The 72,089-nt window shown below is 38.7% G+C and overlaps 3 non-coding genes across 3 annotated transcripts; 1 reads left to right on the top strand and 2 right to left on the bottom strand.

Moving 5' to 3' along the window:
- The first annotated feature begins 3,181 nt into the window (after positions 1-3,181).
- LOC112746298 (small nucleolar RNA R71) lies at positions 3,182-3,289 on the top strand. Its single transcript, XR_003174189.1, has one exon. It is a non-coding gene; the product is annotated as a small nucleolar RNA R71 (small nucleolar RNA).
- Positions 3,290-24,987: 21,698 nt separating this feature from the next.
- Positions 24,988-25,091, bottom strand: LOC112745848 (small nucleolar RNA R71). The gene has a single exon (XR_003173756.1). It is a non-coding gene; the product is annotated as a small nucleolar RNA R71 (small nucleolar RNA).
- Positions 25,092-38,695: 13,604 nt separating this feature from the next.
- LOC112746137 (small nucleolar RNA R71) lies at positions 38,696-38,799 on the bottom strand. Its single transcript, XR_003174034.1, has one exon. It is a non-coding gene; the product is annotated as a small nucleolar RNA R71 (small nucleolar RNA).
- Positions 38,800-72,089: the final 33,290 nt, after the last annotated feature.

The following is a 72,089-nucleotide window of genomic DNA, read 5'->3' as shown; positions in this document are numbered from 1 at the left end:
GTTTTGAAAAGGATATGATGATTCTTTGAAAAAAAGTTTTAAATTAAAAAAATCTGAATTTTAAAGGTAAGTTTCGAAAATTTGCTTTAAAATAGAGAGAAAAGATATTTTTGAATTTAAAGAGGAGAGAGAAAAACAATAAGATAGCACAAGATTTAAAATTTTTAGATCTAATGCTCCTTGTTTTTGAAAATTTTGGAGGGAAAACACCAAGGAACACCAAACTTAAAAATTTTAAGATCAAGACACAAGGAAAACTCAAGAACACTTTGAAGACTCACAAGAACACAAGAACATGAAGAAAGAAGACCAAACTTAAAATTTTTAGAAAACCAAACTAAAATTTTCGAAAACCAAAGGGAAATCAACAAGAAAACACCAAACTTAAAGTTTGGCACAAAATTTAATAGAGAAATTATTATTTTTTTGAAAAATATTTTAAAAAAAAAGAGTATACCAAACTGCCACGGACTTAGACCAATGCTCTAGCCAATTGGGCAGTAAATGTAACACTTGTTTTGAAGAAGTATAAATTTTTGAAAGAGAAAATAAGGATTCTAAAATTTTAACCAAAAATAATAATAAGAGACTCTAAACCAAAAAGAAAAATTTTTCCTAATCTAAGCAACAAAATAAACCGTCAGTTGTTCAAACACGAACAATCCCCGGCAACAGCACCAAAAACTTGGTGCACGAATTATGAATAACATGTTTCACAACTCGTACCACTAACCAGCAAGTGCACTGGGTCGTCCAAGTAATACCTTACGTGAGTAAGGGTCGATCCCACGGAGATTGTCGGTTTGAAGCAAGCTATGGTTATCTTGCAATTCTCAGTCAGGATATTGATTGGTGGTTATCAATTGACTTGCAAATGAACAAGGGAGCATAAATTAAAAGTTCCTTGTTATGCAGTAATGGAGAGTATGTTGGAAGCACGCCATTCGGAGTCCTGTAACTCCAGAAAATCCATTTTGAGTGCAGGGAGGTCAGAATCCAATAGCATCAGCAGTCCTTTTTCAGCCTGAATCAGATTTTTGCTCAGCTCCCTCAATTTCAGCCAGAAAATACCTGAAATTACAGAAAAACACACAAACTCATAGTAAAGTCCAGAAATGTGGATTTTGCCTAGAAACTAATAAAAATAAACAAAAAACCAACTAAAACATACTAAAATCTATATGAAATTAACCCCAAAAAGCGTATAAAATATCCGCTCATCACTTATTTCTGGCGTTTAACGCCAGCTTGATGCTTCTTTTTGGCGTTAAACGCCTATTTGATGCTTCTTACTGGCGTTTAAATGGCAGTAAGCTCTTCCTCCAGGGTGAGCTGTTTTTAATGCTGTTTTTTATTCTGTTTTTGATTTTTTAGTACTTTTTGTGACTTCACACGATCATCAACCTAAAGAAAACATAAAAATAGAAATGGAAAATAATTAAATATAATTAAATAACATTGGGTTGCCTCCCAACAAGCGCTTCTTTTATGTCAATAGCTTGACAGTGAGCTCTCATGGAGCCTCACAAATGTTCAGAGCATTGTTGGGACCTCCCAACACCAAACTTAGAGTTTGAATGTGGGGTTCAACACCAAACTTAGAGTTTGACTGTGGGGGCTTTGGTTGACTCTGCAGTAAGAGAAGCTTTTCATGCTTCCTCTCCATGGTTACAGAAGGAGATCCTTGAGTTTTAAACACAAGGTTGTCCTTAATCAGTTGAAGGACTAATTCTCCTCTGTCCACATCAATCACAGCTTTTGATGTGGCTAGGAAAGGTCTTCCAAGGATAATGGATTCATCCTCATCCTTCCCAGTGTCTAGGATTATGAAATCAGCAGGGATATAAAGGCCTTCAACCTTTACTAGCACGTCCTCTACTAGTCCATAAGCCTATTTTCTTGAGTTATCTGTCATCTCTAACGAGATTCTGGTAGCTTGCACCTCAAAGATCCCAAGTTTCTCCATTACAGAGAGTGGCATAAGGTTAATGCCTGACCCCAGGTCACACAGAGCCTTCTCAAAGGTCATGGTGCCTATGATACAGGGTATTAAGAATTTACCAGGATCCTGTTTCTTTTGAGGTAATTTTTTCCTATCCAATGCATTCAGTTCATTGGTGAGCAAGGGAGGTTCATCTTCCCAAGTCTCATTACCAAATAATTTGGCATTCAGCTTCATGATTGCACCAAGGTACTTAGCAACTTGCTCTTCAGTAATGTCTTCATTCTCTTCAGAGGAAGAATACTCATCAGAGCTCATGAAGGGCAGAAGCAGGTTGAATGGAACCTCTATGGTCTCTGTATGAGCCTCAGATTCCTTCAGGTCCTCATTGAGGAACCCTCTAGTGTTTAGAGGACATCCCATGAGGTCTTCCTCATTGGGATTCACATCCCCCTCCTCCCTTGTAGGTTCGGCCATGATGGTCAAATCAATGGCCTTACACTCTCTCTTTGGATTTTCTTCTGTATTGCTTGGGAGAGTACTAGGAGGAATTTCATTGACTCTTTTACTCAGCTGGCCCACTTGTGCCTCCAAATTTCTAATGGAGGACCTTGTTTCATTCATAGAACTTAGAGTGGCCTTAGATAGATCAGAGACTATATTTGCTAAGCGAGATAGATTCTGCTCAGAATTCTCTATCTGTTGCTGAGTGGATGATGGAAAAGGCTTGCTATTGCTAAACCTATTTCTTCCACCATTATTAAAGCCTTGTTGAGGCTTTTGTTGATCCTTCCATGAGAAATTTGGATGATTTCTCCATGAGGGATTATATGTGTTTCCATAGGGTTCACCCATGTAATTCACCTCTGCTATTGCAGGGTTCTCAGGATCATAAGCTTCTTCTTCAGAAGATGCTTCTTTAGTACTGTTGGATGCAGCTTGCAATCCATTCAGACTCTGAGAAATCATATTAACTTGCTGAGTCAATATTTTGTCCTGAGCCAATATGGCATTTAAAGTATCAACCTCAAGAACCCCCTTCCTCTGAGGCGTCCCATTACTCACAGGATTCCTTTCAGAAGTGTACATGAACTGGTTATTTGCAACCATGTCAATGAGTTCCTGAGCTTCTGCAGGCATTTTCTTTAGGTGAATGGATCCACCTGCAGAATGGTCCAATGATATCTTAGATAATTCAGACAGACCATCATAGAATATATCTAGGATGGTCCATTCTGAAAGCATGTCAGAAGGATACTTTTTGGTCAGTTGTTTGTATCTCTCCCAAGCTTCATAGAGGGATTCACCTTCTTTCTGTTTGAAGGTTTGAACATCCACTCTAAGCTTGCTAAGCTTTCGAGGAGGAAAGAATTTGGCTAAGAAAGCCGTGACCAGCTTATCCCAAGAGTTCAGGCTATCTTTAGGTTGAGAGTCCAATCATATTCTAGCTCTGTCTCTTACAGTAAACGGGAAAAGCATAAGCTTGTAAACCTCGGGATCAACCCCATTGGTCTTAACAGTATCACAGATTTGCAAGAATTCAGTTAAGAACTGAAAAGGATCTTCTGATGGAAGTCCATGAAACTTGCAATTCTGTTGCATCAGAGAAACTAATTGAGGCTTTAGCTCAAAATTGTTTGCTCCAATGGCAGGGATTGAGATGCTTCTTCCATGCAAGTTGGAATTTGGTGCAGTAAAGTCACCAAGCATCTTCCTTGCATCTCCACCATTATTATTATTTTTGGCCATCTCTACTTCTTTTTCGAAAATTTCAGTAAAGTCCTCTTCAGAGTGTTGTGTTTTAGCTTCTCTTAGCTTCCTCTTCAGAGTCCTTTCAGGTTCCGGATCAGCTTCAACAAGAATGTTCTTGTCCTTGCTCCTGCTCATATGAAAAAGAAGGAAACAGAAAATAATAGGGATCCTCTTTGCCACAGTAGAGAGGTTCCTTTATGTGAGTAGAAGAGAAGAAAAAGAATTCGAACACAGAAAGAGGGAGAGGGTTCGAATTTTTAAGAAGAAGAGAAGTGTTAGTAGATAAATAAAATAATTAGAAAGAGATGAGGGGGAGAAAATTTGAAAATAAAATAAAATAAAATAAAAATATTTTTGTTTTTAATTTAAAATTGAAGTTAAAATTCAAAAATTAAGAAGACAAATAAAATTAAATCAAATTAAAATTTAAAATAAATAGTTAATTAAAAAGGAATTTTGAAAAAGAGGGGAGGGGTTTTCTAAAATAAAAGAGAGAAAATTAGTTAGGTAGTTTTGAAAAAGATAAGAATCAAACAAAAATATAGGATTAATTTGAAAAAGATTTGAAAATCAATTTGAAGAAGATAAGAGGTTAGAAAAGAAGTTAGAAAAGATTTTGAAATTGATTTTAAAAAAGATGTGATTGAAATTTATTTTGAAAAATATTTGAAAAAAAAATTTTAAAAAGATTTGATTTTGAAAATTAAAGTTTGTTACTTGACTAACAAGAAACAAAAAGATATGATTTTAAAATTTAAATATTGAACCTTTCTTACTAGGCAAGTAACAAACTTAAAATTTTTGAATCAATCACATTAATTGTTAGCAATTAATTCAAAAATATGAAGTAAGAATAAGAAAAAGATTTTGAAAATCAATTTGAAATTTTCAAAAATATGAAAGAAAAAAATGAAAAAGATTTGAAAAAGATAGAATTTTTAAATTAAAAATTTGATTTGACTCATAAGAAACAACTAGATTTTAAAAATTTTTGAAAAAGTCAACTCAAATATTTGAATTTTATGAGAAGAAAAAGGGAAAGATATTTTTTTTTTGAATTTTTGATGATGAAAGAGAAAAACAATAAAAAGATTCAAAACATGAAAATTATGAATCAAAACACGCAATGCATGCAAGAACACTTTGAATGTCAAGATGAACACCAAGAACACTTTGAATGTCAAGATGAACACCAAGAACTTGTTTTTGAAATTTTTTTAAGAAAAGAAAAACATGCAAGACACCAAACTTAGAAATTTTCAAACTTTAGACACTAACAAATTGAAAATGCATATGAAAAACAAGAAAAAACACAAAACAAGAGAAATTAAAGATCAAATATAGAAAATCATCAAGAACAACTTGAAGATCATAAAGAACACATGCATGAATTTTCGAAAATTTTAAGGAAAATTAAAAATATGCAATTGACACCAAACTTACAAATTGACACTAGACTCAAACAAGAAACATAAGATTTTTGGTTTTCATGATCTTATAAGAATTTTTTTTTTTTGGTTTTTTTCGAAAATTATTTTGGAAAAAACGAAAAAGAAGAAAATTTTTTTGTATTTTTCGAAAACAAGAAATAAAAAGCTTAAAATTAAAATAAAATTACCTAATCTAAGCAACAAGATGAACCGTCAGTTGTCCAAACTTGAACAATCCCCGGCAACGGCGCCAAAAACTTGGTGCACGAAATCGTGATTGTTCGTTCCTTGGTAACGACGCTAAAAACTTAATACGCACGTTCTTAATCTTAGTTCTTCGTCACAATCTCGCATAACTAACCAGCAAGTGCACTGGGTCGTCCAAGTAATAAACCTTACGTGAGTAAGGGTCGATCCCACGGAGATTGTCGGCTTGAAGCAAGCTATGGTCATCTTGCAAATCTCAGTCAGGCGGATTCAAATGGTTATGGTGAATTGATAATTAAAATATAATTAAAATATAAAATAGGATAGATATACTTATGTAATTCATTGGTGAGAGTTTCAGATAAGCGTATGGAGATGCTTTTGTTCCTTCTGAACATCTGCTTTCCTACTGCTTTCATCCAATCACTCATACTCCTTTCCATGGCAAGCTGTATGTTGGGCATCACTGTTGTCAATGGCTACATCCCGTCCTCTCAGTGAAAATGGTCCAAAATGCGCTATCACCGCACGGCTAATCATCTGTCGGTTCTCGATCATACTGGAATAGGATTCAGTGATCCTTTTGCGTCTGTCACTACGCCCAGCACTCGCGAGTTTGAAGCTCGTCACAGCCATCCCTTCCCAGATCCTACTTGGAATACCACAGACAAGGTTTAGACTTTTCGGATCTCAAGAATGGCCGCCAATAATTCTAGCCTATACCACGAAGACTCTGATTGTAGATCAGGAGGCTAAGAGATATGCATTCAAGCTTATTTGCATGTAGAACGGAAGTGTTTGTCAGGTACGCGTTCATAAGTGAGAATGATGATGAGCGTCACATAATCATCACATTCATCATGTTCTTATGTGCGAATGAATATCTTAGAGAAGAAATAGGCTTGAATTGAATAGAAAAATAATAGTACTTTGCATTAATTCATGAGGAACAGCAGAGCTCCACACCTTAATCTATGGTGTGTAGAAACTCTACCGTTGAAAATACATAAGTGAAAATAGGGTAGACATGGCCGAATGGTCAGCCTCCCATGGAGGTCTCAGAATGTAAAAGTTACATAATGTGTTCCAGAGATGTGAAATAAATCACTAAGAGTAGTTTTTATACTAAACTAGTAACTAGGGTTTACAGAAATGAGGAAATGATGCAGAAATCCACTTTCCGGGCCCACTTGGTGTGTGCTTGGGCTGAGCATTGAATATTTCACGTGTAGAGGTCTTCCTTGGAGTTAAACGCCAGTTTGTAACTTGTTTCTGGCGTTTAACGCCAGAATAGGGTAAAAAGCTGGCGTTAAACGCTAGTTTGAGTCGTCTAAACTTGGGCAAAGTATAGACTATTATATATTGCTGGAATGTCCTGGATGTATAGTTTCCAACGCAATTGAGAGCGCGCCATGTGGACTCCTATAGCTCCAGAAAATCCACTTTGAGTGCAGGGAGGTCAGAATCCAACAACATCTGCAGTCCTTCTTCAGCCTCTGAATCTGATTTTTGCTCAAGTCCCTCAATTTCAGCCAGAAAATACTTAAAATCACAGAAAAATACACAAACTCATAGTAAACTCCAGAAATGTGATTTTTATTTAAGAACTAATAAAAATATATTAAAAACTAACTAAATCATACTAAAAACTATGTAAAAACAATGCCAAAAAGCGTATAAATTATCTGCTCATCAACAAGCAGTTTTCAAAGTTCTTGGAAGTCTTCAGAAAGTTGCAAATCAATATTCTTTTTGCTGAGGTTTTGGAGCAAAGGCCTCCCTATGTCAAATTCATGAAGTATTTGTTGTCAAAAAAGAAGCCTTTAAAGGGAGATAAGTGACGTTAGGATTTTTACCAGTAAAGAGATTCATAGAAATATCCCTTCGTACAAACGTTTTGGGTGTCACAAGTAACAAACCCCTTTAAAAATTGTTAACCGAGTATTCAAACCTCGGGTCGTCTTCTCAAGGAACTGCGAGGAAGTATGTTCTTACTATTGGCTATAAAGGTTGTAATCGGGGTTTAGATGATGAGAAGCAAGTAATTTAAATGACAAGTAAAGTAAATGGCAATTAAAATAAATAAATACTATAAAGCAGACTTTTGGCAAGGTAAGAGAAGTTGGAGGTCCAACGTAGTTATCTCTCTCAACTATAATGAAAGTTGAATCTAAACTCCACTTGATCAACCTGTACTAGGGCAAGGGAAAGTCAAGGGACTAATTAAATTGAACTTTGAATCCTATTTATTTCCTAAGAAAAGGTTGGGATTACTCAAGTTCAGCTCAATTAGCAAGATAACGATTATCAATTATGTTCAGTTTAATAACTGTTGAGTTACTAAATTCTTAACCAAAACCAAAAGGGGAAAAAGTAAAATTGCTGGAATAATAAAAATGTCCTTAGATGGGAAGCAATGGTAACTTAAATCAAAGAAAACAATCATAAACTGAAAATACCTCAATTATCATTAATTCAAATAACAGTCTGTAACACGGAAGAATTCATAAATCAAATTATAATAATCAATTCAAATGTTGGAATAAATAAATAGAAGTAAAACTAAAAGAAAAGAACATTAAACCTGGGATTCAGAGTTACTCTTAAAACAAGAAGAAATCCTAAATCCTAAAAGAGAGAGAGAGAAGATCTCCCTCTCAACTAAATCTAAATCATTGAAAGGTAAAATATGCGAGCTCTACTTGAATGGGTGCATTCCCACACTTTATAACCTCTGGTCTATGCTGTCTGTACTTGGATCTAGGCCAAAAAGGGCTTCAAAATTCGCTGGGGGCGTATTCTGTAAATTCTGATACGTGGCCTCTGTCACGCGTCCGCGTGGGTCACGCGTCCGCGTGGGTCACACGGTCGCGTCATTTGGAGCTTTTCCTTGCCACGCGGTCGCGTCAGTCATGCGACTGCGTCATATGCGTTCTGCTTAAGGCGCGCGGTCGCGTCAGTCATGCGGCCGCGTCGCTGCTGATTCGTGCTTGGCTCGCGATCGCGTCGTCCATGCGATCGCGTGGATACCAGTTTCCTTAAAGCTCCGTTTTGCTTTCTCCTTCCATTTTAGTATGTTTCCTTTTCCATCCTTTAAGTCATTCTTCCTTAGAAAATCTGAAACTACTCAACACACTAATCACGGCATCGAATGGAAATAAAGGTAATCAAATTAATTAATTTTAAAGCTTAGGAAACATGTTTTTCACAATATGACATAATAAGGAAGGGAAAGTGAAACCATATAATTAATGTGAATAAGTAGGTGAAGGATTGTATAAATCACTCAAATTAAGCACAAAAGAACTCATGAAATATGGGTTTATCAACCTCCCCACACTTAAACACTGGCATGTCCTCATGCTAAATCCAAGGTAAATAATTAAGGTTAAAGTGATGGAATGTCATGCAATGCAACCTAATTTAAATGCAACTACCTAAATGAGTGATGCATCATGCAACTCTAATTTATTCACTCATATATAAAGCTTACATGTAGTCAAGTTAATTCACATTCTCAAGGAGTCATGTATATATATAGCCAACCCTTAAATAATAAAGCATTTTAGCAAATGAGATGGGAAAGAAAACTTTGTACAAACTTGCAAAACAATTAGTAAATTTAAGCACAGATATATGTTGATGAGTTATTGAACCCTCACTGGATTTTGTGTTTACTCTCTAGTCACTCAGTGTTTCTTGGGTTTATTCACTCTATTTTTCTTTTTATTCTTAATTTCTATAGCTTTGTTTTTCATCTAACCAATCAACAATTATAGAATATAGTCATACCAAAAAGTCATGAGGTCTTTATTGAGGTTGTAATGGGGTCAAGGTAAGGGTAAGGATTTTATGTATAGGGTAAAGTGAGCTAATAAGTGAATCCTTAACTAGACTAAGATCTCACCTAACATACATATTTAGTAAAACAAAATCTCTTTACCTATTTTCCCATATTATCCCACTTATTTTTACATGCTCATGTTTCACTCTTTATTTTTATCCCATGTGCATTGTTTTTATTTTGCATTGGAGAATTTCTTTTGTATCCCCTTTTATTCAAATGCTGAAAAAAAAAATAACCTTTTTTTTTAATGCACATGGTAATTGAATCACTTAGATTTTTTTTTCATGAACAGGCTTCCCAAATTTATTTTATTTCTTTTAACTTCTCTTACCTTTTTGTTTCTATCATCCATGTTCCCAAAAGGTTTTCCACATTTAACTCTATTCATGATTTTCTATCTTAAGCTAACCAAGGATTCACTTAGGATTTTCTTTTGTTTTTCTGCTTAAGGCTAGTAATTTGGCTAAATAGAATAAAGGGGTTTTAAAAGGCTCAAGGGGGCTAACAAGGGTGATGTAAAAAGGTAGGCTAATTTGGGGTGAGTGAGCTAAAATCAAATGATGGCCTCAATCATTCTCTTGGTATGTATCTATTCTATATTCTATAATTGGACATATAGATTAAAGCAAAGGAAAGAACATCAGAATAAAAAGAAATGTAACACACAGAAATGAAATTATGGTTTGAATGCAACCATACAATTTAAGCTCAAGACTCACAGGCTGTGTGTTCTCTAACTCAAGCATCATATATCATTTATATATTGTATGCAGGTTTAGTTAAAAATTCCCATTATTCTTATAAAAAAATTATTTAGGGTAGCTTTTAAAGTTTTAATATTCCTCCTTGATGAAATGTTGTCAGCTTAACTACATCATGTAATGCTATATACAAGTTTTGTGGATTTAAATCTGATATGTTCAATTTCCTAGCTTACTTCCTTTTTATATTTTTCAATTTTAAACTATACTATCTTATGCTAAAAAGGGTAAACTATACTAATTAATCCACTAATAAATCAGAATTGCAAACTAAACTAAATAACTAAAATAAACTAAATGGCTAAAATATGAACTAAAGATGCAAAATACAGAAAATAGAGTAAAAATACATAAAAGCAATGTATAAGTACTCAGAAAATAACAGTAAAAGGAAAATACAGAAAAATATCCAAAATAAAAGAAAAAGTATGTAGTGGTTCACCAAAATAAACGCCAGAGATGGCGATCTCCCCACACTTAAAAGGAAGCATCGTCCTCGATGCTCAATCAAGCCGGGTGTGAAGGAGTGTCATCACTGGGAGGGATGGTAGCGGGGGTCTCAGTGGTGGTGGTGGGCTGAGGGTCTGGCTGCTGTGGAGGAGGTACTGACTGGATCGGGATCTCAAGATCCGCAGCCTCAATCTGATGTGGGACCGCTGCCTGTGGTGCGGCTGGTGCTACCTCCTGGGGATGGGTCTCTGCCTCGGGCGCATCCGCCTCCTCCTTAGATGCCTCGGATGGTGTGTCGGGCTCGGAGGGGATGTCGCCGGATCGTATCATCAGCTTTAGGTGCTCATAGCGCCGTTTGTTGCGACGCTCCATCTGGTCAAGTCATCGGAACAAGCGGTGCACCAGATGATAGACGGGCTCTGTGGCAGGTGGAGGTGCAGTGGTGGTAGCAGGGGTAGGTGGCGCAGCAGTGGATGAAGAGGGTCCAGCAGACTATGGGGCTGACTCATCAGTAGCAGTAAATGGTGCTGGTCTGTGGCCCAGGGCTAAGAAGTTCCGGCTGTGCGGAATGAACTTCCTGCAATCCGCCGCTGGTGGTCTCTCATCGGCATCCTCCCATGGCACGTCAGCTCGACGGCCAAGCTGTGTAACTAGATATGAAAAGGGGAGGGTGCCTCGGACGTGGACCCTGGCCATATAGTGCCGAATAAAACGTGGCAGATAAAGGTCCTTACCCTCCAGCACACACCAAAGGAGGGTGATCATAGCAGCCGGGATCTTCGTCTCGTGAGTACTCGGCATCACATAATTACTCAAGATCTGATGCCATAACCGAGCCTCATCGTTCAAGTATGCTCTCTTGATCCCTCTAGGCATGGTAGTATCCTGACCCATCTCCCAAGGAACTATCGGGTCGAGAGCTATCCGTGCCTTCACGGCATCCCAATCAAACTTCATCTGGCGCATGTCCTCCTCAGCCTTTGAATAACCATCAGGCTGATTGGACTTGGCTGGGAGCCGGAGAATGTCCTCTAAGGCCTCCTCAGTGACCATAATTTCACTACAAGAAAAAGGCGCATTTGTAACAAAAAATATTGTTACAAAACGTCAAAATTTTGAAACAAAAGTTTTTTGTAACAAAAAAAGGGTCCATTCCAGTAAGTCCCGTTACAAAAAGTTTTTGTAACGAAAAATGGAACTGTTACAATTTAATACCATATTTTGTAATAATTTTTTCTGATACAAAAAACCAGAAGCTGTTACAAAAGTGGTAACAAATTTTGATCTTGAAGGTATTTTTCGTGACAGTCAATTTTTTTCCTATCAAAAAATTTTGTTACAAAATGTAACATGATTTTGTAACATTTTTTTTCTTTCGTTATGAAAGCAAATTAATTATTTTGTCACAACTTTTTTTATTACAAATTACATGCATAATTTACTAAATTATTTTTTAAATTAACTAATATATTAACGATTTTAATAAGCAAGTTTACGTGTATATAATATGCAAAAACATACATAAGTCAAACAAGATCCTTTTAGCTAAAATTGTCTTGAAACAAAATAACATTAGCTAGTGAGTACATTGATTAGTTCAACCAAAACATAAAAGTTCTAACATAAAAGTTCAACCAAAACATAAAACTTCTAATGTAGATTAGTGTCTCTATGCATCAAAACATTCTTGAGCCCTCAAGGTAGCATATGGTCACCATTTCAGCACTCCTGTAAATAAGAAAAACCGAAACAAAAAAGTTAGAAACAAGATATAACACTAATTATAATTTTTCCACTAAGATTTATCCAAAATGTTTAGAAAAATTTCGGCAAAACCTCCCCTAAAACTTGGATATTTCCACCGTCCACGGTTCCAACAAACACAACCAATTCACAACTTATGTCACAGCCATACCCAACCAAATTTATCAAACCAAATAATAGGACATTTGTCATTTTTCAACCATGACACAAGTAAAATATGATAAATAGATCCATATACAAATTAAAATATACTAATATAAAATGGGAATCATCTACGAAAATGTATTAAAACCATAAGCAACTTTAGGAGTACCTTTAAGGTCTAGTTTGTTTCATTGTCAAAGCGCGCTATGAGAGAGTTCACAACAGCTTGTTGAGCTTCCAATTGAGCTTTCACTCGAGCTTATTCTTCCTTTTGGCGTGTTTGTTGCTTTTTAAGTTTTTCTTTGAGCACATCTATTTTCTTTGTTAGCTCCTCACAGTCTTGCATTGCCTCTTGAAGTTGTACTTGAATCCTTAACTTAGATTTCTAAGCCTTTATGCCATAACCTAGCATCATAGTGACTATCACTTTCAAAGGGCTCTATGTAAACTAAATTCCAAAGCGGTTCTCTATAACTCCACAATACAAACTATCCTAATTCAATGCATTGTAAAAAACACAAAATCAATAACAAAATTGAATTAATATTTCTATGTTAATAATGATGATGTAGTTACCTAAAAACACAAAAATTTAAGAAAACAAAAAGTATCAAAATCACCAAAAAAATGCAAAAAATAGAATCAAAATAATAAGGCACTAGAGTAAAATAATCAGGCACCATAGAATTGTCAACTTTCTGATAAAACATAATTGAAACAATAGAAATTGAAAATGCCATCAGGATCCAAAAATTGACTACCGGTAGTAAATGCTCCGTGTGGTTCCAGAACCTTTTTCTGATTAATTATCAAAACGAAACATCAAATATTAAGTTTGGAGAAAGAGTCAAATGCACATTGCACTTCAGCATTAGGCCCATTGCCTGCATCAACAACTATATGGAAACCACCCAATGGCTTCTCTATCAGCAGACAATGCAATATAAAAGATTAGCAAATAGGATCAGAACATTCAAAAAAATGACAGAGGAAAAACTGTAAATGCTACAATAAAAATAATAACACATAATGTATCCCAATTAGAACTCCATTATTAACCACTTCATTTACCAAACAACTATTTATTATCATACCAATATCAAGACATACCTATGCTTCCCGCTGCTTTGCGAATTGCCTTTACTAGGTCATTTGTATATACATTCATGTAATCAACTTGCTTAATAGATGATGAAGCCTTTCTCTCAGAATTTGCTAAACTTTCAGCTGTAAATTGATTGTATATATCAGCAGCTCGCTCTAATACGTTTTTGATATCAGTCTTTCCAAGTCCACCAGCATTTGTGAAAAATTTGAATCCATTCCGGTTGAAGGGCAGATGACTCGCTGTTCACATATAGAGATGTTTCATAAACAATTGGTGAGTTAAACATTCAAAATTTCATTTTATCCATGAGAAATTATTTTTCAATTACCAAAACCAAACTAAACTAACATAAAAGTGTCTGTCAAAACCCATGGATGTTAATTATTAACAAACAGGAAATAGTAAAAATAATTCATGACCACCAATACAATAACAAGCTAGTAAGGAAAACCACTCAGTCTAACAGCTAAGGGTTAAGGCATAAATAGTAGTTCCTTGACATAGTATATCAGGTTTCATGGCTAAGTGATTTTGTTTGAACCCTCCTTTCAACATTCTCCAAGATTCATTATAGTTTCAAAAGAAGAACATGTGCAATACCAATCTCTACAGATAACTCAAAAGGGCTTTTGCATTGAAGAGCATGTTACAAACAAAATCTAAAGCTTTCAAACAACTATGATGTCTTACAGTTAGAATAGTGACATTCAGCTACAACCTCATCATGTACCTCTTATCATAATGGATCCATCAACAGGACACAAGAATGCTTCATCCTTTGTGAGTGTGCTATTGAACATGGCTGGTGTTGATGCTAATCTGAAAAGAGCAAACAATGGTATTAACTGACTAGGCCATTAGAATGGTCTTATCCATGGTGAAAACTACTAAATTAGGCAAACAAAAGAAAGATAACCAATTAGTATCATGTCTGACCCAATGAACAAATAAGGAGAAAAAAAAAAAAAAAACACACACACACACACACACACTCACTCATTTGCAGACATTGCTGCTGGGAACCTAGGACAAGGTGGAACTACAAAAAGGAAACACGGTTCAAGGCGCGGGCAACTCACTGTAAAAAGAAGAATGACAGAAGTGGAGCAGCGGCTCCGATGGTGACCTCCAGCAGCGGCGACGGAGACAGCTTCACAGTCGGCGACGTGGTGTGGCGATGGGCGGACCCGTGGCGATAGATCTGACGCGCGTCTCCTCTCTCCGTGGCTGAGCTCCCTCGCGGTTCTGTTTCCTCCCTCGTGCGTCCTTCTCTTGTGAAGAAACAGTGGCGGCGACGGCATGGAGCACGGCGCGGCGGTGGTGACAAGGCGTGGTGAAAACCGGCGACGACAGTAACGACGCGGCTGGCAGCGATGGCTTCACGGACTGCGATGGCTTCACGGACGGCGACGCGGCTGACGGTGCGACTCCCTCTTCTCGCGGTTCTGGCGGTGGCAGCAGCGCGGCCCTCTCTCATCGTCGGATCTCCTTTCTTCTCTCTTCCCCTTTCTCCCTCTTCGTGCTTCCCCTCTTCCCCTTTCTTTCTTTTATTTCTTTTCTAATTACTGTTAGGTTTCTTTTTGTGTGTATTGAGTGTGAGTGTGTGACCGTGGGTGAGTGAGTGAGGGGTATGGCCACTGTGTGACTGCTGTTTGTGTGTTAGAGGGTTAGGGTAGAAAATTAGGTTTAAGTAGGATTAGGATTAAGTTAGGGTTTGGTGTTTTAGGAGTGTAAATTAAAGTTTTGTTTAGAGTAAAATTATTAATAAAATAATAAAATAAAGTAATAATTTAAAATTAAATTAAATATAAAGTAATTATCTTTAAAATGCCGTTTAATTACTAACTTGAAATCTATCTTCGAATAAATACTAATTTAATGAAAATTTTTAATAATTAAATTAATTCTCTTTTATTTATAAAATAAGGTTAAAAATCTAAATATTTAAAAGTAAGATATATAAAATATTTATTATTTATTTATTTATTTATTTTCTTTTATAAAAAATTATATAAACAAATTTTTTTAGCGTGTTTAACATTTTGAAAAAAAAATTGTTATAAAATATATTTACGTTTTCTGATAAACAAATAACTTATTACAAATAATGTTGATTTGTGACAAATTAATTTTTTGTTACAAAACAATTGGAGTTTTTGAAACAAAAAGATATTTTGTTACAAAATATTACGAATTTTTGCAACTTCTTTGTTTTTTGTTACAAAATATTATAATATTTCGTAACAAAACAAAGGTTCGTTACAAAAACTAACATAATTTGTAACAACAAAAGTTAGATTGTTACAAAATATTAGCATGTTTTGTAACAACTTGTAATCTTATTACAAAAAATTATTCTTTTGTAACAATTACTAATTATTATTACAAAAAATTATTTTTTTGTAACAATTTTAAATTTGATACAAAATTTTTGTTACAAATGTTCCATTTTCTTGTAGTGTTTGTTTTCCTCTCAGGTTCACTGCATCTAGGGTGGTGAGGTAGTAGTTGCAGTAGAATTCCCAGACCTAAGATGCGTTGACCTCTGTCAGTGTTCTCTCCAGAAAGAACCAGCCCCTTTGCTTAATTTGCTCAGTGGTGTACTGTTGGAGGGCTTCTGGAATCTTCAGAGTTCATTCCAGGTATAGATTTCTGGAGTTTGCAAAAGCCGGGTACTTCAACTCACAGTACCGATTTGCAAATTTTATAGGATCAGTTGCAGGGAGCAGCTAGTCAGCTTTTTCCTGCTGTGTGAAGTTCTTCTCCTGCCATGAAGAATCATGCATTAGAGCAATGATGGACTGGGATGAATCTCCTCTCTTGCGCTTGCTAGTAGCTTTGCCTTTTCCTTTCCTCTGTGAGGTAGACATCCTGAAAAACAGAAAAGCAGGATATGGATAAAAATAGGAAAGCAATTAGGCAATTAAATAAAGGAAGCTCAAAGCAGCAAGGGAGAAATAGAATAAGGAAAATGAGTAAATGAAATGTGATTGAATTTATGTTAAATGGAAAAATAATCAATATGCCATGTTTAGAAAGTTAGAGGAAAGTGAAAATAATCAGAAAAGAGATTAAAAGTGTTAGTATGGTTAGAATTTGAGAAAGAAATTAGTAAATTAAAATTAGTGAGTTAGTAAAGTGCGGGTTAAAGTAAGTGGCATAGAAAAATTTCATATAACAAGGATTCACAGGTAAGAATAGGAGTACTCATAATCGAACAAGGAAAACATGGTGATGCTGATTCGAATAGAAATAAAGAGAGTAAAAATTAGAATCAGTGAATCACAAATGCAGTTTATCAACCAGGAAAGCAAAGAGGATAAGAAAGTCTGCCATAGCATTCATGAAATGGTTTGGGTAAAGCAGAGTAAAATAGAGTTCAGAAATGCCAAACCAAAACATGAATGAAAAAAAAATTTTTAAAAATTTGGGCAGCATTCCGGCTAAAATTGGATTATCCCGGAAAATAAACAGCAATCATAGCAGTTCATATGAATTTAAAAACTAGCTGCAGAAACAGAAAAATTTAGAGTAACAAGCAGCAATTGCAAGAAATCATAACACATGAACGAGGTCACAGGAACAACAAAATTGCAGTTATGATAAAACATAAACAGGAATAGTGCAAGTAAACAGACCTAGATCCACTAACCAGAGCCTAAGCTACCTAACAACCTAAAAATCCACTACAGTATGCATATCTATCTATCCTAATGATGAACAGAAACGGAAAAAAAGTACAGAAAAAACGACGAACGGATAAAAAAGGGGTTGCGTTTTGCGGAACCTGGTAGGCGGAAAGGGTGGAACGGGGAAGAAAGTGGCTGCGGCGGCGTCCGGTGCGGTGGCGGGGCACGGTGTCGCGGTGGCGGCTGATGGGGGCAGTGGCGCCGAGGGTTTTGGGTTAGTGATAGAAGAAGGCGGGGTACGGGTGGGTGGCGGAGAGAGAGGGGGGCGCGGCTGGGTGGCCGGCGGTGGGGGCGGTGGTCGCGGAGGCAGTGGTGGAGAGGGGAGGAGAGAGGAAGAAGGGAGAAGAAGGGAGAGGAGGGGGTTGCGACGGCGGCGTCCGGGGTGGCGGCGGCGTCTGGGTGGCCGGCGGTGGCGGCTGGGTGGTGCTGGGTGGTGGTTGGAGGGAGAGGGAGCAGAGAGGGAGAAGAGGGTTGGGGGAGGGGGTGCTCGCGACTTATAGGGTTCGCGGGCTGGGGGGTTATATTTTCGAATCCACGCGGTCGCGTGGGGCACGCGGTCGCGTGGTTGGGACGAAAATGGGAGTGACGCGATCGCGTGGGGTGCGCGATCGCATGAGGGGGGGAAAACAAGGGTGACGCGATCGCGTGGGTCGCGCGATCGCGTCGCTGGAATTTCTGCTAAACGCACGATTCTAGCGCCGTTTTAGCGCAACTCTCTGTCTCCTTTTGGGGTGATGTGCAATCCATGCGACGCGATCGCGTCGCTCACGCGGTCGCGTGGGATTGGTATTGTGCAAGTGACGCGGTCGCATGGGGTATGCGATCGCATGGGCCAATTTGTGCGAAACGCACAGGGGCCGCACGATTCCAGCCTAACTTTCTGTTCGTTGGATCCTTACGCCGATATATATATCACGCAGCCGCGTGGGTCACGCGGTCGTGCGGGTGGTGTTTTCCGGGATATGACGCGATCGCATGGGGCATGCGGTCGCGTCGTGCATCTCCTTTTTTTTTTATGCATGAAAAATGCAGAATGCAATGATTAACATGAATGCTATGCATGATTCCAGGTTTAATAAATTAAAATGAAAAAGGAAAAATGAAAGCAATTAAAAAAAATAAATTGAAAAAGCGGCGACCATACCATGGTGGGTTGTCTCCCACCTAGCACTTTTAGTTAAAGTCCTTAAGTTGGACATTGGAGGGGTATCCTATTATGGTGGCTTATGTTTAAATTCGTCCAAAAATCTCCACCAGTGCTTGGAATGCCAATAGCCTCCGGGGTCCCAAACTAAGCACGCAAAGCTTCCGAACAACTTTAAATATATTGTTAGGCTCCCGGGATGACAAATGTCAGAATAAACTCCAGGATTCCAAGCCTTGCTTTTAAATCCGCCTCCGTCTTGATCTACATGTCTCCATTCGGGCGGGTTAAAAAGTAGAATCTCACCTTGGTGACCAAATGTTTTTCGTGATCCATGTGATTGAGCATGATACCAATCCGTGTACTTCGAAGTGAAGCGTGGAACCTTATTGAACCTTGTGCACCAGCTCTGAGTACGAGCCATTTCCCTCTTACTCTTAAAGCCGCAGAGAGCTCTAAGCTGGCCATCTTTTTCAAGCAAACCATATTCAAGTGAATAAGTAAAGTTATAAGTTAAGGATTGTACCCACTTGAAGCTTGTATTAGGTGGTAATGGCCTTGGGATAGGTGTTTTTGGTGGTTCTGCAAATTCCGTTTTCCTGTGCTCTTCTGTGAATTCCTCCACTTCTTTGCAAAGATCTTCAATTGTATCTGTGTCTTGGTCAAAGTCTTCTGTGTCTTCCTCATCACTTGAGTCATAGATTGGAGGTTGAGAGAAATCTACCTCTGCATCATCTTCATATTCACTTGGGGAAGATTCTTCGATCTCAGAGAATTCACATGCAGATACAAGTTCATCACTAAGAGAGCTAGACTTGTGACTATCATCATCAAGGGAATTTGTTTCTTGGATTATTCCGTCTAATTCTTCATAAACGATTTGCCTTGGAGAAATATCCTCCTTAGCATCAACTATAGCATCCTGGACGGAGTTTTCCTCAATTCTGGATTCCCATGGAGGTTCAGCATCTCCTAGATCTTCAACCAACTCTTCTTCTTGAACAAAGACAGCTTCTTCTAATTGTTCCAGTACAAATTCATGCTCTGTCTTGTCCACTGGAGTTTCTGGCACTTCCTTCATGCTCTGCTCTTCATTGGACTGTCCACATGGAGCTGTGGTTGATCCTTGTATATTTGAGCGCCTAGAAGCCCATTGAATCATCGCTTGCTCCAGTTGTTTAATGGTTGTTTGAAAACAGGATATAGAAAAAGGAAATCTTGGGAATGAATGGGGCAGAGGAGTGGGATTCTGATTGGAAGTGTGTGATTTGGTTAAGATCTATGGTTTCACGCTGAACATGATGAGAGGCAAGTTCAGCGCCGCATCTCCCATATGCACCCTTGCTTCTCCACGATGAACTTGGTGCAGCCCAAGTTCGGCGTGAACCCCAAAATTTTTTTTCTCACGCTGAATTTATATATATATCTTACTCCCCCTCCCTTATATACGTCTTCCCCCCCCCCCTTTACCTATATATATATATATATATAAAACAAAAAAAACAACATATATATATATATGTTTAATTTAATTATTTTAATCCCTTTTATCATTTTATTCTTCTTTTACCATAATATTTGTTTTTACTCTTTCGTATGTCTTTTTATGTCTTCTCTATTTTCAATTCTTCTTTGCTTGAGGACAAGGAAACTTTTAAGTTTGGTGTTGTCGCTTCGTTTGTGGATTTTCTGTTTATTTTAATGACACCAAAGGGAGGCGAATCATCTCCACGGAGGAGCACAGCCAGAAGAATGAGATGGCCACTAGGATAACTGAGGTGGTTAAGTTCCTTTCATTCTATATTTTCTCCAGTTCTTATTATGATTAGGTTCCTGTTTTCTGCTTATTTTGTCATTGCATGATCAGTTGTTATTTCAATTCTTAGGTTCTAGTTTTATTTGCAGTTTATTTTGTTATTTGATTTTTATGCTGAAAAAGAGTGTCTCATGTATTACTCACTGAGCTTGGAATCAAAAAGAAAAGAAAGAAGTGATATATCGCATGAGAGATTGAGTTTATATTTAAGATTAATCTTATTTACTTAAATGTGGTGGTATTAATTGTAATTCTGAATGAATGACATGAATAGTGCATATTTGAATTTGAATCAAGAAATGTTGATGTATGAGGAACAGAAATTTAGAAAATTATTATGACTTCTCTGAAATAAACAAAAAAATTTAATCCTTGAAGCAAAAGAGACAGTAAAATAAGCATAAAAGCAAGGTCCAAGGCTCTGAGCATCTATGATTAGGGAGTCTGAAATAATTAAAAGCTTAAAGAGTTATTTTCCTAGTCATATGCTTATGGTATTCTTGTTTCAAGTAACCCTTGAGACAGAATATTTAGGGTCGTGACCAAATGCATTTAGTAGAGTATGCCAAAGGTTTTGAGCACCACTGTCTGGGAGAAACTGAAAGAGCAATCAGAACTTATAAAGAGTTCCCTAGTCAAGTGCTTGTGGTGTTTCTATGTCAAGTAAAGCTTGAGACAAAACATTTAAAATCACGGCTAGGCTCAAGGTGCAAAGCACCAAAGAAAAGAGAGTTAAAGTAAATTTTTCTGTATTCAAGGATTAAACTGGAGTATAAAGCTCAGAGAATTCATATCATGATCCGGATTCTAATTCCAAATAACACTGACATTCCTCTGATTCAACGGAGAGTGAGATGTAAAAACTGTTCAGAGTTACAATGAATAAACCCACTTTAAGAATAGACTTGAGCATGACTAAACTCTCACTTCTCATGCAAATTCACATCTTAATCATGCACTTATTTTGGTTGCTTGAGGACAAGCAACAATTCAAGTTTGGTGTTGTGATGCGTGAGCATCTTCTCTATCTTTTCCTAGTGAATTTGCATTCAAATTGTTGAGTTTAATCAAAATTTAAATACCTTTTAGATACTATGGATGCTACTTTGAGTTGTGTACAATTCTATTTATTTCAGGTAGCATTTGGATGGATTTGACGGAGTTTTGTAGCAAAAAGGGAAGAAAGCGAATGATGTTGTCACCCCCAACCTCCTTACACTTAACTAGGAATAACTTGAACTAGAGAGGTCTAATTGATGTGGTTCAAGCGGCATTGGAAAGCTAACTTCCAGGGCTTTCAAAAGATATATAATACTACACACTTCTTCTCCAGCAAACTCTGCCCACTCCACGTTGCACTTGGCCCCTGCCAAGTTCAGCGTGGACTTGAAAACTCCCAGAAAAGCACATGCCACATCCCACGCTGAACTTGGGAAAATCCAAGTTCAGTGTGGACTCAAAGGGACACGCATAAAACCACATTGCCTTCTCCATGCCTTAAAATAGAAAAAGATATTATTTTAGTTTTAGGAAATATATTTTACATTAATTAGGATTAGATATAAAAGGGAAAAGAATCAGCCCTTCAGGCTCTTCTCTTCTCTTCAACCTCATTCCGCAATTTACAGTTTTTACGAATCCTAGTTTTCTCTCTGAACCATGGGCAACTAAACCTCCACTGTTAAGGTTAGGAGCTCTGTCTATTGTATGGATTGATACTATTATTTTTCTATTTTAATTCATGTACTGATTTATAATTCAAGAATTGTTTTCATTCTTTATCTTATGAATTTGGGTGGAACGGAAGTATGACCCTCTTTCTAATTGAGTTCTTGTATAACTTGGAAAAGTTCTTTACTTGAACAACAGCTTAAAAACATATTCTCCTAAATTTCTAATTATCTGGACTTAACGGGATACGTGACATATAATCCTCTTATATTTGGATATTTAGAGTTTCTGTGGCACATAAACTAGAATTGAACTTCGTCCTCTAATTGGAATTAAGTTAGAGTAGACTAAGAAGGTCTAAGGAATTAGGGTTAAGTCATATATAGTTTGCCATGAATTGAATCTTGCATGATTAAAATAGTTAGTAAGAAAAGTCAATCCGGAAAATAGATATCTTTGAAGCCTTAACTGTTTCTCCATATATTATTCTCATCAATTTACTGCTTGCTATTTTAATTTCTGAATTACTGTTTAATGCTTTTGAATACCAAAACACTCTTTTCTATTTGTTTGACTAAGCCAATCACTCAACCATTGTTGCTTGATCCATCAATCCTCGTGGGATCGACCCTCACTCACCTAAGGTATTACTTGGTACCACCCGGTGTACTTGCCAGTTAGTTTGTGGATTTAAATTCTGCACCAATGATGAAGATTTGACAATCTACGCACACCTTAAGTAACGCGCACGTGTGGATAGGCCAAAGTTGGAGGGAGCATTGCCAGTCTAACGCCAAGTCCAACGTTCATGTTATGTGGTCCAATTCCTGAATTTGGAAAGGTGAATCGATGCGCACGCATACATGATGCGTACGTGTGAGCATGAATTGTGACAATCCATGCGCACGCGTAGGTGACACGTACACGTGGATAGGCCAGCGTTGGAGGGAACGTTGCCACTCCAATGCTGGGGCCAACGTCTTCGATAGCCTTTTAAAATTTGGAATTGGGGAATTTGCATCCACGCGTACGCGTAGGTGACGCGCACGCGTGGATGTGCATTATGGTCCCAAACTTGCACACGCATAGGCAGCGCAAACGCGTGAAGGGATAAAATGGCCCATCCACGCGTACGCGTACGCGTGGACGAGCGAACGTTGGCACCCCAACATTGAGTCAAACATTGATTGCAACAACCAGAATCTATTTTTCCTAAAGAGTGTTTGACTCAACGTTTGCCCAAAAACGTTGCCTCCAACGTTGATATCAGAATTGCCCAATTAAGCATCTCTCTCTTCTCAACAACATTGGGAGCCAATTAGATCAACTTCAATAGAGGCCAAAAGCCCAGTTGAGATTACTTGAAGATCAACGGAAGACGTGTATAAATAGCTAGAGTTTAAGTTAGTTATGGGGGCTTACACACTAAGTACTGAAACTCTGCCCAAATTTACTTTCTCTGCACTTTTCACTTTTCAATTCTGCAATGTACTTTTCAATTCGATTTTCCATTCTTAGAGCTATGAACAACTAAACCGCTTTCATTGGGTTAGGGAGCTTTATTGTAATTCAATGGATCAATAATAGTTTTCATCTTCTTCTTCTATCTTTTCTCTTGAATTTGTTAGAAACCTTTTGATCTTAATTCAATTGGATTGTTGTCTTGACAGAGAAGCTATTCATAATTAGGTTTCTCCTGATCCTTGGGAGAGGGATGAGGAAATCATGCTAAAAATGCTTTCTCACATTGGATTAGATTGGGGGTTGGATGGATATTGTGACATTTAATCCTACCAATATTTTGATCTATGAATCTGTGTGGTATAATCAGTGACCGAACTTCATCTCTTCTCATGAGTAATTAAATTAAGACATTGGGTAATTGTTCAAGTTTAGAGAGATTGGTGAGCCAAGACATTGGAATCCAATCATCTAAGATTTCCAAGCAAAGTCAATGAATGTGTTGGTTGAGGAAGATGTGAAAATGATTTGATCTGGAGAATTCAATATCTCCTGAAACCCAATGAATCCCCTATTCTGATCTCACCCATTCTCTTTACATTCTACTGTTTAATTTGATGCTCAATCGCCATTCCCTTTTAATTTCTTGCAATTTAAGTTTCTGCACTTTAATTACTTGCAATTTACTTTCTGTCATTTATTTTATGCCATTTACATTCTGCTAATTTACATTTCTTGCGCTTTAAGTTTTCTGCCAATTTACTTTCTGCAACCTCAATTTCAAACCTGATTCAGTTCAACTAGAACATTTCTCCAATTAACGTTGATCAACCAACCAATCCCTGTGGGATTTGACCTCACTCTATAGTGAGTTTTTGCTTGACGACAATCCGGTGCCCTTGCCGGTGGAAATTTGTTGAGAGACAAGTTTTCGTGACATCAAGTTTATGGCGCCGTTGCCGGGGATTGGTTTTGTATTGACAATTACTAAATTGGAGGAAACTAGATTGAGCATTTTTCTTTTTCTTTCGTTAATTAAATTTCAACTTCAGTTGTTTATTCTTTTTACTTTCTACAATTTTATCAATTTCTCTGCATTTCTTTACTTTCCAGCGAGCTAATCCACTAACCATTTGATTAATTGCTCTAGCCAAGCTAACTATAATTTATTTTAGTGAAATCTATACTGTTTCTGCCTGTAATTGTTGAGTGTATGACAGGTAGAAGAAAGAAAACCTCAACTTCTTTTGATAGTAAACCTGAGAGGACCTTCCTTAGATTAAGGAGGGAATCAAGAGGAAAGAAGGCTATTGGTGTAGAGGAAGAAGAGGAGGATCTGGATATAGCTATGGAGGATGATATGGAGACTCATCATCAGGGAAAAGTACACAATCATGCCAGAGAAGGAGCAGCCAATCATGCTCCACAAGAGAGGAGAGTGCTAGGCTCCTACATTAACCCCAATCCTAGGAATTGTGGGAGCAACATTCTCAAGCCAAAAATTCATGCCAATAAATTCGAATTGAAGCCACAACTCATTACTCTCGTCCAAAACAACTGCTCATTTGGAGGAAGTGCACAGGAGGATCCTAATCAGCACTTAACCACCGTCCTGAGGATTTGTGATACTGTAAAGGCAAATGGATTTCATCCAAACACTTACAAATTGCTTTTGTTCCCTTTCTCTCTAAGGGACAATGCATCTAAGTTGTTAGAATCCTTTCTTAAGGAAAGCTTGACAATATGGGAAGATATGGTGAATAGATTCTTAGCAAGATTCTATCCTCCTCAAAGAGTGAATAGACTGAGGACTGAGGTGCAGACTTTTAGGCATCAAGAGGGTGAAACTCTATATGAAGCATGGGAGAGGTATAAAGATCTAACAAGAAGATGCCCTCCTAACATGTTCAACGAGTGGGTACAGATACATATATTTTTATGAGGGTCTGTCACATGAGTCAAAAAAAGCTATAGACCACTCATCTGGAGGCTCCCTCAACAAGAAGAAGGCCATAGAGAAAGCCATTGATGTCATTGAAACAGTGGCAGATAATGAGTACTTCTATGCCTCAAACAGAAGCAATAACAGAGGAGTTACGGAATTAAACCACATGGATGCAATTCTGGCCTAAAATAAGATGATTACCAAGCAACTGGCTGATTTGACAAAGCAAATGGAGAAGAACCAAGCTGCAGCCATCCATACTCAACTTTCAGCACAAGCAGAGTTGAACATAGAGGAAGGAGTTGACTGGGAGGAAACAAACTACATTAGAAATCCATCTAGGTAAGCTCATGACCCATACTCCAAGGTTTATAACCCTAGTTGAAAGAACCACCCAAACTTTGGGTGGGGAAAGCAACAAAACCAAGGCCAAGATCACAAACCTCACAATCATAGCCAGTACACCCACCAACAATCCAATCCAATATCATATCAACACCCATACAACAACTCCTCTTAGCCACCATACCAAACCCAGAATAACCAGCCTCAATATCCAATTCCCAATCCATCATCTGAGGATAAGCTATCTAGCATTGAAGCTATGGTTGCAAATCTTTGCAAGGGGTCCGAGGATATGAAAACATTCAATGAAGAGGTGAGATCCAATTTACAAAACCAAGATGCTGCCATTCAAAAACATGAAGCACAAATTGGATACCTAACCAAGGCAAACTCAAAGGAGGAATGCAAGGCTATTACACTCAAGAGTGGAAACGAACTGAAGGAGACATCAAAGGAAACTAGAGAGAGGGAGACAGATGAGAGTCTAAGTGATAAGGAAGAGGCATAAACACATGCTCCCAATCCACCAGAAGAAAAAGAAATCTTAAGACCATATGTCCCTAAAGCTCCCTACCCTCAGCGATTAATGAAGAATTCAAAAGACAGCCAATTCTCCAGATTCTTGGAGGTGTTCAAGATACTACAGATCAACATTCCATTTGCTAAAGTATTAGAGCAAATGCCACTCTATGCTAAGTTTATGAAGGTATTAATGACCAAGAAGAGAAGTTGGAGGAATGATGAAACTGTGGTGTTAACTAAGGAATGTAGTGCTATCATCCAACACAAACTGCCTCAAAAATTGAAGGATCCAGGGAACTTCCAAATTCCTTGCATCATAGGAGAAATCATAGTGGAGAAAGCCTTATGTGATTTGGGAGCCAGTATAAATTTGATGTCCTTAGCAATGATGAAAAGAATGAAGATTGAGGAAGACAAACCAACAAGAATGGCCCTCCAATTAGCAGACCGATCATTCAAATTCCCTCATAGAGTAGTAGAGGATTTGTTGGTAAAGGTGAGAGACTTCATCTTCCTGGCTGACTTTGTGGTGTTGGATACGGAGGAAGAAGCCAAAGCTTCAATAATTTTGGGAAGGTCAGTTTTAGCTACTGGTGGAGCCATCATTGATGTCCAAAAGGGTGAACTTACCCTTAGGCTACATGATGAGAACACGGTGTTTAATGTGTTCAGGGCCATGAGCTACCCACAAGAGTCACTAGGAGAGTGTATGAGGTTGGATGCAGTGGAAATTGTAGTACAAGAAACCTTTGATGAAGAACTTGAAGAGGTGACAGAAGAGGATTCCACATTAAACATGGAGGCTGCTAAAATCCAATCAGCTGAAGTGCTCAACCCAAGCACAACAGAGGAAAAGAAAGAGAAGAAAGAATCACCCAAACTTGAATTGAAAGCATTGCCTCCCACTCTCAAGTATGCATACTTGGAAAGTGATGAAAGTTACCTAGTAATCATCAACTCTGTTCTTAGTCAAGAACAGGAAGAGGAGTTGATCAAGGTGCTGCAAAAGCACCAAGATTCCATTGGATGGACCTTTGCTGATTTAAAAGGGATAAGTTCATCCATATGCATGCATAAGATCCTGTTGGAAGAAGATGCTAAACCTTCCATTCAAGCCCAAAGAAGATTGAATCCAGTCATGAAAGAGGTGGTGCAAAAGGAGGTTATGAAGCTTTGGTAGGCAGGGGTAATCTACCCAATTTCAGATAGCCCATGGGTGAGTGATGAATCCATATTTGATGATGAATTTTGGTTAGAATTGGATGGATTTACATCATATAAGCTTGCACTTATTCCCTTGATTAGCATGCTTTTGAACTTTCCTTCCAAATTGTGCTTAATTATGAAAATATGGTCTTTTATGCCTATTTAGTCTATTTTATTCCATTTTCCTTCTATTCGATGCCTTGATGTTGGTTGTGAGTGATTTCAGGTGTATAAGGTAGGAATGGATTGGAGAAAATGGAAGAAGAGCATGCAAAGTGGAGGAAACATGAAGAATCAAAGGAGATGAGCTCAGAGATGTGTGCGTGCGTGCGCACAGCTACCTGTGCGTACGCATAGCTGCCCAATCAGAGCATGTGAATTACTTCGAGCGAGTCGCGCGTCCCGCCAAGCATCGCTTAGTGTGCGTGCGCACAGCCTCTTGTGCGTACGCACAGGCCTGGATCTATCGCGAAGTGTGCGGACGCACGCATCTGTGCGTCCATACAGGTGTCCGCACATGACTTCATTAAAATAGCACATGCCTCGCTATTTGGGGGTTTTGGAGGCCCATTTATGAAGTTCTCTAGCTCATATTGGAGGGGGGAATGAAGACATAGGATAGCATATCATTAGTGTAGTTTTAGGAGTAGGAATAGGAAGCTTTAGTTAGTTTTTCTCTAAGTTTTTCATCATCTCTATTAGGGTTTATATTAGAGTTTTACATTCAAGTGCCATTTCCATTTTTGATCTTGGATTTTGCTAGCTTTCATTGTAAGTATTCTCTTGTTATTACTCTTTATAGTTACATTGTTATTACTCTTTCTTCTAATTCAAGTTATAGTTCAATTTCGCTTTTCTCTTGCAATTTCAATTTCTTGTTGATGAATTTGATGTTTGATGTTTGTTTCATGCTTCCTTGTGTTATCCTTGTTGATTAAGATCAATAGTTGCTTTTAGTTTTAAGCCATTTCTCATTTTTTCCATGTTTGAGGTTTATGCCCACCAAGTGTTTGACAAAATGTCAAACATGGTTTTAGGCTAAAATTTTTGTTCTTGGCTTGGGTAAAGTGAGCAATTGGGTTTCTATAGTTGGAATGTCGAATATTTAGTTTCAATTCTTGGGTTGTTAATTATTTTTGTTCCCACTAACACTAATTTGTTGCTAAAGTAATTAGCAAGCAAGTTAGGATTTGTGAGTTAAGGACACCTATGCTCATTTAACTTACCTTCCGATGTGAGGGTTGCTCAAGCAAGACTAATCCATCATAATTGTCATAGTTGTGGTTCCAACAAGGAAAGGACCCTTAGCTCACTCCAAGCCAAGACTCTTTTTGATGCTTTTAATCTTTCATACATTTCCATGTTAATCTCTTTTATACTTTACTTGTTTATATTACATAGCCGGTTCTTTAATTTGTTAATTAGTTCAATCGTTATAATTTTGCATGTTCTTTTATTACTTTATATGTTCATTTCTTCAATCACAAACCCTTGATCACTTTCAACCGGATTTGCACACTTATTGTTCTAAAGTACTCCTTGGGAGATGACTCGGGAGTCAAATACTCTCGGTTTTGAATTAGTTTTGAAATATGACAAATCTTGTGAACCTCTAATTTGATCGGTGACCAACTTGTTGGGTTAGGACTATACTTACAACGCTAATTCCAATTTTGAGGAAATTCCTAACCTATGCTTTTGGTCATTGTCAAATTTTGGCGCCGTTGCCGAGGAGTTCACTTTAAGTGCAATGAGTGCTAGAATTTTGGTTGCTGTAAATATGTGAATATTGTAAATATTTGAATTTTGATTTGCTACTTAGCACTAATTGTAGATACTACTTTTCTCTCTAGTTAGTTTTGGTAGTTGTTAATTATTAAGTGGTTCTTGTTTACTTGCCTATTTTTTATTTTGCTTTTCATAATTGCATGGTTTTCATTGCCTCCTCAGTAGAATGACACGGTTGCTTCCAGACCCGAGCTTGGCCACTTTTGATCCAAAAATCGAAAGAACTTTAACTCATATAAGGCAAGCTCGGCGCCGGCTAGCTTTTGTGGATAGTGAATCGGGACCCCGTTGGGAACCCTCCCATTCACTATCACCACCCATCCGTGACTACCATTCTCCAATCAACGAGGAGACTCTATATTCATCTGTGGGAGTACTGAACTCTCTTTGAATGACTCAGGTGACACCATCATGGCAGACCCACCTCGAAGAATCACTTTGAAAGAGGCCGGAGCTCCTGATCTTGACTTGCAATCGCTTCAAATTTTGTATCCGGCTTTAGACCCAAATTTTGAGCTCAAATTTGGTACGATAAACTTGCTTCCCAAATACAATGGACTGCCTGGGGAAGATCCTCTGAAGCATCTAAAGGACTTCCAAGTTGCATGTGCAACTGCAAGAAGGCATGGGGCGGATGAAGCCATAGTGTTGGTCTTTGCTTTCCCTTTCCCTTTGGAGGGGAAAGCGAAGGAGTGGTTTTATACTCAACCGGGTGAAGTTAGACCCATTTGGGACTTGTTGCGTAAAGAATTTTTGGAAAAGTTCTACCCTCCCCAGAAAACAGACAAGTTGCGAAGAGAGATCTCTTGTATTGTGCAACGGGATGGGGAGACTTTGTACGAGTATTGGGAGAGATTTAAGAAGTTGCTGGAGGCTTGCCCACACCATAGGATTGATGAACTGGTTCTTATCAGTTATTTCTGTCAAGGAATGCACCACCAAGACAAGCTTCTTGAACGATTGGATTCTCTACCGGTAAAGAATTTTATAAGAATAATCACGTTGTAAGTATAGTTTCTAAACCAATAGAGAATCCTTTCGTACAAAAACTTTGGTTGTCACAAGTAACAAAACCCAATAAAATTTATAACCGAAGTATTCAAACCTCGGGTCGTCTTCTCAAGGAATTGCAGGGAAGTATGATTTATTATTGGTTATAGAAATTGGGTATTTTTGGGTTATTGAAATAGGGAACAAGTAATTTAAATAGCAAGAAAAATAAATTAATAATTATAAGGAAAACTCTTAGAAAGGTATGAGAACTAGAAAAATCCTATCCTAGTTATCCTTATCAGGTGTCATGAGAATTGGATTTTGCTCCCACTTAGTTAACCCTTACTAAATAAAGGTAAGTCAAGTGGATTAATTAACTTGATTCCTCAGTCCTAGTCAACTCCTATGGAAAGACTAGCCTTAGAGGGATCCAAATCAATCAGCAATCTAAATTTCCAATCAACTGCTGAGTTTCATAACTCAAGCGTTACCAATTACTTAATTGAAGTCAAAAGGAGAAAATCTACTCGAATAAAAATGCCTTCAGATTGGAAGCAGCAGTAACATAAATAAAAGAAAGAAATCTTAAATCTAAAATACCTCAAATTATATTAAATAAAGAAATCAACTATAACATGAAGTTCATAAGCCAAATTGAAAAGATAAATAACAATTAAAGTAATAGAATAAATAAAAGTAGAAAATAAATTAAAGGAACATTGAACCTGTGATTGAAGAGAAGTAGCCTAATCATAATAGAAATCCTAAATCCTAATCCTAATCCTAAATCCTAAGAGAGAGGAGAGAGCCTCTCTCTCTAAAAACTACATCTAAACCTAAAAATTATGAATATGAATGTTGTATTGTGTTGTTTACTGTATGAATGAATTGATTCCTCCACTTTATAGCCTTTAATCTGTGTTTTTTAGGCCGAAAACTGGGTCAAAAATAGTCCAGAAATCACCCAACCCTAAACCTAGCGATTTCTGGAACGTACAGGTCGCTGCAAAGTCACGCGGAAGCATCGTCCACGTGTTAGCGTGGATTGGGTTTTTGCCAGGTCACGCGTCCGCGTAATCCATGCATGCGTGTCACCTGGAATTGGGAAGCTATGACAAATTATATATCATTGTGAAGCCCCAGACGTTAGCTTTCCAACGCAACTGGAACTGCATCATTTGGACCTCTATAGCTCAAGTTATGATTGATTTAGTACCAGGGGGTCAGGCTGGACAGCTTTAGTAGTTCCTTCAGTTTCTTGTATTCCTTCCACTTTTGCATGCTTTCTTTCCATCCTCTAAGCCATTCCTGCCCTATAAACTCTGAATCACTTAACACACATATCAAGACATTGAATGGTAATAAGAAAGGATTAATATTAGCAAATATAAGGCCAAAGAAGCATGTTTTCAATTATAGCACAAGATTAGGAAGGAAAATATAAAACATGCAATTTACATGAACAAGTGTGAGAATAGTGGATAAAATCCACTCAATTAAGCACAAGATGTACCACGGAATAGTGGTGCATCAAATCTCCCCATACTTAAACATTAGCATGTCCTCATGCTAAGCTCAAGAGAAGCTATAAGAGAGTGACGGGGATAGCTCATAAAAATATGAACTGGTAAAGAATTTTATAAGAATAATCACGTTGTAAGTATAGTTTCTAAACCAACAGAGAATCCTTTCGTACAAAAACTTTGGTTGTCACAAGTAACAAAACCCAATAAAATTTATAACCGAAGTATTCAAACCTCCGGTCGTCTTCTCAAGGAATTTCAGGGAAGTATGACTTATTATTGGTTATGGAAATTGGGTATTTTTGGGTTTTTGAAATAGGGAACAAGTAATTTTAATAGCAAGAAAAATAAATTAATAATTATAAGGAAAACTCTTCGCAAGTTATGAGAACTGGGAATCCTATCCTAGTTATCCTTATCAGGTATGATGAGAATTAGATTTTGCTCCCACTTAGTTAACCCTTGCAAAATAAAGGTAAGTCAAGTGGATTAATTAACTTGATTCCTCAGTCCTAGTCAACTCCTATGGAAAGAATAGCCTTAGAGGGATCCAAATTAATCAGCAATCCTAATTTCCAATCAACTGCTGAGTTTGATAACTCAAGCGTTACCAATTACTTAACCGAAGTCAAAAGGAGAAAATCTACTCGAATAAAAATGCCTTTAGATTGGAAGCAGTAGTAAATAAATAAAAGAAAGAAATCTTAAATTTGAAATACCTCAAATTATATTAAATAAAGAAATCAACTCTAACATGAAGTTCATAAGCCAAATTGAAAAGATAAATAACAATTAAAGTAATAGAATAAATAAAAGTAGAAAATAAATTAAAGGAACACTGAACCTGTGATTGAAGAGAAGTAGCCTAATCATAATAGAAATTCTAAATCCTAATCCTAATCCTAAATCCTAAGAGAGAGGAGAGAGCCTCTCTCTCTAAAAACTACATCTAAACCTAAAAAATATGAATCTGAATGTTGTATTGTGTTGTTTTCTGTATGAATAGATTGATTCCCCCACTTTATAGCCTCTAATCTGTGTTTTTTGGGCAAAACATTGGGTCAAAAACAGCCCAGAAATTGCACCCAACGATTTCTGGTATGTACTGGTCGCTGCAAAGTCACGCGGAAGCGTCGTCCACGCGTTAGCGTGGATTGAGTTTTTGCCAGGTCATGTGTCCGCGTGATCCACGCGTCTGCGTCACCTAGCTTCGGGGTAGCTATAACAAATTATGTATCGTTGCGAAGCCCGGGACATTAGCTTTCCAACGCAACTGGAACTGCATCATTCGGACCTCTGTAGCTCAAGTTATGATTGATTTAGTACTAGGAGGTCAGGCTAGACAGCTTTAGCAGTTCCTTCAGTTTCTTGTATTCCTTCCACTTTTGCATGCTTTCTTTCCATCCTCTAAGCCATTCCTGCCCTATTAACTCTGAAATCACTTAACACACATATCAAAGCATCGAATGGTAATAAGAGAGGATTAATATTAGCAAATATAAGGCCAAAGAAGCATGTTTTCAATTATAGCACAAGGTTAGGAAGGAAAATATAAAACATGCAATTTAAATGAACAAGTGTGAGAATAGTGGATAAAATCCACGCAATTAAGCACAAGATGTACCATGGAATAGTGGTGCATCACTTCTCTTAGATGCCGCGAGTGCAGGATCATTAACCAAAAACAAGACCGTTGCCGAAGCATGGGAAGTTATATCTGATCTAGCAGACTTTACTCAACACTCAAGGATTGAATGAAGTTTCTCCCTCCGGAGATGCTATCTTAACCAAGACCCTTGGGGAAATGACAATCTTGTTGCGACAACTCACCCAAGAACAACAGATTCCTCAAGCTTTGATAAGTGCCCCTCCTTAACCTCCAAGGATTGAAGGACCACCAAAGATATGTGGTGTTTGTGCGTGTAACACTCATTACACTGATGAGTGTCCTCAGCTTCAAGAGGACACTACATTGGCGGTAGCTAACTCCTATCCACAAAGACCAAATTACAACCAAGGCCCCTACCAACATGGAAGCAATCAAAACTAAAGGTGGAACCAAGCTCCTCAAGCTCAACTCAACCAAAATGCTCAAGTCTACTACTATCAACATCCCCAAGGTCAACCACAATACCAACAATCATACCAACAACCCCCACAATCTCAACCTCAACAGAAATACCAACACCCCCATAGTAGGCCTAGCCCTCCTCAAGTTAACCAAGCCCTTCCCTCTAATCAACCTCACATGAATGACACAATTCACACCTTCATGCATGAACAACGAGAGTTCCATAAGAAACAAGATGCATACATGGCTACCATAGCCGATGCCCTTTCCCGTTTAACTCTCCCTCCTCAAACCACATAAAACACCCAACAAGCTTCATCTTTGAGTGGTTTGCCCTCCCAACCTCAACCCAACCCTAAGGGTAGCATCAACGCCATTACCCTTAGAAGCGGCACCAAACTTGATAAGCATGTTGCTATGCCTACAAGGTTGAGTGAAGAAACGAACAATGAAGAGGTAGGAGATGAAGTGGAAGTGATGAGGGATGAAGATGAAAGTGTTGATAAAAGCGAGGAGGAGCCACCCAAGGTCACCCAAAGAGAAAGACCTTGCTTGAAGAGCCTTTGCCCATTCCATTCCCAACCTTAGCCAAGAAGGCCAAGAAATAAGAAGAGCTTGACCCCACTATAGTGGAAGTTTTTAAGAAGGTTGAAGTCATCGTCCCCCTCTTCCAAGCCATTCAACAAGTGCCAAGATATGCCAAGTTCCTTAAAGATATTTGCCCTCACAAAGATAAGCTTGGCAATCTCAACACAAAGCCGGTAGATGATTCCATCTCTTCTTTACTTCCTAAAAAATGCAATGATCCCAGCCCATGTTTGGTCACTTGCTTGATTGGTGGGATGAAATTCATGGACTGTATATGTGATCTACGGGCGTGCTTAAGCATTATGCCACTTCCCATTTATGAGAGATTGAATTTGTCACCCCTAAAGATGTCCGAGGCGAGGTTTGTGCTAGCCGATAAAAGTATTGTGTCAGTTATTGGGATTGCAGAGAATGTCCTAGTTAATATTCAAGGATTGCTCTTTCCAGTTGATTTTCACATTTTGGAGACACCTCACATTGACTCAAACAAGCCATCGTCCATACTCCTTGGAAGGCCATTCTTAAAGACGGCCCGTTTCAAGCTAGATGCACATTCTGGAGTCTATTCTTTTGAGTCGGACGGCAAATTGGTCAAGTTTACTTTTGAGGAGTCAAACAAGCCCGATCTTGAAGCCTATTCTATTTTTGGATGCGACATAGTTGAAGAGCAAGTCATTAAGGATGGCAAGGAACAAAAAGAAGAGGATATTGCCAAGAAGTCAAACTCAAAGGATCACACTCAACCCAAAATGCCAAGGAGTTGGAGATTTTCCTCCTTGGTGAAGTTTTCAAGTGACAAATAAAGCCATGCAAGTCCAACTTAGGACTCTAAACCAAAGTGCTTGGTGGAAAACACCCCACCATGGTAACTTTGTTCCAATTTTATCTCTTGTTTATAGCCTTTTGAATTATTTTCTTTCTTGTGATATAATGAGTAGTTAGGTTAGGTTTATTAAATTTTGAGTTGTATAAGTTGATCTACTTGTGGACTGTGAATTTGTGCTTGTTTGAATGATTTGGGGTTGGTATGTTGATATGCTAAAGGTAGGAACCTTAATTTTGAAGAGAAAAGAATTTTCTGAAACAGGACATTTGTGCGTCCGCACCCACCTGTGCGTGCGCACAAAACTGTGTATTTCACCATCTGTACGGATGCACGAGCCTGTGCGTCCGCACACGCCTTTATGTGCTCTTTGGTCGCAGCACCAGCATAGCTTATGCGTGCGCGCTGCCCAGTTTTCTCTGACCTGTGCATGCGCACAGCTGCGTGCGCACGCACACAACCCCTCACATACTCCATCTGTGCGGCCGCACAAACGTGTGCGTCCGTGATGCCAGGGCATCTTGGCCAATTTCACTGACTTTTTCTTTACTGTTTTTAGGATAGTTTCATACATTTCTTTAGGAAATAAGCTAGTTTTGGGTAAATATTCACTTATGCCTTGATTCAAGCATACATTGTGCATTTTACATAATTTCATGAGGATTTTGCATAAGTTTAGTGACAAATATTATGTTGCATTACTCATGACTTGGACTAGAGCTTTGATGCACTTTATTGCTTGATTTTAGGACCAAAAAGGAAGCAAGAAAAGGGGAGGTAACTTGCAAGATTAATGAGAAAAGTGATTGCCAATAACATTCTCAAAAAGCCATCAATGCCCACGTTAGAGAGTCACGTTAACTAAGTTAACGTGAACTCTAACGTGGAGAAGAGAAGTTGAGCCAACGTTAGTGACACTTAACATTGTCACTAACGTTGGCAATTACTCATAAGTGGCCACGTTAGAAGCCACGTTAACCTAGTTAACGTGGCCTCTAACGTTAAGGGGGGAAGAGAAGCCAACGTTAGTGACACTCAACATTGTCACTAACGTTGGCCTATGGTGCGAAGTACCACGTTAACTCCCATGTTAACTTGGTTAACGTGGGAACTAACGTAAAGGATGAAGAGTTGTCGACAACGTTAGTGACACTCAACATTGTCACTAACGTTGAAGCAACCACACAACCCCCAAGAGTCACGTTAACCTCCACGTTAACTTAGTTAACGTGGAAGCTAACGATGAGGAATGAAGGATGAGCCAACGTTAGTGACACTCTACATTGTCACTAACGTTGGGATGGCTAAAAGATGGCCACGTTAGAAGCCACGTTAACCTAGTTAACGTGGACTCCAACGTGAGACCCAGGGGCACATTGGAACGCTAGTGACAATGTTGAGTGTCACTAACGTTCTCGAAGGTTGGCAAGGACCATGTTAGAAGCCACGTTAACCTAGTTAACGTGGGCTTTAATGTGAAACAAGAAGGGGCACACTGGAACGTTAGTGACAATGTTGAGTGTCACTAACGTTCTCGAAGGATTAACAAGGCAACGTTAAAAGCCACGTTAACCTAGTTAACGTGGGTTTTAACGTGAGGCAAAAGGGTGCATTGGAACGTTAGTGACAATGTTAAGTGTCACTAACGTTCTCGAACTTATATTCTCACTAAATATTAACACCCCTTACGCCCTGAGCTGAAGTCTCTGCCCACTTAGCACTTTCTCTCTGCAAGTAAAGCCAAGCCTAAATGAAGAAAAGAACTGCTTCAAACTCAAGATCCAAAGGCCCAAGACTTGAAGAGTAAACTAGAAGCTGAGAAGAGTAGTATATATAGGAGTAGCTTTGAATTGTAAAGGAGTTCTGGAGGCTGGGAAAAAGGAGAACTACTCTCTGTATTTTACTTTCCTTGCAATTTCTAGTTTTTTGATGTATTCTCCATCTTTGTTTTCATTTTCAAGAGCTATGAACAACAAAACCCCTTTCATTGGGTTAGGGAGCTCTGTTGTAATTTGATGGATCAATACTAATTTTCATTATTCTTCTTCTATCTTTCCTCTTGTTTTTACTTGAAAGCTTTCGATCTTCATCCCATTGAGTAGTTATCTTGGAAGAGAAGCTATTCAAACCTGGATCTCTTTTGAACCTTGAAAGAGGAATGAAGAGATCAAGCTAGAAATGCTTTCTCATGCTGGACCAAATTGGGTTTGGATGGGTATGTGACTATAACCCTCTCAATACTTGGTTTGGAAAATGCATGTGGTATAATCAGTGACCATACTTCATCTCTTCGCATGAGCAATTGACCAAGGAATTGGCTATTGATCAAGATTTGAGAGATTGAATTGCAAGAAATTGTAATTCAATCACTTAAGATTGCCAAGGAGATCAATGAGTGCATTGATTGAGGAAGAGATGAAAATGAACTTGATCCGGAGAATTGCAACATCTCCTAAGCCCAATGAACTCCCCATCTCTGATCTTACCCATTCTCTTTAATTTCTGTCATTTACTGTTATGAGCAAATCCCCCATTCCCATTTACAATTCTGCAATTTATTTTCATTCATTTATCTCCAGTCCTTTAATTCTAGCATTTACTTTTCTGTTATTTACATTCCCGCCATTTTAATTCCTGCAACTCTCAACCCAAATTCTGGATTCGCTCAACTAGAACATTCTTCTAATTAAAGTTGCTTGATCAATCAATCCCTGTGGGATTCGACCTCACTCTATTGTGAGTTTTTACTTGACGACAACTTCGGTACACTTGCCGAAGGGAGATTTGTTGAGAGACAAGTTTTTCGTGCATCAAGTTTATGGCGCCGTTGCCGGGGATTAATTGTGCATCAACAATGATTAAATTGGAAGATCACTAGATTGAGCATTTTTATTTTGTGAATTTCATTTTTCTGTTTGAACGATTTACTTTTTGTTTTAGTTAACCTTCTTCCCTTCTCCCTCTACTCGTTTGTTTTTCTTTGTTATTTTCAATTTTGTTTGCTAACCCACTAACTGTTTGATATATTGCATCACCCACAACTAACAATAACTCTGACACAAATACTGTCTGCACCTATTTTCTTTGCTTGTACTTGTTGGTTGTATGACAGGGAGAAGAAGCGGGGCTTCAACTTCCTTTGATTCTGAACCTGAGAGAACCTTCCTTAGACTAAGGAGGGAGGCAAAAGAAAAACGTGTAGTTGGTGCTGAAGAAGAGGAGGAACACTTTGAGGAATACTTTGAACCTAACATGGAAGAAAACATGGAAAATCATCATGAAGAAGAGACTCACAACCATGGCAGAGGAGGTGGAGCAAATCATGCTGGGGAGGATAGAAGAGTTTTGGGCTCTTACATCAATCCAAACCCAGGCAATTGTGGAAGTAGCATCCAAAAGCCAACAATCCATGCCAACAACTTTAAACTTAAACCACAGCTCATCACCCTTGTTCAGAACAACTGTTCGTTTGGAGGAAGTGTTCAAGAAGACCCCAATCAACATTTAACCACCTTCCTGAGAATATGTGACACAGTGAAGTCTAATGGTGTTCATCCTGACGCCTATAGACTGCTCTTATTTCCCTTCTCACTCAGGGACAAGGCAGCCATGTGGTTGGAATCCTTCCCAAGGAAGAGCTTAACAACTTGGGAAGATGTGGTGAACAAATTCTTAGCAAGATTCTACCCTCCTCAACGAATCAATAGGCTGAGAGCTGAGGTTCAAACTTTCAGGCAACAAGATGGTGAGACTCTATATGAAGCATGGGAGAGGTTCAAGGACTTAACAAGGAGGTGTCCACCTGACATGTTCAATGAATGGGTGCAGCTGCACATTTTTTATGAAGGGCTCTCTTATGAGTCAAAGAAGGCCGTAGACCATTCATCTGGAGGATCCTTGAATAAGAAAAAGACCATTGAGGAAGCCATAGATGTTATTGAAACAGTAGCAGAGAACGACTACTTCTATGCTTCTGAAAGAGGGAACACAAGAGGAGTGATGGAGCTAAACAATATAGATGCTCTGTTGGCCCAAAACAAGCTCATTACCCAGCAGCTGGCTGACCTCACCAAGAAGATGGAGAGGAACCAAGTAGCAGCAATCTCCACTTCGTCAACAACACAAGAAGGAGTGAATGAAGAAGCAGAGGGTAGTCAGGAGCAAGTCAACTACATTGGGAATTCACCAAGGAAAAACTATGATCCATACTCAAAAACTTACAACCCTGGATGGAGAAACCACCCAAACTTTGGGCGGGGAAGTGAGCAAGATCAAAACCAAGACCAGAGACGTTACAACTCCAACAACAATGCAGCTCACCAGCAATTTACCCAGAGGACATCTCAACACCTCCACAACAACACTTCTCCACATACTTATCAAAACCAAAACAGCACGTCTGCCCCGAATCACTCATCAATTGATGACAAGCTCTCTAAGATTGAAGCCTTACTTGAAGGAATATGCCAAGAGATTCAAGAAAATAAGGTGTTTAAAGAGGAGGTGCAAGCCAATATTAAGAACCAGGGAGAGACCATTAGGAAGCTGGAATTCCAGGTGGGATATTTAGCTGAGAAGATTCCCAAACCTACTGATAGCTTCCCAAGTGACACGGAGAAAAACCCCAAGGGAGAAGCCAAGAAAGTAAGATGGGAAGATTGCAAAATGGTCACTACAAGTGAACAAGAGATTGAAGACAAGCAAAGCAAAGTGTGCAAACAACCTGAAGACACCTCAACAAAGGAGGAGGATAAAGATCACAAAGAACCAGAAATCTCACAACAAGAGCTGCTGAAGCTCTATGCACCATTCCCTCAACTGCTCAATGGTGCTGTGGGAAAAAGAATATACTCAAGGTTCCTAGACTTGTTTGCATTTCTGCATGTGAACATACCATTCATCAAGGCAATTCAACAAATGCCTGCATTCATCAAGTACATGAAGGAACTTCTTCCTAGGAAAAGCTCACTCAAGGGAGGGCAGACTATAGTGATGAACAAGGAATGTAGTGCCCTTATTCAACCTGAGTTGCCTACAAAAAGAAGAGATCCAGGAAGTTTTCATATACCTTGTGCCATAGGTGAAAACATGTTCGACAGAGCACTATGTGATTTAGGGGCCAGCATCAACTTACTGCCCTTATCCCTGGTGAAGAGGCTGCAGATCAATGAGATAATGCCCACAGATGTCATTATTAGACTGGCTGACAAAACTCAAAAGCAAGCAATAGGAGTGGTGGAAAATGTGTTGCTAAAGGTTGGGAAGTACTTTCTCCCAACAGACTTTGTCATTTTGGACAGGGAAGAGAGTCACACTCATCCAATCATATTGGGAAGACCATTCCTAGCTACGGCCAGAGCACTTATTGATGTAGAGAAAGGGGAGCTAATATTGAGAATCCATGATGAACGACTCAGCTTCAATGTTTTCAAACTCTCGCAAGAAATAGATCAAGAGGACAAGGAACTAAGCACAAATGATAATGAGACACTGAAGCACTGAAGCACAGCCAGTTCATTCTGAGATCCCCTTAACTGACAAACAAGGAAAATAGCAATTGCCACAGCTCAAGGAAAAGTTGGAGGAATCTAAACCTCTAGAGGCAGGTGAAGACAGCACCACAGCTCCTTTAGAAAAAGAGGTCACCAAGGGGAAGGCAACCTCAAAAGAAACAAAGAAGAAGGTACCAAGAGGGTGGAAGAACAAGAAGATCCCTACGGAAGACTTCTCTCCAGGGGATAGAGTTGTCTCAGCCTACTTCCCAGATATTCCCCCTAATCTCCCTACTGTGCCATCTCAATTACCCAAGGTCTTCACTATCAACAGAGTTCTTTCCCTGGAACATGTGGAGATTATTGATCCAACCAATGGATACAAGTCCACAGCAAGAGGGGAGGACTTTAAGCACTACCAACCACCATGATGATGGAAAAACGTCAAGCTAGTGACGCTAAAGAAGTGCTTCATGGGAGGCAACCCATGTTTTATATGCTTTCAGATGATAATGAATAAGTCAATCTTTATGAGCTTCAATCCAAACTTAACAAACAATTGGTGAAAATCTTCTTATGCAGAATATAGTGAGGAACAAGTTTGGTGTTCAAAGCAAACCAAGTTGCATGCTAGTCTTGGGAGCTTTGAACACAAAACTTTCATCACAGTGATCCAAACTAAGTTTGGTGTCACCTCATGGTGCCACCAAAATGCATATAAGGACCCACCAATAGTTAGTTAGTTAGTTGGAATTCATAAACAAACAATCAAATCCTTTCTTTCATTCTTATTCTTGCCGTAGATTTTTTTTTTATGATATTAATTTACTCCTTTCAAATCTTTATAGGAAAGAAAAAGGAGCATTAAAAGGGATAGATTGGACAACCAAACAAAGAAGGTTCGGACACCACAAAAAGAGGGAATACATTGGAAAATGTTGCCATGCAACATTGAAAAAAAAATAAGACCCCTAGAAGACCGAGCAATCCCCATCATAAAGTGATGATCCTTGTCTTCTAGCCATGCATAACCCCAACCGTCCATCAAGTGACTATTTCATCAATCTACACCCTCCATTCCTTCACAACTTCTCTATATAAACAACCTTTGTCCGTACTACCCTTCATTGTCATCACACACCCTTCACCACTCTTCCTTTCTGTACAAGACACCCTCTATCAATTATAAACAATTTTTCCTACTCTCTTCACTGCCATAAAACCCTAAACAACCAAAAGTCTCCACAACCTTACCACCTTCACATATTAACCATCATTCATGGCATCTTCAAGTTCTAAGAGAAGGGAAGGGAAGGAACCCATGGAAGAACACCCATATGATGAGAAGAGATTTAGAAGCTTGCATCATACATTGCAATACGGGTGGATGGTTGATAAGGAAATCATTTATGAGCTGGGATTCCAAGTTAAGAAGACTGAATGCCCCGAAATCACAGAGAAGGTAGAAAGGAGAAGATGGGAGCTCCTCACTGACCCGGTCACTAAGGTGAATGCAAATCTCATAAGAGAATTTTATGCAAATACAGTCAGGTATGATAAGAAAGATGAGTCATATACAAGCTTTGTGAGACGAACAATGGTGGATTTTGGTCCCATGAGTGTAATGAGGGCATTGAAGCTACGGTCTATACCGTTTGAAGAAGAAAGTTATCACTCAAGATTGGACAACAACCCCAATTATGACCAGCTTTTACGAGACCTTTGTGTACCAGGAGCTGACTGGGAAAGGGGTGTTGGAAATAAACCAAAGTTCATTAAGAGAACAGACCTCACTCCTAAAGCCAAGGGGTGGTTTGAGCTAGTGAGGAGGTCTATCCTTCCAGCTGCAAACAACTCGGAGGTGAATCTCGAGAGAGCAACAATGGTGCATTGTATACTCAAGGAAGGAGAAATCAAGGTTCATGAGATCATAGCTCAAGGAATTAGAAAGATGGCAGAGAAAAGCGACTCAAGAGGAACATTAGGTTACCCCAGCACCATTTAACGAATATGCAAGAAAGCTAGGGTGGTTTTTGAAGATGAGGACCCCGTTTGGATAAAGAAAGGCATTCTAATAACGGTCCGAAGGATGAATGCTGCAGCATCCCCCCTGCCTCAACGAAAGCAAAGAAAGAGGACAGCCCCTCAAGTAGTGGAAGGCCAAGTCTCAGAGGGATCAGCACAACAGACCTTGGACATGCACCAATTGCAGGAGGCCATTGATGGCTTATCTGGACAATATTTGGAAGGCCAAGGAGCACAGAAAGAGCTTCAATTACAGATGATGGGGCAGCAAGAGGAAACACTTTCAAGATGGAGGACTCAGCAAGGTGAGTGGCAAAGGCAAATGATGGAATAGTAACTAAACCAAGGACAACAATGGGGAGAAGCATTCAACAGGATAGAACAAAGGCAAAACGAGCAACAAGAATCCACCCAGAGGCTAATCAACATCCAAGCACATCAAGGGGCACACATACATGAGATGCATCGAAGACAAATAGAACAGGCAGAACTATTGGACGAGCAAAGGGCATTCGCAGAAGGAGTTTACATGAGTCAAACAGGACATCAGATAAATACTCAAGCCAGGCTCGGCTACTTAGTGGGACAGCTGCCAATATTGCATCCAGGAATAGCCAAGTATGATGAAATGAAAGATGAATTAGCACGAAAGGAAAGACAAAGGGTGGAAGAAAGTCATGAGTCAGTGAGGAAGGCACTTGAGGATTGGAAGCAAGCAAGATTGGCACGGATGCGAGGAAATGCAAGAGGAAACAAGGAGGACAAGAAAGGAAAAGAGCATGGACATCCACAACAGTAAAAGGTGGTGGAGTTCCTTCTTTGTTCTATCTTTCTCTATGTTTTAAATAAGGAAGATCTTGTATGAAATAGAACTTGCTTCCATGTTATGTTTGAACCTTTTTCAATCATGTTATTTCTTTTTTGTATTGAAGAGAGTCTATGTGCACCGGTCTTTATGTTTGAAGAAGAGAATGATTATGTTTTTAAAAGACCAGAGTAGAGTTCCTAATGTGGAGGTGCATTCATGAATCTTTGGGGTAGTCATAAGTTAGCTAAGTTGGTTCAACCACAAGGCTAGGAGGACAATTATCTATCCTGAATACTTGACTTTGGATATACTCATGAGACTAAGTTAATAACAAGATCCTAAGAAGAGAAAAGGGAAAGAACAATGGAAGTGAAAAACAAAAGAAAAAGAGTAAGCAACAAGGCTAGGCATCAATGGTTTTAATCTTGAGGCAAGTGTCTGTGGTGCTCCTGTGTGAGGGATCTACTTAGATGAATAAGCTCTTAAGGGTGCTTTATCACTTGGTAACTTGGGTTAACTAACCCGAGATTATCAGCTGAAAATCCACTATCAAGAGTAACCCTCACTACAGAGCATTTAGTAACCCAAAGAGGTGCTGGACACCAAGGTCTCAAGAAAAGAAAATAAATAAACTATATGCCTGTGGTGTGTATGGGGGAGAGACTTGAGGGAGTAAGTCCTTAGGGGTGCTTCAACACCTAGCACCTTGAACCAACTGGTTCGGGAGTGTTGGCTGAAAGCTTATCTTAAAGAGTTGCCCCCTTGCAGAGCACTTAGCCTAAATAACACAAATAACCCTTGAAATAACAATAAAAGGATCAATGAATAAAAGTCTCATGAAATATAAACAAAGTAAGTGTTTAGGGACATGATAAAGGTCTGAAAGCCAGTAATGGAATGAACCTAAGTTGCTATGCATGAAACCACCATAAAATCAGTAATATAACTTCCACAAGGATGACTCATTCCTCTGGATATTCCATTCATCATTCTCTTGTTCTAGTACTTGCTTAGGGACAAGCAAGCTTTAAGTTTGGTGTTGTGATACCAGGGCATCTTGGCCAGTTTCACTGACCTTTTCTTTACTGTTTTTAGGATAGTTTCATACATTTCTTTAGGAAATAAGCTAGTTTTGGGTAAATATTCACTTATGCCTTGATTCAAGCATACATTGTGCATTTTACATAATTTCATGAGGATTTTGCATAAGTTTAGTGACAAATATTATGTTGCATTACTCATGACTTGGACTAGAGCTTTGATGCACTTTATTGCTTGATTTCAGGACCAAAAAGGAAGCAAGAAAAGGGAGGTAACTTGCAAGATTAATGAGAAAAGTGATTGCCAATAACATTCTAAAAAAGCCATCAATGCCCACGTTAGAGAGTCACGTTAACTAAGTTAACGTGAACTCTAACGTGGAGAAGAGAAGTTGAGCCAACGTTAGTGACACTTAACATTGTCACTAACATTGGCAATTACTCATAAGTGGCCACGTTAGAAGCCACGTTAACCTAGTTAACGTGACCTCTAACGTTAAGGGGGGAAGAGAAGCCAACGTTAGTGACACTCAACATTGTCACTAACGTTGGCCTATGGTGCAAAGTACCACGTTAACTCCCACGTTAACTTGGTTAACGTGGGAACTAACGTAAAGGATGAAGAGTTGTCGACAACGTTAGTGATACTCAACATTGTCACTAACGTTGAAGCAACCACACAACCCCCAAGAGTCACGTTAACCTCCACGTTAACTTAGTTAACGTGGAAGCTAACGATGAGGAATGAAGGATGAGCCAACGTTAGTGACACTCAACATTGTCACTAACGTTGGGATGGCTAAAAGATGGCCACGTTAGAAGCCACGTTAACCTAGTTAACGTGGACTCCAACGTGAGACCCAGGGGCACATTGGAACGCTAGTGACAATGTTGAGTGTCACTAACATTCTCGAGGGTTGGCAAGGACCACGTTAGAAGCCACGTTAACCTAGTTAACATGGGCTTTAACGTGAAACAAGAAGGGGCACACTGGAACGTTAGTGACAATGTTGAGTGTCAGTAATGTTCACGAAGGATTAACAAGGCAACGTTAAAAGCCACGTTAACCTAGTTAACGTGGGTTTTAACGTGTCGCAAAGGGGTGCATTGGAACGTTAGTGACAATGTTAAGTGTCACTAACGTTCTCGAACTTATATTCTCACTAAATATTAACACCCCTTACGCCCTGAGCTGAAGTCTCTGCCCACTTAGCACTTTTTCTCTGCAAGTAAAGCCAAGCCCAAATGAAGAAAAGAACTACTTCAAACTCAAGATCCAAAGGCCCAAGACTTGAAGAGTAAACTAGAAGCTGAGAAGAGTAGTATATATAGGAGTAGCTTTGAATTGTAAAGGAGTTCTGGAGGCTGGGAAAAAGGAGAACTACTCTCTGTATTTTACTTTCTTTGCAATTTCTAGTTTTATGATGTATTCTCCATCTTTGTTTTCATTTTCAAGAGCTATGAACAACTAAACCCCTTTCATTGGGTTAGGGAGCTCTGTTGTAATTTGATGGATCAATACTAATTTTCATTATTCTTCTTCTATCTTTCCTCTTGATTTTACTTGAAAGCTTTCGATCTTCATCCCATTGAGTAGTTATCTTGGAAGAGAAGCTATTCAAACTTGGATCTCTTTTGAACCTTGAAAGAGGAATGAAGAGATCAATCTAGAAATGCTTTCTCATGCTGGACCAAATTGGGTTTGGATGGGTATGTGACTATAACCCTCTCAATACTTGGTTTGGGAAATGCATGTGGTATAATCAGTGACCATACTTCATCTCTTCTCATGAGCAATTGACCAAGGAATTGGCTATTGATCAATATTTGAGAGATTGAATTGCAAGAAAATGTAATTCAATCACTTAAGATTGCCAAGGAGATCAATGAGTGCATTGATTGAGGAAGAGATGAAAATGAACTTGATCCGGAGAATTGCAACATCTCCTAAGCCCAATGAACTCCCCATCTCTGATCTTACCCATTCTCTTTAATTTCTGTCATTTACTGTTATGAGCAAATCCCCCATTCCCATTTACAATTCTGCAATTTATTTTCAGTCATTTACTTCCAGTCCTTTAATTCTAGCATTTACTTTTCTGTTATTTACATTCCCGCCATTTTAATTCCTACAACTCTCAACCCAAATTCTGGATTCGCTCAACTAGAACATTCTTCTAATTAAAGTTGCTTGATCAATCAATCCCTGTGGGATTCGACCTCACTCTATTGTGAGTTTTTACTTGACGACAACTTCGGTACACTTGCCGAAGGGAGATTTGTTGAGAGACAAGTTTTTCGTGCATCAGTCCGCACGCAACTTGATAGCCCCTCTAGTGGGAGCGAGGGAACAGCCTATGCGCGTGCTCAACCTCCCCCATTTCTAACCCCTGTGCGAGCGCATGGACCTGTGCACGCACGCACAGATGCTTTTGTCCTCAGGTTAAAAAAAAAACACTCTACCTGTGCGGTCGCACGTCGTTGTGCGTCCGCACGCCCCTTTTTCAACCTCTCTGATCGCAGCGATCGCACACTGTGTGCGTTCACACCCTTCTAAGTTTTCATCGCTATGCGTCCGCACAGGCCCCTGTGCGTCCGCACGCGACGCGTTCTGTGCAATAACATGCAACCTGCGCTGTTGAGAGGCAGTTTCTTTTCTTTTCTTCTTTTCCCCCATCGCTGCTCTCTCTCTCTCTCTCTCTTCTCAGCCCAGCCCCGCCGGCCACCGCCGCCGTCAGCCTACCGCCGGCGACCTCTCTCTCTCTCTCTCTTTCCCTTCTCTTCTCTTCTCTTTTCTCTTTTCTTTCTTTCTTTCTTTTTTCCTTCTTTTTTCTCTATACACCACCGGTGAGTTCTCTTTTTCGGTGCTTCCTTTTCCGGTGAACCATAACGCCGTGACTTCGCAATGGCTATAAGAAGTGCCATTATTTCTCCCTCCTTCTTGTCCTTTTCAACCTTTATCTCTTAGGTTCTTGCTTTTCCTTCCTATTTATATTAATGCTTTTGCACTTGCTTTCATTTCCTTTATCTTGCTTAGGTTTCATTAGTTACTTTCTTTCTTGTCTTTTTGAATTGCAAAGTGTTGTTGCTTGATTGTTGGGTTGGTTATGAACATATTTGAGCTTAATTGTGATAAATTTTCGCATTGCATACCACATGTTTGATAAAAGGCCGCAATGAACATTTTGTTTGATTCATATGACTTGGCCATCATATGTATTCAATTTATCTCTTGTAGGCATATTGTATGAATGATGCAAGTTCTAATATGACTTTTGATGGTAGAAATTGAAATTACCAATGAATTTCCTTGTTTGTTGATGTGATGTTTTTGTTGTAAATGCATTGTGTTGGTGTAATCTAAGTTTCATTGTTCACCTTGTAATTTAAATTCAGTAACCACTCTACTAATGTTCAACTTTTGATGATGTCTTAATCAAACATCTTTTGGACTTCCAATTGAGAACATAGTATGTGTGATTACTACTTTTTGAGAATGAACAATAGATAGTTCCCTTTTATGGTGCTTGCTTGAAGCTTTGATCTATGAATTGCCTTAGGCGTGTGATTGCTGTGATATCTGGCCGGTGTGTGTATTCCAACCGCGCGCATCATTGGAATATACACACTGTGTTTCCTGTAAATCACGCTACTTCTATAAGCCCCTTTTCACATTGTTAGTGCTTCCTAAATGATTTTACTCTATTGTTGCCCTATGATCTTGAAGTCCTTTTCTTGGTATTCTTAGGATGAGGAAGAAGGGTAAGACACCGGTTACTCCACCGGTTGAGCAAATTCCCACTCCCTTTCTTGATGTTTGGTGGCATCGCCAAGGTCATAGACCGGATACCTTGGTTAACCGGAGAGCCGACTCTCAATTCAAGAATATTAAGAAGCGTACAATCCATTGGGAGCGGCCATTGAAGGTTCCAAGCAAATACAAGGCAACTATTCACCAAAGAATTGCCTCGCTTCATTGGGAGTTTATCCAGTAAGAACCCATTGAAGTCAATGAGACCATGGTGCGGGAATTTTATGCAAACTACCAAGCTTGGGAAGAGACGTCAGTTTTCCTACAGGGAAGGATGTTGGATACATCCAATCAAGCTCTAGAAGCTATTCTGGATATCCCCCACATCCCACTTGAGAAAGATGAATATTCCAAGATAAAAGCAGATGTTTTCGGTGGAAGAGTATCCCTGACTCCCATTCTTGAGAGAATAGGTCGTCCTGGTGCATCTTGGGAGTATAGCAAAGGGAGGAATTCTATTCCCACTAGTATTGCATACTCTGATTTGAATGCTGAAGCTCAAATATGCCATCAGATTGTGGCAGACTACATCATCCCGAGCACCCACTATACCCATGTGAGATTCAGAACTGCTTTACTACTATGGGCTATAATGCAAGGGAAGCATATAGCCATCTTGTATTTATTGCGCAAATCGATTTGGAAATTAATTGAGAAGAAGAATGTCAGTATTTCATTTCCGTCGATAGTGATGCACTTAGCAAATGCAGCGGGGGTAGAAAGGCAACCAACGGATGTTACGTTCCAAGTTCCTAGAGGCAAAAAGTTCATTCCGAGGGGTGATTTGGAAAGATCAACAAACACAACCCCCTCCAAGAGGAAGACACCCATAGCACCACCATCAAGTCTACCAACTTCATCAACTGCTTTACCTTTTCTCCGACCTCTTTCGGATTTCTTCCGAGACGTCTTGCACGATATCCACCATATGGAGCATTTGGAGCGCAAACATTTTAAGTGGATAGCGGCAAAGCTAGAAGGAAGAGAACCCGTCCCGATTCCTAAAGACTCATCCAAGCTAGCTGGGGAGGACCATGATGCAGTTGACCATCCCACTCATGAGTCCACCAGCTGAAGGTGGCCCCCTCTTCATCCTCCCGGATTGTGAGCATGCACGGAAGACCATGCACAACTTAAGTGTGGGGGAGGATTGATGACTTCAAGGGGGGTAAAAATTTCTCTCTTAAAGACACTTTGCAATGTTTCTTGTAGTATTTTTTCTTCATTTTGAGTAGCTTTATTTCCATTGCATCTTGTTTGGTTTCTTGTGAATATTTCTTTACCGCTTATGGATAGTTAGTAGTTAATATTTGCATGTTGCATGATAGAACAAATGAGTTGGTGAAACACTAAGGAATTTCCATGAAACCTTTTAAGGGCATACCATTGATTGAATTAAAGAAAAATTTATTTATCAACTTGCTTGGAGTATTTTGTTTGTAGAACATGGAAAAGAGCTCGAACAACATACCTTGTGAGATTTTAGCTTTAATAGATGGTTGCACTTTTCAGCCATAATGTTATTCTTGTGTGTGATTATACTCCTTTTTTATTGTGATCATTGATTTGCATGATTCTTATTGTCCTGTATTTGTGCTTGGATGCATTTAGCATGATTAAGGCCATCTTTGATGCTAAACTCACTAACCTATATGGCCAACCCTTGCATTCACCTTTGTGAACCCCTTTGAGCCTATGAATCCCCTTTTGTTCTAATGATAGCACATTACTCCCCTTAAGCGAAAAACCATTGATGTCCTTGAATTATTCTTTTATTAGCTTGGGTAGATTAGTGTGTAAATTCTAAGTGTGGGGGAATTTTGGGAAGCATTGGTGATAAAGGAATGAACTCTTTGTGAAAAGAAATTTTAGACAATTAGGTAATGCTCATGCATTTCATTAATTAAAACATATGCATTCATAGTTCAAATTTAAAAAAAATGCCATGTTTGTGCATAACAAAGTATGAATAAAAAGAGTAAATAAAGGATGCATATGCCATGTTTGAAAAGAAAATGCATGAGTGAAGTGAGATAAGAGAAGAGAAAATGGGTAAAAGATTGTATTGTTATGTGTACATAGGTGATGTAGGATTAGGTGGACATTCAAGCTAATCAAAGAACTAATTCTTTAAGTCCACTTAACCAAACTTCATCCTACCTAACCCTAGCCCTATTACATCCCTCTAAAGACCTCATGATACTTGTTATTCATGCATTAAATACTAGTTTATTGTTAGATGACTTGAAAATCTTTAAAAAGCATGATAAAAGGGGAATTGAGTGGTTAAACCCTAAAGAATGAGCAAATTGAGTGGATACACATACGGTGAGGGGTTCAATCGCTCAATTTCATGTTTTTACACCTCATATTGCATCTTCTTGCAAGTTGTTTCATTGTATAGTTTTGATAACTTCAATTCAATTCTTTGGACATTGATCTTAATGCATGAACTCTTTGCATTGGCCCTAAAGTTCTCTTGTGATGGATTGGAATTTCATGGTTTATCTCCACCAACAGTCATCGTAGTATATTTAGGTCCTTAGTCTTAGGATGTTGCATACATTTAAGTAGTATATAGCATAAGTCATTTTCCCTTTCATATATCTCCTTTGTGTGTTAAGCATGAGGACATGCTAGTGTTTAAGTATGGGGGAATTGATGAATCCATATTTGATGATGATTTTTGGTTAGAATTGGATGGATTTTCATCATATAAACTTGCACTTATTCCCTTGATTAGCATGCTTTTGAACTTTCCTTCGAAATTGTGCTTGATTATGAAAATATGCTCTTTTGTGCCTATTTAGTCTATTTTATTCTATTTGCCTTCCATTCGATGCCTTGATGTTGGTTGTGAGTGATTTTAGGTGTATAAAGTAGGAATGGATTGGAGAAAATGGAAGAAGAGCATGCAAAGTGGAGGAAACAGGAAGAATCAAAGGGGATGAGCTCAGAGACGTGTGCGTGCGCACAGCTACCTGTGCGTACGCACAGCTGCCCAATCAGAGCACGTCCGCCAAGCATCGCTTAGTGTGCGTGCACACAGCCTCTTATGCGTACGAACAGGCCTGGATCTATCGCGAAGTGTGCGGACGCACGCATCTGTGCGTCTGCATAGGTGTCTGCACATGACTTCATTAAAATAGCATGTGCCTTGCGATTTGGGGGGTTTCAGAGGCCCATTTCTGAAGTTCTCTAGCTCATATTGGAGGGGGGAATGAAGACATAGGATAGGATATCATTAGTGTAGTTTTAGGAGTAGGAATAGGAAGCTTTAGTTAGTTTTTCTCTAAGTTTTTCATCATCTCTATTAGGGTTTATATTAGGGTTTTACATTCAAGTGCCATTTCCATTTTTGATCTTGGATTTGGCTAGCTTTCATTGTAAGTATTCTCTTGTTATTACTCTTTATAGTTACATTGTCATTACTCTTTCTTCTAATTCAAGTTATAGTTCAATTTTGCTTCTCTCTTGCAATTTTAATTTCTTGTTGATGAATTTGATGTTTGATGTTTGTTTCATGCTTCCTTGTGTTATCCTTGTTGATTGAGATCAATAGTTGCTTTTAGTTTTAAGCCATTTCTCATTTTCTCTATGTTTGAGGTTTATGCCCACCAAGTGTTTGACAAAATGTCAAACATGATTTTAGGCTAAATTTTTGGTTCTTGGCTTGGGTAAAGTGAGCAATTGGGTTTCTAGAGTTGGAATGTCCAACATTTAGTTTCAATTCTTGGGTTGTTAATTGTTTTTGTTCCCACTAACACTAATTTGTTGCTAAAGTAATTAGCAAGCAAGTTAGAATTTGTGGGTTAAGGACACTTATGCTCATTTAACTTACCTTCCGATGTGAGGTTGATCAAGTGAGACTAATCCATCATAATTGTCATAGTTGTGGTTCCAACAAGGAAAGGACCCTTAGCTCACTCCAAGCCAAAACTCTTTTGAATGCTTTTAATCTTTCATATATTTCCATGTTAATCTCTTTTATACTTTACTTGTTTATATTACATAGCCGGTTCTTTAATTTGTTAATTAGTTCAATCGTTACAATTTTGCATGTTCTTTTGTTACTTTATATGTTTATTTCTTCAATCACAAACCCTTGATCACTTCAACCGGATTTGCACACTCAGTGTTCTAAAGTACTCCTTGGGAGACGACTTGGGAGTCAAATACTCTCGGTTTTGAATTAGTTTTGAATTGTGACACATCTTGTGAACCTCTAATTTGATCGGTGGCCAACTTGTTGGGTTAGGACTATACTTACAACGCTAATTCCAATTTGAGGAAATTCCTAACCTATGCTTTTGGTCATTGTCAGTGAGCCCTGTCCAAGTAGTTCCCAAGAAGGGAGGCATCACTGTAGTGCCCAATGAAAGGAATGAACTCATTCCTACAAGAACTGTCACGGGATGGAAGATGTGCATTGACTATAGAAAGCTTAATGAAGCTACAAGAAAAGATCACTTTCCACTCCCTTTCATGGACCAGATGCTAGAAAGGCTTGTAGGACATGCATATTATTGCTTCTTGGATGGCTATTCAGGATACAATCAAATAGTAGTTGATCTAAGAGACCAGGAGAAAACATCATTCAGTTGTCCATATGGAGTCTTTGCTTATAGACGCATGCCGTTTGGAATGTGCAATGCACCCGCAACTTTTCAAAGATGCATGCTGTCTATCTTCTCAGACATGATTGAAAAATTCATTGAAGTCTTTATGGACGACTTTTTAGTATTTGGGGATTCCTTCCCTAATTGCCTACACCACCTTGCCTTTGTGCTAAAGAGATGCCAAGAGACCAATCTGGTTTTGAACTGAGAGAAATGCCATTTTATGGTGACAGAGGGAATAGTCCTTGGTCATAAAGTCTCTAACAAAGGCATTGAGGTGGACAGAGCTAAGGCGGAATTAATTGAGAAATTACCTCCACCTAGTAATGTCAAGGCAATTAGGAGTTTCTTAGGACATGCTGGATTTTACAGAAGGTTTATCAGAGACTTTTCAAAAATAGCCAAGCCCTTGAGTAACTTACTTGTCTCTGATACACCTTTTGTCTTTGACCAAGATTGCATATTGGCTTTTGAAACTCTAAAGAAAAAGCTTTCCTCAGCACCTATCATTGCCCCGCCTAACTGGGATTTACCATTTGAACTGATGTGTGATGCATCAGATGTTGCTATTGGGGCAGTGTTAGGACAAAGGAAAGGTAATCTAGTGCATGTTATCTATTATGCCAGCAAAGTCCTAAATGAAACCCAAAGGAACTATACAACCACTAAAAAGGAACTATTGGCAATTGTGTTTGCATTCGATAAGTTTAGATCATATCTCATTGGATCTAAAGTGATTATTTTTTACTGATCATGCAGCATTAAAATATTTACTCGCTAAACAAGAATCAAAACCAAGACTGATAAGATGGATTTTGTTGCTGCAGGAGTTTAACATTGAAATTAAAGACAAGAAAGGAGTGGAAAACAAGGTGGCAGATCATTTGTCAAGGATTCCCTGTGAAGAAGGAAGCACACAAAGCCTGAATATAAACGAATGTTTCCCTGATGAGCAACTGATGTTGGTTCATAAGGCACCATGGTTTGCTGACATTGGAAATTATAAAGCCACTGGAGAAGTACCTTCAGAATTCAAGACACACCAGAGGAGGAAGCTTGTTAATGATGCAAAATACTTCATCTGGGATAAACCATACCTTTTCAAGAAATGTTCAGATGGAATACTTAGAAGGTTCATTTCAGAGGAAGAAGGAAGGTAAGTCTTATGGAATTGTCATGGTTCTTGCTATGGGGGACATTTTGGAGGAGAAAGGACTGCAGCCAAAGTGTTACAGTGAGGATTCTATTGGTCCACAATTTTCAAGGATGCAAAAGAATTGATGCAACACTGCAACAAATGCCAAGGAGCAGGGAATCTACCCAAAAGAAATGAAATGCCACAACACTTCATCCTAGAACTTGAATTATTTGATGTATGGGGAATTTATTTCATGGGACCATTCCCAACCTCATGCTCAAATAAATATATCTTGGTGGCAGTGGATTATGTATCAAAATGGGTAGAAGCCATTGTAACTCCAACAAATGATAATAAGGTGGTGATGAATTTTCTCAAAAATAATATTTTCAGCAGATTTGGGGTACCTAGAGCTCTTATCAGTGAGAGAAAAAGCCATTTTTGCAACAGACCATTAGAAAGTCTTCTCCTGAGATATGGAGTAAAGCACAAGGTTGCCACACCCTACCATCCCCAAACAAGTGGGCGGACAGAGATATCCAACAGAGAGCTAAAAAGAATCTTAGAAAAGACTGTGGGAGCTTCAAGAAAAGATTGGTCCAAGAAGTTGGACGATGCTCTTTGGGCCTACAGGACAGCCTTCAAAACACCAATTGGGATGTCCCTATATCAATTGGTATATGGGAAGGCTTGTCATCTACCATTGGAGCTTGAACACAAAGCATTCTGGACTCTCAAGTTACTGAACTTCAATAATGATGCTGCTGGTGAAAGAAGGCTTTTACAACTGCAAGAACTAGAAGAATTCAGATCCCAGGCCTATGAAAATGCCAAAATTTATAAGGAAAAGGCAAAGAAGAGACATGACCTCAAGTTGGCACCAAGAAGATTTGAAGAGGGACAGAGAGTGCTCCTCTACGATTCCAAGCTAAAGCTATTTCCTGGAAAGCTAAAGTCAAGGTGGTCAGGACCCTTCCTTGTCACCAAGGTTTCTCCTTATGGACATATAGAAATTATGGATGAGAAATCACAGGAAACCTTCACTGTAAATGGACAAAGACTCAAGCACTATCTGGGTGATATGGGGGAAAGGCTCAAGATGAAGTACAGACTCAACTGAGAGAGCCAACCGTCAAGCTAGTGATGTTAAAAGAGCGCTTGTTGGGAGGCAACCCAACCAAAGGTAATTTTCTTTTCATAGCTAGTCAATAAAAGAGTCAAGAAGATTTCTCTGCATTGCAAGGAGCTAAGTTGGTGTTGCACACCAAAGGAATTCAGAGGTGAATGTGCAATCCTAAGTTTGGTATTTCGCTATAGACTTCCATAAGAGCATAGTGCATTTTCCATCATAATTAGTTAAAAGCTCCAAACAATCAGAGAAACTACTTGACAAATTTTTTTATTTTCAGTCATAGTTTAACTTCTTAATAAAAGAACTTGCAATTTCATATGTATGTTCACCTTGCTGTATTTAGAAGTAAGAAAGGAATTAAGTTTGGTGTTCACACACCAACTTAAGTCCTGAAAATCACAAACATACATATAGACTTACCATTTCTCAAGTGCTTGGGGAACAAGCAACTTCCAATAGTTTTGTAGGAAGACAATCAAACCTTTGGGAAGGCTATACATCATCATCCAGGCACCAAGAGAAAACCAAGGCTAGGGGGGATGCTGAACAACGAAGAAGAAGATGCCAAGAGGTTGCATTTCACTTAACTGCTTTCACTTTGAAATGCTTAAATTGGAAGTCTCCCTGCAGAATAGCATAGTTGCATCTGCTTTCTTTAAATTTCAAATGAGTATTTTAGTCTAAGTACTTGGTTAATTTCCCTTGCTTGAATGTATGTTTGTTCCCTTGTTTTTAATCAAATAAAAGAAAATGTTTGAACAGAAGTGAACTAGTTCTATTTGGTAAGGAATAAAATAAAGATTGAGTGGTGGTATACATGTCTGATGGTGTAGCTAGCTCACTAATAACTAATAAAAGTAGAATGTGTCTCTCTTTAGTAAAAGCTTGACTGCTGTCTATGAATCTTAGCAAATAAAACTCCTTGGAAGAAAGAACAAATATGAAAGAAATAAAGAATAAAAGCTATGCAGCAATAGTTTGATCTTAAGGCATGTGTCTGTGGTGTTTTTGTGCAAGGATATGCTTGAATGAGTAAGTTCATAGGAGTGCTTCATCACTTGACAACTTGGGTTAACTAACCTTGGATTGTCAACTGAAAATTTACAATCAAGAGTAACCTTGTCACAAAATATTTAGTAGCCCAAAGAGGTGCTGGACACCAAGGTCTGAAGAGTGGATAAACAAACCATGTGCCTGTAGTGCCTATGTAATTTGGAGAGACTTGGGTAATTAAGTCATTAGGGGTGTTTCAATACCTAGCAACTTGAACTAATTGGATCGGGATTGTTGACTAAAAGCCTACTTTAAAAAGTTGCTTCAGAAATAGAACACTGAGCTATAATGAAGAACAAGTTCTGAGCAAAAAGAAAAACAAAGAAATTAAGTACCAAGGATGAGTAAATAATAAGAAGCCATAGCAGTATGATAGTTGGCACTAAAGGAGACATTTCTCACCTAAGAATCAATAAAAGTGAGCTGCAACACTATGTACATTAAACCCCATGAATCACTTTCTATTATTTGCTGATTTGAACATGTATTACCTTCTGTTTCATTCGTGCTTTCCACAATTCATTGCTTGCTTGGGGACAATCAAGATTTAAGTTTGGTGTTGTGATGCCAAGGCATCTTAGGCTAGTTTCACTAGCCCTTTTCTTTTGATTTCATTAGGTTTTATTCACTTTCTTGAGCTATAAGTAAACAATTGGGTTAAAAATTCATGTATGCCTGGATTCATTCAATCATGGTTAATTTGATGTAATTTCATGGAATTTATGCCATAATTACTTGTGTGCTAAGAATGATGCAATCTCTTATGATTTAGCAAGGCTTTGATGCATGTATTGCTTGATGATAGGTGAAGAAAGGCATGGAAGGAAGTTGAAGAATGGCCATGGAAAGAAGGAGGAGAAGCAACATTGGTGGCCAAAGTTGGACCACCAACGTTGCCTCAAACATTGAAAGGAGAGGTAGAGCAAAAGCTCTGCATAATTCTGGTGCTAACGTTACCGTTACCTCCAACGCTAGTTGATACAGAATGCTTTATGGAAATTGGAAAAATTGTGGCGACGCATACGCGTTCTCTACGCGCACGCGTGGACGATGAAGATTTGACAATCCACGCGCACACGTAAGTAACGCGCACGCGTGGATAGGTCAACGTTGGAGGGAGTGTTGCCAGTCCAACGCCGTGTCCAACGTTCACGATATGTGGTCCAATTCCTGAATTTAGAAAGGTACATCGACGCGCACGTGTACATGACACGTACGCATGAGCATGAATTGTGACAATCCACACGCACGCATAGGTGACGCGTACCCGTGGATAGGCCAGCGTTGGAGGGAACGTTGCCACTCCAACACTGGGGCCAATGTCTTCGATAGCCTTTCAAAATTTGGAATTGGGGAATTTGCATCCACGCGCAAGCGTAGGTGACGCGCACGCATGGATGTGCATTCTGGTCCCAAACTCGCACACGTATAGACAACGCATATGCGTGAAGGGGTAAAATGGCCCATCCACACGTACGCGTATGCCACGCGTACACGTTGATGAGAAAACATTGGCACCCCAACGTTGAGTCAAACATTGATTGCAGCAACCAGAATCCATTTTTCCTAAAGAGCGTTTGACCCAACGTTTGCCCAAAAACGTTGACTCCAACGTTGATATCAGAATTGCACAATTAAGCAGCTCTCTCTTCTCAACAGCATTGGGAGCCAAATAGATCAACTTCAACAGAGGCCAAAAGCCCTATTGAGCTTACTTGAAGATCAATGGAAGAAGTGTATAAATAGCTAGAGTTTAAGTTAGTTAGGGGGGATTACACACTGAGTACTGAAACTTTGCCCAAATTTACTTTCTCTGTACTTTTCACTTTTCAATTCTGCAATGTACTTTTCAATTCGATTTTTCATTCTTAGAGCTATGAACAACTAAACCCCTTTCATTGGGTTAGGGAGCTCTATTGTAATTCAATGGATCAATAGTAGTTTTCATCTTCTTCTTCTATCTTTTCTCTTGATTTGGTTAGAAAGCTTTCGATCTTAATTCAATTGGATAATTGTCTTGATAGATAAGCTATTCATAATTGGGTTTCCTCTGATCCTTGAGAGAGGGATGAGGAAATCATGCTAGAAGTGATTTCTCACATTGGATTAGATTGGGGGTTGGATGGATATTGTGACATTTAATCCTACCAATACTTTGATCTATGAATTTGTGTGGTATAATCAGTGATCGAACTTCATCTCATCTCATGAGTAATTAAATTAATACATTGGGCAATTGTTCAAGTTTAGAGAGATTGGTGAGCCAAGACATTGGAATCCAATCATCTAAGATTGCCAAGAAAAGTCAATGAAAGCATTGATTGAGGAAGAGATGAAAATGATTTGATCCGGAGAATTCAATATCTCCTGAAACCCAATGAATCCCCTATTCTGATCTCACCCATTCTCTTTACATTCTGCTGTTTAATTTGATGTTCAATCCCCATTCCCTTTTAATTTCTTGCAGTTTAAGTTTATGCACTTTAATTACTTGTAATTTACTTTCTGTCATTTAGTTTATGCCATTTACATTTTGCTAATTTACATTTCTTGCGGTTTATGTTTCCCGCCAATTTACTTTCTTCAACCCCAATTTCAAACCTGATTCAACCAATCCCTGTGGGATTCGACCTTAATCTATAGTGAGTTTTTACTTGATGACAATTCGGGGTACTTGCCAGTGGAAATTTGTTGAGAGATAAGTTTTCTTTGAGCACATCTATTACACAAGAAAAATTCAACTGAAAAATTCAATAAATAAATTCAGTTCATTGTATCTACTAAACAAGTTAATGTATTCTCTAATTTGACGACATTCATCTAAGTTAGATTTACATTCGCTTCGCATCCACTGCCTCCAAATTATGAACATATATTTAGCTTAGACACAAACAATAGTAGGTAGTCAACAATGTCAAAAAAATATTATCATGCAGCTTTTAATGGTTGAGAACCATGTCAAAAAAAATTGACAAAATAATAATAAATAGATTTAGTTAAGTAGAGAGGTAGTCATACCATTTTTCATGCCTTCAAAGAGATTTAGAGATATCTCTCTAAGCGAATCAAGGTAAACCAATGGTTTCTCTCTAAGCTATATAATTTCAGCAGTTTGTTATATCAAACAACAACAAAATTTATTAATAAACTCAAGATCAGAATTAGCATAATTAAGAATTGAATTTCACTAGCACCTAACTTTAGCGCGAGAGATTGGACTTGCAAAACACTTGTCAAAGTACAAATTTTTCAAGGCTTTCTTGCACCTCTCTGCTTGCTTCTCCCAATCTTCAGTTAGTATAGACAAATCTGAACTTCCCTGAACAGTTGAACATACATGAGTAATTTAATGACAACACTGTCAGACGCAACAAAAAATGTTCCACCTAAAGCATCTAATCAACAAACTAAGACATCAATCCTAGAAACAAGTTCAAATGTTTCACAAAAACACATTAGAATTACTCTACATTAAATACTAAACTTATTAAAAGTATAACTATTCTCCTATACATAGTTGTACAAAATCAAGACACAATGAACAAAAAGCTAATCCATGCATTGGAAAGTGGAAGCAATAAACTCAAAAGTAGAAGACAAACCTGAATCCACTGCCTCCGGCAGTGACGCAGCAGCAACAACAGTGTTGTTTCCCTTTCTTACCTCTGATTCTCGTGACACTTCTCTTCTGTCCACACAGAGCGGCAACAATTTCTTCTAACAATGGCTCCTTCTCCGGCAAGCTTCAATGGTGGTAGTGGCAGAACAGAACGATGGTGACGCTAATGGCGCAGCCTCGAACCCTGCTCGCGTGTTCTGTTCCTCGCATCAACGGCGGCTCAGTAGCGACTTCACGGGCTCCCTCTCTCTCTCCACAAGCTCGCACCGGTAACGGCCTCCTCGAGGCTCCACGATGGCGACAACGGCGAGCCTGCAGCAAACGTAACGGCAACTCTCTCCCCCTCGGCAATCTCTGGCCTGGCCCACGGCTCTTCTCTCCATGCATATTCTCCCGGCAAAATCGACGGCAACGGCGAGGCGTGTGACGGTGGTAGCAGTCCTCTTTCCATCGGCGACATCCCCCCTTCTCCTCTCTTCCTTCTCCTGGCGCAACTCTCCCTCGAGCGTTCTCTCTTTCCTCTTTGTTTTGTGTGTGTTAGGTTAAAGGGGAAAGGGGAGTCAAGGTTTGTAATTGGGAATTAAGGTTTCCGATTTGGGTTAAGGTTAGGGTTAGGTTTTTATAAAGAAAAATGGATAAAATAGATATTTTAATAAAATTGAATGGTGGAATAATAATTTTAAAACCAAATGTACTTCATTAAAAATATTTAAGAACTCAATTTATCAACATATTACTGAGTTTTAATAATTATTTTTAATTTAAATTATAAAATAAACATATTAATTATACTTTATAAAGTATAATTAAACCCGAAATATCAATTATTTAATTTAAATTATTTAACTCTTCATTATTTTTCTACTACCAAAAGTTTAATTTCAAATTATATAAAATAACCAATTATAATAAAATTCACAAAAATATTAATTAACTTAATGATAAACCCCGATTTCATGGTTTATCTTGTGATTATTTTAGTGAATTTTATCACCTTTTCCCACATTTATTCAATGAAATAGCATGGTTTGTAATTCTCCCTTGAATCGTGCTTAAGTGTAAAAACATGCTTTTCAGGCCCCTAAATTGATGATTTTAACTCACTTTAATTCCATTAGATGCCTCGATGTGTTTGATGAGTGATTTCAGGTTCATAAGGCAAGTATTGGATGGAAGAAATGAGGAGAAAAACATACAAAGTGGAGAATGCATGAGGAAACAAAGATTGGGAACGCCTCAGGGGGCGCGCAAGCGTACAAGGTGCGCGCGCACAGAAACAACATTGCACATCGACGCGCACGCGTACATGACGCGTACGCGCGGATGAAGAAATAGCCAATCGACGCGCACGAGCACATGGCGCGTACGCGCCGATACTCACATGTGACCCACTTAAAGGCAAAACGCTGGGGGCGATTTCTGAGCTGCCCAGGCCCAAGTCTAACTTGTTTCTGAGTGTATTTCATGCAGAATTGAAGTCCAAGCAAGGGGGGAGCAATTAGTTAGTCAAGATGAGCCTTTAGTTAGTTTTCTAGAGAGAGAAGCTCCCTTTTCTCTCTAGAATTAGGTTAGGATTAGTTTAAATTGTCTTGGATCTTGAATTAATTACTTGATTTCATCTTATTTCTTTTACAATTTCTCATTTCTACATCTTGATTTTCTTAGTTGTAATGTTGAATTCTCATTTTTCTCTCTTGTTTGTTGATGGACATTGTTGGATCTAATCTCCTTTTAGTGCAATTTCATGTTTCTATGTTTCTTTTAAGTTGATATTGCTTACTATTATTAATTTCTCACTTATGACAGTTGTGGGTTTTCTTTAATTCTTGCATTTTATGATGTTTATTTTTCTTGCACACTAGGTGATTCATAAAATGTTTCCTCTTGTTTTTGAGTAGTTCTCTTTACTCTTGGCCTAGGCTAAGGGAATTGAGTGATCTTGAGTCCTTGGGCTTCATTGAATTGGTAATTCTAGAACCCTTGGAGATCAATTTGATAACCATTGACTCCACCCTACTACTACGTTGATTAGTAGCTAGGTTGGGACTTATGGATTGATGTTGATCAAGCCATTTGACGTGCTCCAAGCCTAGGAGTAGTCATTACATACTTAAGGCTTTAGTGAGTAGACCTAATGCTCTCGGTTCCTCTTAATTATCAATATTTGAATTGTTGACAAGGATGGTGATCTCAATTACCTAAGTCTTAGCCAAGAGTTCTTTATCTTGATTCCTTTAATTACTTGCTTAATTTACTTTTTCTTGTTCCTCTTATAACCCAAAACCCCCTTTGCCCCTTTATAGCCAATAATTGAGCACTTCATTGCAATCCCTTGTGAGACATCTCGAGGTTTAAATACTTCGGTTATTTCTTATTTGGGGTTTGTTCCTTGTGACAACCAAAATTTTTGATGTGAGAATTGTTTGTTGGTTTAGAGCTATGCTTACAATGAAGTAATTCCTTTCTTTAGGAAGAAAATCTAGACTATCGAGCAATTACCACACATCAAAATGGCGACGTTGCCGGGGATTGCAATGGTGCTATGTTATTAGCTATTGTCTATATTATGAGTAGCTTGTTAATTTTTTTTAATTTTCTCTTGACACTATGAATTCTCATCCTTTTACCTATGAGTGTGGTTCTAACTATGTTGTAGGAGATGGAAATTATAATGGTAACATGCATCAAGGAAGGAACAACCAAGGGTGGGAGGAGCCTCAAGCATTTGCTCAACCTCCATGGCATCAACCTCCACCAATGTACTATGAGCAAGAACCACTCCAAGATGCATACCAACCTAATGTGTGTGGTGACCCTCATTGTGGTTGTCAACCATGACCATCATATGCATACGAACCCTCTTCTCAACATAGCCCCCCACCACACTCCCAAGCCTTTTACCACCATCCACCTCCATATGATCCCAACCCATATCCAACATTCTAACACCAATACGCCCAAGAACCACAAAGTCCACACATATCACCTCAAAAATTTCACCAATATGAACCACCTTCCAATTACAACAACCTTCCCTCAAATAATGAACCCTCTCTTCCACCACCACCTCCTGATGAAACCCTCATGTTGGAACTGAGAGATCTTGAATCTAGTATCTTAAGGCGACAAGAGGAGGATGAAAATAAGATTAAGGAGTTAAGAGCAAGGATGGCTAGCATGGTCGAAGCCGTGAGTCACCTAACATACCACCTAAGCTCATGCATCCTAAGTACTCCCATTGTTAAATGTGGAGAAACAATCAAGGAGCCTAGTGAGGGAGTGAACTTGAAGATCCATGGTGATGAAGAGGAGTTAAAGCGAGAAATGCAACAAAAGGAGAAGGTAGAGATTGGTGAATGAAAGGAAGTCGTGGGTGGATGTTTAGGATATGTTGAGCACACAAAGGAATCTCAAGTTGAAGACCTCTCTTCCACGGAGCTTGGAAAGGATGTTAAAGAGGAGAGTAATTAGTGCACGAAATTGTGATTCACACTTTTCACAACTTCGCACAACTAACCAGCAAGTGCACTGGGACGTCCAAGTAATACCTTATGTGAGTAAGGGTCGATCCTACGGAGATTGTCGGCTTGAAGCAATCTATGGTTATCTTGTAAATCTTAGTCAGGAGATTAATGATAAAAATTACTTTTGTTTATGAAAACTAAATAACATGAAATAAGGGTTATTTGTTGTGCAGTGATGGAGAACAGATTGAGGTTTTGGAGATGCTCTGTCTTCTGAATCTCCACTTTCCTACTGTCTTCTTCTTCATGCACGCTAGACTCCTTCCATGGTAAGCTGTATGTTGGTGGATCACCGTTGTCAATGGCTACTATCCATCCTTTCAGTGAAAATGGTCCAAATACGCTGTCACCGCACGGCTAATCATCTGTTGGTTCTCACTCATGTTGGAATAGGATCCATTGATCCTTTTGCGTCTGTCACCACGCCCAGCACTCGTGAGTTTGAAGCTCGTCACAGTCATCCCATCCCAGATCCTACTCGGAATACCACAGACAAGGTTTAAACTTTCCGGATCTCAAGAATGGCCGCCAATAATTCTAGCCTATACCACGAATACTCTGCTCTCACGGATTCGAATGCTCTGTTGTTAGAAGATGCAATCAAACACGTGAACCAGGAATCAAAGAGATACACACTCAATCTAAGGTAGAACGGAAGTGGTTGTCAGGCACGCGTTCATGGGTTGAGAATGGTGATGAGTGTCACGGATCATCACATTAATCATGGTTAAGTGCGAGTGAATATCTTAGAACAGAAATAAGCGTGTTTGAATAGAAAACAGAAGTAATTGCATTAATTCATCGAGACACAGCAAAGCTCCTCACTCCCAACCATGGAGTTTAGAGACTCATGCCATAGAGATACAATGTAAAATGTGAAAATGTCATGAGATGCAAAATAAATCTCCAAAAGTTGTTTAAATACTAAACTAGTAACCTAGGTTTACAGAAAATGAGTAAACTATGACAGATAGTGCAGAAATTCACTTCTGGGGCCCACTTGGTGTGTACTGGGGCTGAGACTTGAGCTTTACACATTCCTAGGCTATTTATGGAGTTAAACGCCAGGTTTTAGCCTGTTTTGGGCGTTTAACTCCAACTTGTAACCTATTTCTGGCGTTCAACGCTAGAATGCAACATGGAACTGGTGTTGAACTCCAGTTTACATCGTTTATCTTTGAGCAAAGTATGGAAAGCCCTGGATGTTTACTTTCCAATGCAATTGAGAGCGCGCTATTTGGGTTTCTGTAGCTCCAAAAAATCCATTTCGATTGCAGTGAGGTCAGAATCCAACAGCATCTACAGTCCTTTTTCAGCCTCTGAATCAGATTTTGCTCAGGTCCCTCAATTTTAGCCAGAAAATACCTGAAATCACAGAAAAACACACAAACTCATAGTAAAGTCCAGAAATGTAAATTTTGAATAAAAACTAATAAAAATATAGTAAAAACTAACTAAATCATACTAAAAATTACCTAAAAGCAATGCCAAAAAGCGTATAAATTATCCGCTCATCACAACACCAAACTTAAATTGTTGCTTGTCGCCAAGCAACTGAAAATCAAATAGGATAAAAAGAAGAGAATATACCATAAACTCCAAAATATCAATGAAACTTAGCTCTAATTAAATGAGCAGGACTAGTAGCTTTTTGCCTCTGAACAGTTTTGGCATCTCACTTTATCCCTTAAAGTTCAAAATGATTGGCATCTATAGGAACTCAGAATTCAGATAGTGTTATTGATTCTCATAGTTCAGTATGTTGATTCTTGAACATAGCTACTTTATGAGTCTTGGTCGTGGCCCTAAGCACTTTGTTTTCCAATATTACCACCGGATACATAAATGCCACAGACACATAATTGGATGAACATTTTTAGATTGTGACTCAGCTTTGCTAAAGTCTCCAATTAGAGGTGTCCAGTGTTCTTAAGCACACTCTGTTTTGCTTTCGACCTCGACTTTAATCGCTCAGTCTCAAGCTTCTAACTTGACACCTTCACGCCACAAGCACATGGTTAGGGACAGCTTGGTTTAGCCGCTTAGGCCAGAATTTTATTCCTTTGGGCCCTCCTATCCACTGATGCTCAAAGCCTTGGATCCTTTTTATTACCCTTGCCTTTTGGTTTTAAGGGCTATTGGCTTTTTCTGCTTGCTTTTGCTTTTTCTTTTTCTCTCTTTTTTTTTGCAAGCCTTGTTTATTCACTGCTTTTTCTTGCTTCAAGAATCAATTTTATGATTTTTCAGATTATCAAATAACATTTCTCCTTTTTCATTATTCTTCAAGAGCCAACAATTTTAACATTCATAAACAACAAATTCAAAAGACATATGCACTGTTCAAGCATTCATTCAGAGAACAAAAGGTATTGTCACCACATCAAAATAATTAAGCTAATTTCAAGGATGAATTTGAAATCATGTACTTCTTGTTCTTTTGTAATTAAAACATTTTTCATTTAAGAAAGGTGATGGATTCATAGGACATTCATAACTTTAAGGCATAGACTCTAATCTTTATTTATTATTTAATAAAAATAATATAAAATAGGCATAAAAAGCAGACAATTAGTAATAAAAGAAAGGAAATTAAAGACATAAAGACAAATGACTCTAATTCTAATACTCATGTACTTTTAAAATGGATAAAAGGTTATCACAGAGTTAGGACTCAACAACCTTTATTTTAGGAGGTAGATGCCTCTTTAGTCTGTGGGGTGCTTGGTCCTTCAAGAGATAGCTTCTGGCGCTTTAGTTCCTTCAGTTCACGCTCTTGCTCTTCTTGTTCCCTAAGCAGTTTGCAGAGCATGCTGTTTTGATTTTGCTGTTCTTCCTTTAGTTGATCCATAGCTTCTTGTAACTTGGTGATAGATGCTTCTAGGCGCCCCCAGTATTCAAAACAACAACAACAACAACAACAACAAAGCCTTGTCCCACTAAGTGGGGTCGGCTACATGAATCAAACGATGTCATTGTGCTCTGTCATGTATCATGTCTACAAAGAGATTGTTTACATGTAGATCTCGTTTGACCACCTCATGGATGGTCTTCTTAAGTCTTCCTCTGCCTTTCGCCCTTTGTCCATCTTCCATCTCATCCACCCTCCTAACTGGATGTTCTATCGGTCTTCTTCTCACATGTCCAAACCACCTGAGATGTGATTCAACCATCTTTTCCACAATGGGTGCTACTCCAACTCTCTCCCTTATATCTTCATTCCTTATTTTATCCATTTGCGTATGACCACTCATCCATCTCAACATCTTCATCTCTGCCACACTCAGCTTATGTTCGTGCTCCCCTTTAGCCGCCCAACACTCTGTACCATACAGCATAGCCGGTCTTATAGCGGTGCGATAGAATTTTACCTTTAAGTTTTAAAGGCACTTTTTTGTCGCATATAAAACCAGATGCACTCCGCCATTTTGACCAACCTGCTTGGATCCTATGATTTACATCCTGTTCAATCTCTCTATTATCCTGTATGATGCACCCAAGATACTTAAAACTTTTAACTTTTTGTAGGATGTTTTTTCCAATCTTCACCTCTATATTGCGGTTTTCCCTTCTCAAACTGAACTTACATTCCATATATTCCGTCTTGCTACGGCTTATGCGCAGACCATACACTTCTAGAGCTTCTCTCCATAACTCCAACTTCTTATTTAGGTCTTCCCTTGACTCTCTCATAAGGACGATATCATCGGCAAAAAGTATGCACCATGGCACAGGCTCTTGGATGTGCTCTGTGAGTACTTCCAAGACAAATGTGAAAAGGTATGGACTTAAGGATGATCCCTGGTGTAATCCTATACCAATAGGGAATTCCTCTATCACACCACCTTGAGTCTTCACGCTAGTTGTGGCCCCGTCATACATGTCTTTAATTTCCCGAATATATGCGATCCTTACTCTCCTCTTTTCTAAAACCTTCCATAAGACCTCCCTTGGTACCCTATCATACGCTTTTTCCAAATCAATAAACAGCATATGTAGATCCCTTTTATTACTACGATACCTCTCCATCATCCTTCTTAATAGGTATATCGCTTCAGTGGTAGATCTGCTTGGCATAAATCCAAATTGGTTCTCTGTTACTTGTGTCTCTTTTCTCAACCTCTGTTCTATCACCATTTCCCATAACTTCATAGTATGACTCATAAGCTTAATCCCTCTATAGTTTTTGCAACTTTGTATATCCCCCTTATTCTTGTAGATAGGTACCAAGGTGCTCTTTCTCCACTCATCAGGCATCTTCTTTGACCTTAAAATCTCATTAAAAAGCTTGGTTAACCAGTTCTGAACATGGGTGATGAGCTGTGGCTTTAGTTCAAAGTTGTTGGCATGTATGGTTGGCTTTTGAATGCTACTCCCACAGTTTCCTGGGTTTGGGTTGATATAAGAACCTAAAACTCTTCTCTCCTGCCCAGCATGATTTGCTAGACCTTCTCTGCCATGGTTGTGAGCCTCTTCTTTATGATGGTTCCCCATATTTTCATCCATGTTTGGTTCAAAATACTCCTCTTCTTCTTCTGCACCAACTGCTCGTTTTCCTTTTGCTTCCCTTCTTAATCTCAAGAAGGTCCTCTCAGGTTCAGAATCAAAGGAAGTTGAAGCCCCACTTCTTCTCCCTGTCATACAACCAACAAGGCACAAGCAAGGAAATAGATGCAGAAAGTATTTCTGTTAGAATTGCTGTTAGTGTGAGTGATGCAATATATCAAACAGTTAGTGGGTTAGTGGACTGAATTGTAAACAACTAAGAAAATGGGTAGGGGAAAGGGGAGAAAATAACTAAAACTGAAAGTAAATTACTCAAATAGAATTTTAAATCAAACAAAAGAAAAATGCTCAATCTAGTTATCCTCCACTTTAATCATTGTTGATACAAAATAAATCCCCGGCAACGGCGCCATAAACTTGATGCACGGAAACTTGTCTCTCAACAATTTTCCTTCGGCAAGTATACCGAATTGTCGTCAAGTAAAAACTCACAATAGAGTGAGGTCGAATCCCACAGGGATTGATTGGTCAAGCAACTTTAATTAGAGGAATGTTCTAGTTGAACTAAGCAGAATTAGATTTGAGATTTGCAAAAAATTAAATGGCGGGAAAGTAAATGATACGCACAAAACTTGTCTCTCAACAAATTTTCTTCGGCAAGTGTACCGAATTTGTCGTCAAGTAAAAACTCACAATAAAGTGAGGTCGAATCCAACAGAGATTGATTGATCAAGCAACTTTAATTAGAGGAATGTTCTATTTGAGTGAACCAGAATTTGAAGAAAATTAAATGGCAGGAAAGTAAATAGCAGAAACAGTAAATGCTAGAAATAAAGAGCTGAATGTAAATGGCGGAAAGTAAATTGCAGAATCTTAAACGGGAATGGGGTAATTGCTCATAAAAGTAAATTGCAGAAATTAAAGAGAATGGGTAAGATCAGAAATGGGGAGTTCATTGGGCTCAGGAGATGTTGCATTCTCCGGATCAAGTTCATTTTCATCTCTTCCTCAATCAATGCATTCATTGATCTCCTTGGCAATCTTAAGTGATCGAATTCTAATTTCTTGGTAATTCAATCTCTCAAATCTTGATCAATAGCCAATTCCTTGGTCAATTCCTCATGATAAGAGATGAAGTATGGTCACTGATTATACCACATGCATTTCCCAAATCAAGTGTTGGTAGGATTATAGTCACTTATCCATCCAAACCCAATTTGGTCCAGCATGAGAAAGCATTTCTAGCATGATCTCTTCATTCCTCTTTCAAGGATCAGAAGAGATCCAAGTATGAATAGCTTCTTTTCCAAGATAACTACCCAATTGGATGAAGATCGAAAGCTTTCTAGTAAAATCAAGAGAAAAGATAGAAGAAGGAGAATGAAAACTAATATTGATCCATCAAATTACAACAGAGCTCCCTAACCCAATGAAAGGGGTTTAGTTGTTCATAGCTCTGGAAAATGAAAACAAAGATGTGGAATACATGATGAAAGTAAAACTAGAAGTGCAGAGAAAGTAAAATACAGAGAGTAGTTCTATGCCAAAGGCTCCCTAAAGTTTCCAACTCTCTAACTAATTCAAAGCTATTCCTATATATACTACTCTTCTCATCTTCTAGTTGGCTCTTCAAGTCTTGGGTATGGGCCTCTGAATCTTGAGTTTGAAGCAGTTATCCTTTTCATCGGGCTTAGCTTTGCTTGCAGAGAGAAAAGGTGAAGTAGGCAGGGACTTTGGCTCAGGACATTAGTGGTGTCAACGTTAAGTGAAAGTGTGGGTTCGAGAACGTTAGTGACAATCACCTTTTTCACTAACGTTCCTAACCCAAATATGATCACATTGACTTCAACGTTAGTGGCACTAACGTGACCACTAACTTTGCCTCTTGGTCCTTCGCACACGTTATTGGGACTTACCTTTCCCAATAACGTGGAGAGTCCTCCCTTGTTCCTACGTTATTGTCCACGTTAACTAGGTTAACGTGGCTTCTAACGTAGTAATGCCAATCCTTCGAGAACATTAGCGACACTTACCTTGGTCACTAACGTTCCAATGTGCCCCTATTTCCCACGTTAGAGTCCACGTTAACTAAGTTAACGTGGCTTCTAACGTAGTCATGCTAGCCATCTCCAACGTTAGTGACAAAGGTGAGTGTCATTAACATTGGCTCAACATCTCTTTATCCACGTTAGCTTCCACGTTAACTAAGTTAACGTGGGAGTTAACGTTGCTCATGGTGGCTCTTGGTGGTTCACCCCAACGTTTGTGACAAAGGTAAGTGTCACTAACGTTGGCTATCAATTGCTCTCTCCACGTTAGCTTTCACGTTAACTAAGTTAACGTGGGAGTTAACGTGGCTTATGGAGGCTTGGCCAACGTTAGTGACAAAGGTGAATGTCACTAACGTTGGCTTCTCTTTTGCTTCTTAACGTTAGAGTCCACGTTAACTAAGTTAACGTGGCTCTTAACGTGGCCACTTATGAGCTTGGTCCAACGTTAGTGACAAAGGTAAGTGTCACTAACGTTAGCTCCATTTTCTTTCTTCCACGTTAGAGTTCACGTTAACTTAGTTAACGTGACTCTTAACGTGTGTTATGATGGCTTCGAGGATGTTATTGGCGATTACTTTTCTCATTAACGTTGCAAGCTAGCTCCCATTCCACGTTAGTGGTCACGTTAGTTAGACTAACGTGGCTGCTAACGTGGTTCTTCCTTGCTTCCTTTGTCCTGAAATCAAGCAATAAAGTGCATCAAAGTTCTAGTCCAAGTCATGAGTCATGCATCATCCAATTTGTCATATAATTCATGCAAAATTCTCATGAAATCATGTATAGTGCACAACGTATGCTTGAATCAAGATGTAAGTGAATATCTACCCAAAACAAGCTTATTTTCTAAGAAAATGCATGAAACTACCTTAAAAACAGCAAAGAAAAGGTCAGTGAAACTGGCCAAAATGCCCTGGCATCAGTAAATAGCAGAAAACGTAAATGCTGGAAATAAAGAGATAAATGTAAATAGCGGAAAGTAAATTGCAGAATCTTAAATGGGAATGGGGAAGATGCTCATAAAAGTAGATTGCAGAATTTATAGAGAATGGGTAAGATTAGAAATGGGGAATTCATTGGGCTTAGGAGGTGTTGCATTCTCCGGATCAAGTTCATTTTCATCTCTTCCTCAATCAATGCATTCATTGATCTCCTTGGCAATCTTAAGTGATCGAATTCCAATTTCTTGGTAATTCAATCTCTCAAATCTTGATCAATAGCCAATTCCTTGGTCAATTGCTCATGAGAAGAGATGAAGTATGGTCACTGATTATACCACGTGTATTTCCAAATCAAAGTGTTGGTAGGATTATATGTCACTATATCCATCCAAACCCCAATTTGGTCCAACATGAGAAAGCATTTCTAGCATGATCTCTTCATTCCTCTTCCAAAGTTCCAAAGAGATCCAAGTATGAATAGCTTCTTTTCCAAGATAACTACCCAATTGAATGAAGATTGAAAGCTTTCTAGTAAAATCAAGAGAAAAGATAGAAGAAGAATAATGAAAACTAATATTGATCCATCAAATTACAACAGAGCTCCCTAACCCAATGAAAGGGGTTTAGTTGTTCATAGCTTTAGAAATGGAAAACAAAGATGGAAAATACATTATGAAAAGTAAACTAGAAGTGCAGAGAAAGTAAAATTATACAGAGAGTAGTTCTCAAATTTCCAACCCCCTTTTTGATTCAAAACTACCCCTATATATACTACTCTTCTGATCTTCTAGTTGGTTCTTCAAATCTTGGATATGGGCCTTTGGATCTTGAGTTTGAAGCAGTTATCCTCTTCAGTGGGCTTAGCTTTACTTTCAGAGAGAAAGTATGAAGTAGGCAGGGACCTTTAGCTTAGGACGTTAGTGGCGTTAACGTTAAGTGAAAGTGTGGGTTCGAGAACGTTAGTGGCAGTCACCTTTTTCACTAACGTTCCTAACCCAAGGGTGATCCACATTAACTTCAACGTTAGTGGCACCAACGTGACCACTAACATTGCCTCTTGATCCTTCGCACACGTTATTGGGACTTACCTTTTCCAATAACGTTGAGAATCCTCCCTTCCCTATGTTAGAGTTCACGTTAGTGTGGCTAACGTGACCTTTAACGTAGGCTTGCCAAATCTTCGAAAACGTTAGTGACACTTACCTTTGTCACTAACGTTTCAAAATGCCCCTACTTCCCACGTTAGAGTTCACGTTAACTAGGTTAACGTGGATTCTAACGTGGTGGTGATAGCCATCTCCAACGTTTGTGACAAAGGTGAGTGTCACTAACGTTGGCTCATCATT

The sequence above is a fragment of the Arachis hypogaea genome, chromosome 14 (genome assembly GCF_003086295.3).
Source record: "Arachis hypogaea cultivar Tifrunner chromosome 14, arahy.Tifrunner.gnm2.J5K5, whole genome shotgun sequence".
Classification (NCBI taxonomy): domain Eukaryota; kingdom Viridiplantae; phylum Streptophyta; class Magnoliopsida; order Fabales; family Fabaceae; genus Arachis; species Arachis hypogaea.
The sequence above is the reverse complement of the archived record's forward strand: the minus strand, read 5'-3'. Positions and strand labels throughout refer to the sequence as shown.